This window comes from Ceratotherium simum, chromosome 11, assembly GCF_057802395.1.
Source record: "Ceratotherium simum simum isolate JZ-2026a chromosome 11, ASM5780239v1, whole genome shotgun sequence".
Classification (NCBI taxonomy): Eukaryota; Metazoa; Chordata; class Mammalia; order Perissodactyla; family Rhinocerotidae; genus Ceratotherium; species Ceratotherium simum.
The window spans coordinates 60,183,628-60,255,716 of NC_141910.1; the positions used below are offsets into that span (position 1 = coordinate 60,183,628).

Genomic DNA, 72,089 nt, shown 5'->3' on the forward strand with positions numbered 1-72,089 from the left:
GTCCTGTGGAAAGAATCAGACAGCTTTGGGCTTGAGTCTTCCCTCTGCTAACTTCTAGCTGTAAGGTCGTGGACCTCCATTTTCTCATCTGTGAAATGGAGAGTTACATTTGTTGGGGTGACAAATATAAAGTGCCTGGGCTCACAGAAGACATTTAAAAGTGCAGTTCGCTACACCTGGTCTTAGCTGTTTCCTGGTAACTAGTCTCCCTCTCCCCAGCTGGACTGTCTCCCCCACATGTAGCACTTTTCCATTTCCACACTGGCTCTCCTTTCACTGGCACAGCAGCCTGGTAGGGAAGGTGTTGTTCTCCCAGCCTCCTGCTTTGGCCAGACGGCCTTCCTCTCTGCTCCCATGGCACCTTCATCGCATTCAGCACTCACCAAGCCGGCTTGCATTCATCACAATCCTTGCCTTTCTCCCCAGTTAGAACCTGAGAGAAGAAACTTTGCTTTATTTTTCTCAACTTTGTTCTTGTGATGTTTAACGTCCTGTCTGGCACGTAGAAGATAGTCAATAAATATTAAATAAATGATTGAATAAATATATGCTGAATGAATATATGAATTAATGATGTGCAGCCAGGTCACATCTCAAAGGGTAAGTGCTTCCACAAAAGTGAACTTGATCGTAAGTTTTGGAAATGAGTGACGACTCAGGAGATGCTGGATGAGCCAAAACTCAGTTCACAGTTCCAAGTTGCTGCTTCTAAGGTAGAATAACAACAATAACACATGACTGATATTTATTGTGCTAGGTACTATGCTAATCACCCTGCATACCTCATGTCATTAGTTCTTATAACAACCCTATGACATATGTGCTGTTATTGTTCCCATATTACAGCTTAATATACTGAGGCTTAGAGAGATTAAATAACCTTCCCAAGGCCGCATCGCTAACAATGGCTGAGCTAGGATTTGGACCTGTCTTTCTGATTCCAGAACCCGTGCTCTAAATCCTATGTTGTACTGAGCAAAGGGGGGTGAGCACTGACAGATGCCAACGACTCTGCCATCCACAAAGGAGTTAACATTTGAACATGGGGCTTAGAGTCATAGTGAACTAAACTCCCTGTTACCTAGTTCTCCATATGAGTTTCACTTCCTCCTGTCCATGTTCTTGAAGCCTTCCCACTCTTTCTCACTCTCACCCACAAAGGGACTCCAACAGGGGCAGCTCAAATAAAACCAACCGTCATCAACCAGGAACTGAGCTGTCAAAAGAAATGAAAAATCCAGGGGCAACTGCAGTCTTACCATTCATTAATGGGTTTATCGGGAACTCTCTTGACATTGAGCTCTAACTACGGCATTTAAGAAAATCCCAAATTTGAAAATAAATAAGTTGGCTGACGTACAGACATTTTACATATGAATTTAATAAAATAGATTTTTCTTTTTGAAATCTTTGGTAATCTCTGAAATATATCAACTGCAACCCAGGAACATTGTATCCCAAGTTGTGATTCATGAAATGAAACGGAAATGTATTATGTAATTCAATTTGGAGCGTCCAGCACAGAGCTCATTAGGGCTCTTGCTGGGGATATGGACTGTAGTTTGGAGGCCCCGTGGTTTGGGCAAACTTCTCGAGGTCCTTACCTCCCCTTTCTCTGAGAACATTTTAACCAAATACCGTCACCCTTTAAAAATAGTATTCTTGAGCATTTTGCCCACAAATGAGGATAATTCAGGGGAAATCTTATGAAAAACTGTGGATTGTTTCCCTTCTCCTCCCACTTTACCATTAACCCATCTCGTGATGAGTCAGGCTCAGAACTGACTCATGGCCTTTCTATGTAGTCCTTGGATCCAGACCAGGCCTTGCCCATACATGGGGCAGGTGGACACCAGAATGTCATCTGAGGTGACTAGAGTCTAGACAAATGAAGAGATGTCCTCGGTGCTAATGGCTCTTGCGTATCAGAGCTAGAACTCACTCTGAAATCTCTGCATTTTTTTTCAGTTCATCACACCGCCTGAATTTACAATCAAAGCATGGTTTTCCCTGCGTATGGTGATTTCTATGAAAATAAATGAGAAAATGAGTAAGAAAGCACTTTTAGTCCTGATTTATATTGCCCTTCTTTTTAAAAAAAATGTATTGAGATTACATAAAATTTGCCATTGTAACCATCTTAAAGTGTACAATTCAGTGGCTTTTAGTACATTCACAATGTTGGGCACTGTCACCACTATCTAATCCCAGAACATTTTTATCACCCTGAAGGAAACCCTATACCCATTAAGCATTCACTCCCCGTTCTCCTCTTCCCTAAGCCCCTGGCAACCACTTATCCGTTTTCTGTCTCTATGGATTTGCCTATTCTATACATTTCATATAAACAAATCATACACTAGGTAGTCTTTTGTGACTGGCTGTTTTCACTTAGCATTATGTTATCAAAGCTCATCCATGGTATAGCATGTATCAGTATTTAATTTCTTTTATGGTTGAATAATATTCCGTTGTATGTGTATACTACATTTTATCTATCCATTCATCAGTTGATGGACTTTTGGGTTGTTTCCAATTTTGGGCTATTAATAATGCTGCTATGAACACTAATGTACAAGTTTTTATTTGAATTTTTGTTTATTTGTTTTCAATTCTCTTGAGTTTACCTAGGAGTAGAATTTCTGGGTCATATGGTAATTTTTTGTTTAACTTTTTGAGGAACCACCAAACTGTTTTCTAGAACAGCAGCACCGTTTTCCTTTCTCATTAGCAATGTATATAGGTTCCAATTTCTCCACATTCTCGCCAACACTTGTTACTTTCTGGTTTTCCACGTGGATATCCAGTTGTCCCAGCACCATTTGTTGAAAGGGTTATACTTTCCCCATTGAATGTTTTTTTTCACTCTTGTCGAAAATCAATTAGCCATAGATGTATGAGTTTACTTCTGGACTCTCAATTCTATTCTATTGATCTATATGTCTACCCTTATGCCAATACCACATTAATTACCATAGTTTGATAGTAAGTTTTGAAATTGGGAAGTGTGAGTCATCCAACTTTGTTTTTCTTTTTCAAGATTGTTTTGGCTATTCAGGGTTTCTTGCAATTTCATATGAATTTTGAGATGAGCTTGTTAATTTCTGCATAAAAGGTCATTGGAATTTTGTTAGAGATTGCATTGAATCTGTAGATAGATATGGAGAATATTGCCTTCTTAACAGTATCAGGTCTTTCAATCCATGATCACAAGATGTCTTTCCATTTATTTAGGTCTTTTAAAATTTCTTTCAATTGTTTTCTTCAGTGCACAAGTCTTGCACTTCCTTGGTTAAATTTGTTAGTAAGTATTTTATTCTTTTTGATCTTATCAAAAGGAATTGCTTTCTTAATTTCAATTTTGGATTGTTCATTGCTCATATATAGAAATACAGCTGATTTTTGTATGTTGATCTTATATTCTGCAACTTTACTGAACTTCTTTATTAGCTCTAGTAGTTTATTTTTGTGGATTCTTTAGGATGCTCTCTATATAAGGTCATGCCATCTGTGAATAGACACAATTTTACATTTGTCTTTCCAATTGGGGTGACTTCTTTTACTTACCTAATTGTCCTTGCTAGAACTTCCAGTATAATGTTGAATAGAAGTGGTGAGAGCAGACATCCTTTTCTTGTTGTTGATCTTAGAAGGGAGGCTTTTAGTCTTTCACCATTAAATATGGTGTTAGCTGTAGGATTTTGATGAGTGCTGTTCACTATGTTTACAAAGTTTTCTTGTATTCCCAGCTTATTGAGTGATTTTTATGATGGAAATGTATTGGAGTTTCTAAAATGCTTTTCCTGCATCAGTTAGATGATCATGTGGGGTTCCCTCCACTCTTCTTTCTATTAATGTGATGTATTATCTTGATTGCTTTTTATATGTTGAACCACCTTTGCATTCTTGGAATAAATACTACTTGGTCATAGAGTAAAATCCTTTTAATAGATTTAGTTTGGTAGCATTTGTTAAGGATTTTTGCATCTATATTCATAAAGGATTTTTTCCTATAGTTTTCTTTTCTTGTGATGTCTTTGTCTGGCTTTGGTATCTGGCTTTGGTATGCCTTTGGTAATTTCGGGAATATTGGACTCTAAGAATCAGTTAGGAAGCTTTCATCCTCTTTTAATTTTTAGAAGAATTTGAGAAGGGTTGGTGTTCATTTTTTTTTTTTAACTTTTGGTAGAATTCACCAATGAAACCATCTGGTCTTTGGGTTTTCTTTTTGGAAGTTTTTTTATTACCAATGCAATCTCTTTACTTGTTATAGGTCTGTTCTGATTTTCTATGCCTTCTTGAGTCAGTTTTGGTAATTCGTGTGTTTCCAGGAATTTATCCATTTAATCTAGGTTATCTTATTTGCTGCCATACAACTGTTCATAGTATTTTCTCATAATCCTTCTTATTTCTATATGGTTGGTAGTAATGTCCCCATTTTTATTCTTGATTTTAAAAATTTGAGTTTTCTCTCTTTTTTCTTGATTTGTCAAGCTAAAGGTTTGTCAATTTTTTTTCAAAGACCCCATTTTTGTTTTTATCAAATCTCTATTTTTTTTCTGTTCTCTATCTATATATGTTTTTCTGTTCTCTATTTCATATATCTTCACACTTATCTTTATAATTTCCTTCCATTAGCTTTGGGTTTAGTTTGCTCTTCTTTTTCTAGTTCTTTAAGGTATAAAGTTAGGTTATTGACTTGAGATCTTTCTTCTTTTTAAATGTAGACATTTACAGCTATAAATTTTTCTCTGAGCACTGCATTCCATCAGTTTTGGTATGCTGTGTTTTCATGTACATTTGTATCAAAATATTTTATAATTTCCCCTGTGATTTCTTCTTTGACTCATTGGTTGTTTAAGGATGTAGTGTTTAATTTCCACATATTTGTGCAATTTCCCATTTTTTTTCTGTTATTGATTTCTAGTTTCATTCCAATGTGGTCAGAGAAGACACTTTTCATGATTCCAATGTTTTTAAGTTTACTGAGACTTGTTTTGTGACCTAACATATGGTCTATCCTGGAAAATGTTCCATGTGCACTTAACAAGAATGTGTACTCTGTTGTGGTTGGGTGGAGTGTTCTGTAGATGTCTGTTACGTCTAGTTCATTTACAATGTAGTTCAAGTCCTCTATTTCTTGTTGATCTTCTGTCTAGTTGTTCTATTCATTATTGAAAGCAAGGTATTGAAGTTTCCAACTATTATTGTAGAATTGTCTATTTTTCTTTTTAATTCTGTGAATGTTTGCTTCATATATTTTGCTGCTCTGTAGTTAGGTATGTCTGTGTTTATAATTTTTGTATCTTCTTGATGGATTGACCCTTTTTTCATTATATGATGTCCTTTGTCTCTTATAACAATTTTTGGCTTAAAGTCTATTTTGTCTGGTATTCATATCGCCACTCAAGCTCTCTTTTAGTTATTGTTTGCATGGAATAATTTTTTCTACCCTTTCACTTTCAAATTATTTGTGTTTTGGATTTAAAGTGAGCTTCTGGTAGATACATACAGTTTGATAATGTTTTTAAAATCCACCCTGCCAATCTCTGCCTTTTACTTAGAGGATTTGAGTCATTTACTTTTAATGTAATTATTGTAAAGGTAGGACTTCAGCCATTTGCCTATTTTTTTATATGTCATTGATCTTTTTTGTTCTTTAATTCCTCCTTTACTACATTTTTGTTTTAAATTGGTATTTACTAACATACAATTTTGATTGCCTTTCATTTATTTAACTATGTATTTCTTAGTTATTGTCTTAGTGGTTGCCACGGGGATTACAATTAATATCTTAATTTATAACAATCTAGTTCAAACAAGTACCAACATAGTTTCACTAGTATATAAAAACTTTGCTCCTATGTTGTTTGGTTCCTCCTATTTAATTACATTTTATACATTGAGTATCCACCAACACAGATTTATAATTATTGTTTTATGCAATTGTGTTTTAAATCACATTGGAAAAAAGAGGAGTTACAAGCGAAAAATAGGTTAATAATAACTTTTGTATTTTCCTATGTAGTTATCTTTACTGGTGTTCTTTATTTCTCCATGGGGATTTAAGTTACTCTCTATTGTCCTTGCATTTCAACCTGAAGGACTCCCTTCAGTGTTTCTTGTAGAGCACGTCTACTGGTAATGAACCTCTCAATTTTCATTTATCTGGGAATGTCTTAATTTCTCCTTCATTGTTTAAACAGTTTTATTGAGATATGGTTCACATACCATACAGTTTACCCATTTAAAGGGTGAAATTAAATCATTTTTAATATGTTCATATATATGTGCAACCATCACCACAAACAATTTTAGAACATTTTCATCACCTCAAGAAACAGCCCATACCATTTAATTATCACTCCTCTCTGGTTTCTTTTAAGTAACTAATCAAAACATTTATTTTGGCATATAATTATTGTCCTATAGTGTGGGAAACTTAAGCTATGATTTCATTTCTGAAAGAGCTTATACTTTATCTTAGAAGAGAAAACCTAACAAATATGTAACAGCCTGGTTCTGTCACTTTTAAGCCTTAAGACTATGGCAGATTGTATTTTCCAAAAATGGCCACAATAATCCCTTGAGAAGGAGTTGGATATCAAGAAACTGGTATTTGAGTAGTGTGGTCTGGTCATGTATGTCAGATGGGTGGAAAGACCAAGACTGGAAGCAAGTAGAGTGCTTGCACAGTGACTTCCTGGAAGAATGCAGATATTTAGTGGATATTTATTTAAAGAAGGAATGACTGAATTAATCAATTAATTGTGGATGTCCTATTAAGAACCTATTAAAAACCTAATTAGAATGGTGACTTTAGAAAATGCAGGCAGGAGAGATTACCAGTGATCTAGAGGAAAATGTAGCTGTACCTGACAAAAGAGCAAAGATGAAGATGCTATGGTTTTCATCCTGGGAAACAGAAGAATGGAGGAAAATGCAATGGGAAAACATGGAGTACCTGAAAACGCAAGTCTGTGGCTTTGGGATCAGAGTTTATTCTCATGATCATTACATGTTAGCCATGTTAAATTCAAAAAGTTTTAAAGTTGAAAATAAGAGAAATAAAAGTAAGGTTGTTATCCTGCACCTAAGGGACCATGCAATGCTTAGGTGAGCACTTCTGGTCTTAATCCTTTGCAAAGACAGCATGATCCCACCAGGGATTAAAATGTAGTATAGACATTATAATAGAAGAATAAGAATAGTGCCCTCAGTATTATGCTAAGTGAAATAAGTCATACAGAGAAAAACAAATACCATATGAGTTCACTCATATGTGGAAGATAAAAACAAAACGAGAACAAACAAATACTTAGATACAGAGAACAGATTGGTGGATACCAGAGGGCAAGGGGGGTAGGGAGAGGGCAAAAGAGATATAGGGAGGCATTTGTACAGTGACAGATGGAAACTAGACTTTTGGTGGTGAACGTGATGTCGATGCGTATACAGAAGTTGAAATACAATGATGCACACTTGAAATTTCTATAATGTTATAAACTAATGTTACCTCTCTATAAAAAATAATTATTTGAGAATGGGGAAAAAAATAGTGCCTCTATTCAGGTTCTGTACATGAGACCTATTGATTAATTAATTGACTCAATCATTTCTTCATTCAATAAATATTTATTGAATATCTGCTATGTGCCAGGCAGGCACTGTGCAAGACACTGCAGATATAGTAATAGCAAGTCGTAGTTCCTTTCCTCAGGGAGAGGCAGGTAAGTAAACACACTGTCTTAATATAATGTGATAAGTACTTCTCTGGGGCTCAGTTCAGGAGTTATAGGAGCACAGAGGAGAGGCCAGTGGCTGACCCCAGAGATCAGAGACCCATTCCTTCCAGCTGAGAGCTAAAGGGTGATTGAAAGTGTGTCAGGCAGATGAGGTTGGGGGGGTAGGGGTGGGGAACATTCTGGACAAATAAACAGCATGTGCAGTGATCCAAGTATTAAAGGTTTTAGGAAATTATTGGTTGTTCAATATGGTTGGGACTGACAAATCACAGTTGGGCTGGAGAATGGGCATTTGAGTCTGGGAGGTGAGCAGAAACTGGATCATAAGGGACCTATTAGCTCTGATGAAGATATTTGAACTTTATCGGTGAGGAGGACTGAGCCATCTTACAAATGAGTGCGCACACTTAGACACACACACATAGATGTACAGATTCAGGAAAGTTGTTTTACCAATTACAAAGCCACAGTTTGATAGTCCCATGAGCACATAAAACTCATTATGCATGTTAAGTCTAAATTGTGTGTTTGCTCTGCCTGTCCTCTGGGAGGAAAGAGTAACAGGAGATTATTTACATGTGTACTTCAGGCACTAGTTGAAGAAACACAGAATCAGGATCTCCTTCAAAAGGAGAGTAAGTATTCTAGATTGTGGAGGTGACTTGCTTGACATAGAGGGCAGTTCTTAGAAGAGAAGATGAAATGTGCTAGCCTAGGGCCAACTCACTGACTTAAAATGAGGAAAACCCAATTTTTGAAATTGCCAATTCCCACAGCAAGTCCTTTCAGAGCGGGTTTGTGATGTTCCTTGTGGAGGCAAATGATGTCTGCAACACGAAGGTTTCTGTCTCATCTAGGAAGCGGCAGGCACCAAGAGGGCAAAAAGAAGATAGGGGTGAGCAGCTTTACTTTACTGAGGAGCAAAAAAAGCAAAACTCTTAGAGTGATTTCCCCAAAACGCTTAAGATAGAGAGAAGACTAGGTGTATCTTGTAGGGACCTTCATCAATTCCTTAGTGGGAGGTGGACTGAATTTCAGGAGATAGCAGAGGATTTATGCTGATTGGAGGTAGAGGTCATTGGGTAACCGGCTAAGAGGCCAAGAGCAGATGATTTTCTGTGGTATGTGGGACCATTTGTTGGAAATCAAAACCTCTGGTGGTGGAAAAAGAGAGTCAGATTAGTGGGTTTGATGGAAAGAGAAAGGATCCAGACAGGAAAGAGTGCCCTCCCACTCAGGCTGGCCTTTAACCAGGGATTATTTCTTGGGGTGGAATCCTGATGAACCAAGTGGGAAGTGCTGTTCACACTTGCCTTCTTCCCTAGGCGTGACCTGGGAAGGTGTTTGCTGGAGAAAAGAAGAGAATAGAAGATATTGCAGGGACTTAGGCTTGAGCTAAATTGGGGTCTATACAGCCTATGCAACTGGGTGGCTCTGAGGGAAGCTCTCCACTTCAGATATCAATTGCACTTACCTTACCCCAAAGAGATGCCCCAAATATAGCAATGACAGACACTATTAGGAAGGCCTTGCAGCCTTGAAACAGTCCAGCTGCATTGGAACTGTTCTAGAATTAAGATTTTTGATAAGGTGGTCATGTGGTTATGAATAAAGATGGTTAATTTTGCATGTGAACTTGGAAGAAACTGCTAGGCTTTTGTGCTGAGTCTTAAGATTCTAATGTCAATTTTCTATGAGGTTTGTCCAAGTCCCTGTCTTCTACTTCCACCTTGTGTGTATATAAGAAGAGTGACAGAGCATTATAATGAAGTAAGCCAAAACAAAGCGCGCATGCGCGCGCGCACACACACACACACACACACACACACACACACACACACAGCCCCTACTGGGCAATGGAGCAGAAGCCCGGAGTAGAAAGAAAGCAAAAAGGGGGCTTGTTTCCCCAAAGTGCAACACGCAGATGCATGCCCTCAGAAGGTCAGCTTCCCCATCTAAAGAGAGAGAACACTAACCTGCCTTGCCGTACCCTTCGGGCATGATGGGAAGAGTGAATGAGAAGAGTGATAGCTATGTATTTTGGAAGTAGAGGTGTTGTAAAATAAAATATTTAATAATTATCCAATTAAAAAGAATCATGTCCAAGGACATTTTCTATAGACCTTAGTTGTCCTCCAGGTAGGAAAGGAAAACAACTGCAGCAAAAACACCAAAATACATTGGACGACCCAAGTCCCAATGTTGGGTTTATGCTCTGCTATTTTTACTGTGCGTTTCTGCTGTCTGTCAGCAAGGTGCTGAGATTCTAGCTTCCACAAATAGTCTTAGTTCACCTTCTCCTCTCATGCAGCTTTTTCTGACTCTCCTGGTCCACTCTTCCTCTCCCTTGCCTGTACTCAGCGCTGATGGCCTGAAATGTTGGTGCTTGGGACCTGCTGCCTGTGGCTGGCTCTTGGTGTACCCAGCTCCCCAAGCAATTCTAAACAACTGGCAACTGCGCTGGATCTTATCCATCCATGTCTGCCTCAGATTCCAGCATACAGCTGAGAGTAAGTATTTTTTGATCAATTGCTTGATAAATAAAAATATTTTTAAAAATGAAAATGAGAAAATTCAGATCAAAAAGAAAACAGTGGCGTGACCTTTTTTAGTGTTCCAAAATGGAACCTGACTGACTGAGAACTATTAACTTATCTCCTAAACACACCGAAGGAGAAACATACCAGATTTAGGTTTCATAGTTAACATTTCTTTAGCAGGAGTTGTCATTTTTACTATGAGCTTTGTGTAGACCAAATCAACACTAAGTTACAGAACAGTGAAAAATTGCAGAAAATTGATAACCTCTGTTTATCTTAGCAACACAAAGGTACCTATTTGACAGATAATTTTTTTTATCTCAATAAATTCTATTTTTAAATGGTGCAATTAAAAAAAAAAAGAAAGAAAAGAGTGGTGCGGAGTAATGGAAAGAGGATTGGATTCGGCTTTTAAGTCTCAGGTATGAGAATAATACTCTATCCCTAGTGAACTTCTCTGAGCCTTAGTTTCCTTAATTATAGTATTAATATGGTAATAAAATATGGGACACAACCTCTGAGGGTTTTGAAGGACTCCGGCAATATAATGCATGTATCCATTGCATGTAGCATGATTTATAAATTGTAAAGTGCTTCACCATATTAGTTAATATTATTACAAAAATGAAACAAAGCTCTCCACGCCTTCTGTGGAAAGGGGATTTGGCATTCACCATGATCGCTGTATAATTTCAGATAAGCAGACCCACTTAGATCAGAGTCGACACTCTGGAATTTTGAGAAATGAATGATCTAATTTCATTTTTGTTTTTGTAAAATCGTCAGACAAATTGTTTTGTGGTGTGTGTGTTTTTTTCTTCTTTCTCTTAACATCTGGTTTTCCTGACTCGATCAGAACTAGACATACCAAAAGAGTGTAAAAAATATTTTTGGGATATATTTGCAGACACTAGTCACTTGGATCTTTTCATGCATTTTATGGGTTCTTATCTCAGCCCAGCCCAGACAACTGAGTCTTTAAATATTTCTTATGTACAAGATGATGTAGTTATCAGGTGAACCTATTTTTATATTCAACTTAATTAAGAAATTTGTTGAGACTGTACCAGCCCAAAATCCTTTATAATAGAAAGACAGCGGCCAAAGTTGTTCAGGTAATTTCCTATCACAACGTGGTAGGGAGAGAACCTTACTGAGGAGGTGGCTCATCGTGTGGCGTGCCAAGTGAGAAGCCATGAGCCCTGCCCTTATTGGTGCAATTGGAGCTTGTGCTCACTAAAGGCTAACTTCTGATGCAAATGACTAGGTCTTTCCCTCACCTCTTTGCATGAACACTCCAAGGCTCAGGTGCCATCATCCTGGCTGTTGAGACAAGTGTGGAGCTGAGAGCAGGAAGAGTTGCTCTCAAGTCCCCCTTCCTTCCCTCCAAGCCAAGGCTGCTTGGACCTCCCCAAGCTTAGCTATGAGCCACCAGGTCAGCCAGGGTTTTATCTCCCTCTGGCTCAATCCCATCGATTCAGCTGGACTTTTAAGAAGAGTTTGCAGAAGAAAGTTAGGTTATTAACCACCTAGTGAGTGTACTCCAAGGCCTAAATGGGTAGAGTGTGGAATTAATGTGCACAGATCACACCGTTGCTCAGCCCACCAGGACTAGTCTCAGTTTATAAACAATCAAGTAGTCAGTTGGAGTTCAGTGTTCAAATACTAGATGCTACGTGAATGAATGAGTGGGTAGTGACCCTCTGGGTTTTTCACATACTGAGCCTTTGGATGTCAGTTTTTGTTCATTTAGTAACACAGTATAAAAATGTTGATTGAATGCCCGTGGCTCAGGTTGTATCAGGGTTCTGGGGATGCAATGGTGACAAGACCAAAAACAGTTCCTGTAGCTATGGAACTTACTGTCTAGAAGAGACGAGAGACTTTAATCAGAAGGACATATATTCAAATATAAAACCACCAGTGTGATAAGTGCCAGGAAGGAAAGATACTGAGTGCTATAACAGCATAAAAATGAGGGACTCAATCCAGTCCAAGTGTCAAGAAGGCTTCCCTAAGGAAGTGACATTTGAGGTGAGATTTGAAGAGTGAGGATGGTTCAGCTCAGAAGAGAATTTCAAGAGAAGCAGTTCTTCCAGCAAAGACTCTGTTATGGGAGGAAGTAGGTGTTCTGAAGCGTTGAAAGAAATTGTGCGGTGTGAAGTTTGAACAAGAAGTGGAGTGATACCTGCTGAGGTCGGGATGGTAGGCAGGCACCAGACCACTAAAATCTCTGTGGCCCAGATAAGAATTCTGATTCTTAGTCTAAGAACAATGAGAAAACATGAAAAGCTTGATATGAGGGATAGCTTGGAGTGGTAAGAGCGAATGTGCAATACCTGTTAGGAGGCCTTGACAGTAGTCAAGATGAAACAAGATGGTAGCTAAGAAAGACTAAGGCGGTGGCAGAAAAAAATGAAGATAAGTGGACAGAATGGAGACCTTGGTAAGAACTGACAAAACTTGGCGCTAGGTTAGATATTTATGTGATGGTGGGATGCATCAACATTGACTTCTGGGTTTTTGGCTTGTACAATGGGATAGGCGAGGGTGCCATTTCCTGAGCTAAAGAACCCTTGGAAGAGCACTGGATGTGAGAAAAGATGACAGGTTCTTCTTTGCACGTGTTAATATTGAGCTGCCCTTGTACCATCTCTGTGTAGACATAGAGTAGGCATTGGGATGCATGAGACTAAAGCTCAGAGGAGAGGTCATAGCTGACCACGTAAACTTGAGTCATTGCTGCACAGGCAGCATGCACATTCATGAAGCCACGGATGTGAATGAAAGTCAGGGAAGTGAAGGGGATATTCCTGCTGATAGTCTTGCTCCCCCTGTACCATCAAGGTCTTGGTTTTCAGTCACACACTGAGAGCTACCTCCTCTCAGGCCGTTGAGAATGTTTTTCATTCAGTCTTGGCAGGCTTCTTTTCAAATTAAACAAGAATGTTTGTGTGTGTGTATATAGGTAAAGGTTTATTCTGTGGATCCAAGGTTGGAAAGTTACCATGGGCTGAGTTTGGATTTCATTTTCTAGTGCTCTAGTCTGCCAAAGTTTTCAAAATGGAGGGAGTACAGTGGCTTTTCCTGGAGCGTAACTTGTTTCCTTTACTCTTGGCTTTTTACAAAGCTCACGCCTTTTTCTCCCAAGTTCCCTACTGCTTGAGACTTTTGATTTTGTTTCTAATTTTCTCATAATTTCACCACCCACAATCAACTGGATAGCTACACTTTTTCTTCTTCCAGCAAGGTTTACTAGGAGTCGAACACCTACTCTTTATTTTCCCACCTGCCTTGGCATATGATTCTGATTCCTAAAATAAGTCTACTGCTTACAGCACTATGTGGTGCTGGCACTCCATCCCCACAGGTGCCCAAACATTCTGTTCCTTTGAGAGGGCACTATCAGAGGTCTCAGTCTTTCCAATGGAACTGTATGGCTGGACTTTTGTGCACTTTTACTTCTTTGCTTTGCTTTGTATTGATGGAGACCACACTTTAAAAACACTTTCCTCATCATTCCTCAGGTGGTCTTCCTGACTATTCTACATGTCTTGAGGAAAAGGTAGAGTTTTGAAGGGGCCAAAATGTGGATTTTGGAAAGGTGAAGGTTTCTGCTCATGGCTGATAGTTAGGTTTACGCAAGCCTAAGATTTTAGGGTCTGTTTTCATTACCTATCATCTTTTAGTTGTAGTTCGTAAAAAGATATATTGTGCTTTGAATTTAATTGCCAACCAATATAGAGTGAGTGTCTACTGTAACCTGCTGGGCTCATGCCCTGGGGATACCAAAATAAAGAAAGTCATAATCCATGCCTTCAAGATGCATATTTGTATAGTAGGGAAGACAGAAAGTAAATGTCCAACTCTAAGGTGATGTGAGGACAAAGATAAGGAGCAACTAATGTGAATAAAAGAAAATATTCCACTGGTGATTTTAAGAGCTATGTGTTTAGGGAACTGAGCCTGCTTAGCCTGGACAAAACTGACATGTCGGGCCGGCCCCGTGGCTTAGCGGTTAAATGCCCGCGCTCTGCTACTGGTGGCCCGGGTTCGGATCCCAGGCGCGCCCTGATGCACCACTTCTCCGGCCATGCTGAGGCCACGTCCCACATACAGCAACTAGAAGGATGTGCAACTATGACATACAACTATCTACGGGGGCTTTAGGGAAAAAAAAAAAAGAAGAAGGATTGGCAATAGATGTTAGCTCAGAGCCGGTCTTCCTCAGCAAATAGAGGAGGATTAGCATGGATGTTAGCTCAGGGCTGATCTTCCTCACAAAAACAAAAACAAAAACAAAAAAAACCTGACATGTTAATAGTTTACTTCACAGGAAAAGATGGTGGTGTCCACAGACAAATTATGAAAACCGAATACATAGCCAGAAAGTAGAATGTGGACCTAAATACTCAGAAGCTCCTCTGCCAGTTAGATTTGTAACAAAAATTAATATTAACGGAATAAATAATTCCAATGGAATGGTGGATGCTCAGAACATATCAGTGTTAACAAAATGGCAAAATTTGCATAGCATTAAAGTTGGACTTCAAGAGCTTAGATGTCTAATGACGTCCAAAGAAAATATGAGGCTTCCACAGCCACCCAAAGCACAAACATACAACAATTAATATTAGTGGATCTCAAACTTGTCTTAAATCTACAAACTTCTATTCATATTAATGTCTTGATTAAATATCACAATGAAACATACCCATGCATTAAGTAGAAGAATTCTGGCTGGTAAACATGACCCAGGCATTTGTAAGAATATATTTAATATATGTATACTAATTATGTTTTCAGATAACAGTGGAAAAATACAGTACAATTTTTTTCCCTCTTGCTAAGGCACGGTCATTGTAGCATAAACCTGGAGTACCTGAAATAGAATTCAGATTTACAAGATGAAAGCATGGCAAGAAGTGTCAGATGGCTGTGGAAGCATGTGTTTCTGAAAAGTAAAAATCTCAAGAAGGAAAAACAGAAATGCCATGCTCTATCCATCTTGCTTAGCGAAAGAGCTCAAATTAAATTGTCTAAAGTAGCAGGTACAATGAATATTGTCACAAATTGTGGTAATTTTTGAAGCCGTGTGGGTGCTGACTACTAGTAGTAGCAAAAATATATACAGGATTGTTTTGATACCTATCTTTATAATAAAAAAATGTCTCGGGGGGGTCAATGAATTTCTATTAAAAAGCTATTCCTATGGGTTACATGTAACAGACATGGTAAATATTTGGTTGCAGTTTGTAACACACCATGCATTTAAGTTTAAGTGAAATCAACAAAAAAATGAAATAGATGTATGGATATGTAATTCTGAGATTAAAATTAGTCTAAAAACATAAAGTATGGAACATGAAAAAAAATAGTGTACTTCAAGTTCTGAAGGGACATGGAGGAGGGAGGTAACAAATAGGAATTCTGTATTATCCCAGAGGACATAACTAGGGCTTAGAATTTATAGGGAGGTAAAACTTGGCACTCTAGAAGGGAGGAACTTCCCAAGAACTTGAGATATCCAATATGGAAATGAGCTGCTTTGGGATAGTGAACTCAATGACAGCAGTGTTCAAGCAGATATTGGATTACTGCCTGTCAAGGATGTCATAGAAGGAACTGATTTGTATGAAAGACTGGGCTAGATCAGTGACTTTCAATTTATTTTTAAGGAGTGTACTTTTTTTTTTTCCAAATCATCTGTTACCTAAAAGCACAAAATTAAAGAAAAAATATATATATAACAGATAAAAGGAAAGCTGCTTTAGTGAGCCCCACCCTGTCGATCTCTTCAACTCTCACATGACTGCCCCTTGGCACTTCTTTAGAATTCCAAGGGCTTGAACAACCCCCCTCTTCACTATGTAATATCTAAGGATTTATGATTCCTTTTGCTTCTAGGATTCCATGATTATTTTCCATAGGAATTGTCCTTGTTTGAATGGTTCATTAGCTATGTTTCTTTTCTTTTTGCTCTAATTCCTAAAACATAAGGAATTTCACAAATTACGTTCAGAAATTTTTAGCCCAGAGTTTAGTTTAGACACATCTAAACACACGTTTTGACAAGTCAAGATACAGAAGTGATGAATTTTTTTCCAAAGGAAGACTTTTTGAGATCTAGTGATATATGTTTTAGATTCAAACTACTTGAAATCAGATTGTATGACAATGCGGATGTACAGCATTCAGTAACAGGCTCCAATAACTTTGATCAGCTTGTATTTAGTGTGTTGTGGAATTATGTGTTTCTTTCAACTCTGGCCATAGAGGATCTTTTGAAACTCACGTGTAGGCAGTTAATCTTGACTAGGTTCATTGATTTATAACGGAGAAAAATGCTCTTGTGAATCCAAATAACTTAAACTTGAAAAAGTTTCAGTCAAGTGATTTTGTCCATAAGCCACTAATAAAATTAAAGCGATGTCAAACAGAGAACAGATGTCTTGCAGGAGTCACTGCTGTGCAGGTGCAAAAACTTGAGTTAACCAGTTAATCAGCTTGGGAGACTCAACATGCTAACTAACCTAAAAAAGATGGACGCATGAAGCAGATAATGATTTATTAATCAACATGAGGAAAAAGATGGCAGGTCTGATTTGAAAAGTGAGACTTATTTTTTGATCAGTCTCTCTAGTGTATATGTAACCTTAGCAGTCCAAATTATGGTCAATTTACAGAAGAGCGAGACATCCACGAGTATGTTCATTGCTGCTTTAGTTATGGTAGCGAAGAGCTGAAGGCATTCTGGTTGTGCGTCACTTGGAGAAGATATGGATAAAATGTGGTAAACGTGTTCACCTTGGAGTATTATGAGTAATCTGTTAGAAACAGATATCAGCTGCAACGTGGATGCGTTGTAAAGATATAGGGTTAATTTTAAGAAGGGAAAATGAGATCTATAACACAAAACCATTTACCTAAATTAAAAATACATCAATACAAAACAATAAGACCTATATTTTGTCAGAGCACATACAAACACATGGTTGTCTATGGGGGGAATACAGGAAAAACAGGAGCTGAGGATGGAGTAAAAGGGAATAAAGACCACAATCAAACCATTGGTTTGTTCAACTCTCCACTCTTCTCCACTGCCATCACTATCACCCAAGCCCACACCACCATCAACTCTTTGCTGTGATAGCCTCTTAATGGTGCTCTTGCCACCACACTAATATGAAATTTTAGCCAGAGTACTTTATTTACAACGTAAATTATATCATGTCACTTCTCTGCTTGTAAACTTTCAACCACTTCCCCTTATAAATAGAAAAAAAATCCATAGTTTATCATGGCCTACAAGAGCCTGCAAAATCTGCACCCTAGTGGTCTCTCCAACTCATCTCATGCCACTTCCTCCCTTGGCCTCCTCCATTCTGTTCCCAAGAGGCAACAAATTCCTTTACCACTCTTTTCTTTCCACAAATGTTAGTGTGACTTGTCCTTTCTTATCTTTCATGCTGAACTCAAATACCACGTGTCCAGAGCAATCTTCCCTGACCACTCTATCCCTCGTTACTCTGTCTAAAGGGTCAGAAGTGAAGTATTCGGAGACAAGTCAAGATGGCGGCATAGGTGGACTCTGAACTCACCTCCTCCCATGGACACAGCCAATTTACAACTACTCTTGGAAAAATTACCCCTGAGACAGAACTGAAAACTGGATGAGAGGAACTCCTGCAACAAACAATAATCCTAATTGAGGTGGAAGAGGCAGAAATTCCCTTCTGGAGAGGAAAAATGCCACCTTCACAAGCCTCCAGCTTCATGGCCACCTGGGAACAGCCCACAGATACGCGGCCCTCCATGGAGAAGTGGGGCCCTGAGCCGTGGAGCTCCCCCGCTGTAGACATTTTTTGGACCCAGCACAATCGAGATGAGTGGCATAATATCTGACTTTGCTTGCTACTAAAACATTGGGGAGTACCCCCAGAAAAGCTGATTCACAAAGAAACTAAAACCAGCTCTTAAAGGGCCCACACAGAAACTCACCCATTTCAGAAAGCAACCTAAAATCACCAGAAAGAAAGGTACACAGTCCTTTGGTGAAAAGAGACTCACTTGATAGGCTCTGAATGCATCTCCGTGAGAGATGAGACCTCTCCAGGGACTGGGACATTGGTGGCTGCCATTGTTGTGGCTTGGTGTGGGAGTGCTGACACAGACATTAGCAGATGCCATTGGAGTTCTCCCTGGGGCCTGCTAGCCCAAGGTCTGCCTCACTCACTAGAGCACCGATTTAATCCAGCTCAGCCCACCCTAGGGACTGGCCCCACCCAACAACAAGCCCACAGGCAACTTGTGGCCCTGCATAGATTGGTGACCGGATTCTCTGCAGCCTGCTTTCTGGGTCCACTTCTCTGTGGGGCAGGGCATGTGCAAGGAGTGGGTGGAGAGTATGGGGTGGTGATGGAGTGTGTGGGGCTCCCGCCTTGGAGAGACTGGGTCTACTTCAGGAGGTCGGGACATGCACACAGGGCAGGACTGTGTTGACTGTGTATGTGGACCTGTGGGAGGTGGGGCTTGCCAGCTGCAGAAGACTTGTGCTTCTCAAACAGCCACATAGGGGATCAGCCCTACCTTCCAAAGCCTGAAACAATTGGGTGCTCCCATGCCTGAGGCCAGGTCCCCCCAGCTGTTATCCTCAGAAAGCTGACAAGAGACCTAAAGGCTGGAGGCTTATAGCAATTGTGAGTCCCTGAGCCTAACAACCTGCCACACTGGGGGCCTACTCACTTAACAGAAATACTGCAATAGGAATGTGCTATTAGAACTTGTAGCCAACTGTGTGGGGCTCCCCAAACCTGATAAAGAGACTGAAGGGCCCACAACAACTACAAGCAGCTGAGCATTACAACAGCTGGCCAGGGGCATAGCTCAGCCTCCCTGGGCACCTACGGGAAGAGCAACCACACCACAACAGAAGGACGCACATAACCCACATAGAGGTCACTCCTGGAACATTCGGAACTGAGGGAAGCACACTGAGAGGCCTGATAAGGCATCACTTATATAAGGTCAGCTCTCCAAGAGCAGGAGACATACCTGACCTACCTAGTACATAGACACAAGCACACAGAAAGAGACAAAATGAGGAGGCAAAGGAATATGTTCCAAGTAAGGGAACAGGACAAAACCCCAGAAAAGGAACTAAGTGAAACAGAAATGAGCAACCTACTTGACAGAGAGTTCAAACAAACAATATTAAGGATGCTGACTGATCTGGGGAGAAGAATGGATGAACTCAGTGAGAATGTCAACAAAGAAATGGAATATATAAAAAATAACAAATCAGAAATGAAGAATACAATGCTGGAAATGAAAAATTCACTAGAGGGACTCAAAAGCAGGGTAGAAGATACAGAAGAATGGATGTGCAAGCTGGAAGAAAGACTAGAAGAAATCACCCAAGCTGAAGAGATAAAAGAAAAAAGAATTAAAAAGAGCGAGGACAGTGTAAAGAACCTTTGGGACAACATCAAGCACACTAACATCCATGTTATAGGTGTCCCGGAAGGAGAAGAGCGAGACAAAAGGGCAGAGAATCTATGTGAAGAAATAATAGCTGAAAACTTCCCTAACCTAAGGAAGGAAACAGAGATCCAGGTACAGGAAGCACAGAGAGCACCAAACAAGATAAACCCAAAGAGGGCCACACCAAGACACATCATAATTAAAATGTCCAGAATTAAAGATAAAGAGGGAATCCTAAAAGCTGCAAGAGAAAGACAAGTTACATACAAAGGAAACCCCCTAAGGGTATCAGCTCACTTCTCAGCAGAAACCTTACAGGCTAGAAGAGAGTGGCACAATATATAAAAAGAGCTAAAAGAAAAAAACCTACAGCCAAGAATACTCTACCCAGCAAGGTTATCATTCAAAATGGAAGGAGAGATAAAAAGTTTCCCAGACATTATTAAAATTAAAGGAGTTTGTCACCAAGAAAGCAGTACTACAAGAAATGCTAAGGGGACTTATTTAACGGGAAAAGAGAAGACCACAAATAGGACAAATTATCTATTTCCATGATAAGACAGTAATGGATACAAATGCAAAAAAAAAAACAGGTTATATATGATATCAAAAACATAAAATGTGGGAGGAGGGGAGTTAAAGAGTAGAGCTTTCACACAGAGGTCAAACTAAAGAGACCATCAACTTAGTATAGATTGCTATATACATAGATTACTGTATATGAACCCCATGGTAATCACAAGCCAGAAAACTATAATAAATACACAAAAAAACTAAGAGAAAAGAACCCAAACATCATACTAAAGAAAACCAACAAACCACAAGGGAAGAGAATAAGAGAGGAAAGGAACAGAGAAGAACTACTAAAACATCGAGAAAAAAAAGTAAAAAAATGGCAATAAGTACATACTTATCAATAGCTACTTTAAACGTCAATGGAATAAATGCTCCAGTTAAAAGGTATAGGGTGGCTGATTGGATAAAAAAACAGGACCCATATATATGCTGCATACAAGAGACACACTTCAGACCTAAAGACATTCAGAAACTGAAAGTGAAAGGATGGAAAAAGATACTCCATGCAAATGGCAGTGAAAAGAAAGCTGGGGTAGCAATACTCTTATCAGACAAAATAGACTATAAAACAAAAACAGTAACAAGAGACAAAGAAGGGCACTACATAATGATCAAGGGAACAATCCAAGAAGAGGATATAACACTTGTAAATATCTATGCACCCAATGTAGAAGCATCTAAGTATATAAAGCAATTATTAACAGACATAAAAAGAGAAATAGACAGTAACACAATAATAGTAGGGGACTTTAACACTCCACTTACACCAATAGATAGATCATCCAAACAGAAGATCAATAAGGAAACATTGGCCTTAAATGACACACTAGAACAGATGGACCTAGTAGATATATACAGAACATTCCATCCAAAAACTGAAGAATACACATTCTTTTCAAATACACGTGGAACATTCTCCAGGATTGATCATATATTAGGCCACAAAACAAGTCTCCATAAATTTAAGAAGATTGAAATAATACCAAGCATCTTTTCTGACCACACCGGGTATGAAACTAGAAATCAACTATAGGAAGAAAATCAGAAAAGCTACAAATACATGGAGATTAAACAAAATGCTACTGAACAACGATTGGGTCAATGAAGAAATCAAAGGAGAAATCAAAAAATACCTGGAGACAAATGAAAATGAAAATACGACATGCCAGAATTTATGGGATACAGCAAAAGCGGTTCTAAGAGGGAAGTTGATAGCAATACAGGCCTATCTCAACAAATAAGAAAAAGCTCAAATAAACAATTTAACAATGCACCTAAAGGAACTCGAAAAAGAAGAACAAAGCCCAAAATCAGTAGAAGAAGGGAAATAATAAAAATCAGAGCAGAAATAAATGAAATAGAGACTAAAAAAAAAAATAGAAAAAATTAATAAAACCAACAGCTGGTTCTTTGAAAAGATAAACAAAATTGATAAACCTTTAGCTAGACTCACCAAGAAACAAAGAGAGAAGGCTCAAGGAAGTAAAATCAGAAATGAAAGAGGAGAAATTACAACAGACACCTCAGAAATACAAAAGATTATAAGAGAATACTATGAAAAGCTATATGCCAACAAATTGGAGAATCTGGAAGAAATGTATAAATTCTTAGAATCATACAGCCTTCCAAAACTGGATCAAGAGGAAATAGAGAATTTGAATAGACCAATCACCAGTAGGGAGATCGAAACAGTAATCAAAAACCTCCCCAAAAATGAAAGTCCAGGACCAGACGGTTTCCCTGGTGAATTCTACCAAACATTCAAAGACTTAGTACCTATCCTTCTCAAACTCTTCCAAAAAGTTGAGGAGGGGGTGAAGCTCCCTAACTCATTCTGTGAAGCCCACATTACCCTGATACCAAAAGCAGACAAGGACAACACAAAAAAAGAAAATTACAGGCCAATATCACTGATGAACATCGATGCAAAAATCCTCAACAAAATACTAGCAAATTGCATAAAACAACACATTAAAAAGATTATACGCCATGATCAAGTGGAATTTATTCCAGGGATGCAGAGATGGTTCAACATTCGCAAATCAATCAACGCGATACACCACATTAATAAAATGAAGAATAAAAATCACATGATCATCTCAATAGATGTGGAGAAAGCATTTGACAAGATAAAGCACCCATTTATGATAAAAACTCTCAATAAAATGGGTATAGAAGGAAAGTACCTCAACATAATAAAGGCCATATATGACAAACTGTTATGAGAGGTTCGGGGATTCGATCGGAGACGTAAAAGACACTTTCCACTCCAAACAAATGGACTGAAGGTATATTTTATTATATAGAGGATAGTAAAGGCGATAGTCTGCAAACAGATCTAGATAGGTCAAATATTAAGAGGGAAAAAAATCAGCCCGACTGGAAAGGGAAAACACCCACATCGGCTGAAGAGAAATGACACAAATCAACCGGAAAGAGAAACACCAGGTTGACCGAAAAGAGAACACATCAAATCAATTACTTCATATCAAATCAATTACTTCACATCAAATCAGTTACTCACAACATCCACGCCCCACTGCCGGGAGAGCCCTGTCAATCGACGCGGCTGGGCAAGGATCACACGTCCTGGGCAAGGTGTCCCTTCCACAGGTGGAACTCTCACCAGGTCTCAGCTTCCAGCAGTTTTTATACCATCAGTGATTTTCAGAGTAAGCAATTACAGAGTTTGCAGAGCAAGCATTTAGTGTTTCCATGCACAAAATGGTTATCAGTGGCGTATGTGCACTGAGCCCCCTGGCTAACGTCCCAGCCCAGTAGTTGTGTACGTGCATTGTTCTCTTTGGTTATCGTCCTAGCCCGGCACAGATGGCCAGTCTATCCCGTGCTACGGCGCTCCAAGAGCCTTGAAATGTTACAACTTGCAACTCTCTCTGTGGGGGAAGGGCCAGTTCCCACCACACAGAAAGCAGCTTGGTATTTCTGTTTGTGCTGGTGGCTGTAGGTCAATGGAGCGGCCAAACATGGCTGTACTCATGTCAAGACATATTCGGCCGTGGCCGTCTCCATTAACCATAAGACACCATACGCACAGACAATGAACTTCGTACACAAGTACATAAGGCACATCCAAGAATCCAAAATCCAATGACTACAATAATTATAAAACTATCTCGCAATAAAGGACCCAAACCCCAAGGTAACCAATCAAACAACCCCTTAGAATATGAAATGTTATTAACTTGATCTTGCAAATCATGTACAGCATCAAAGATAACATTAGATAAGATAACACTTAGGCCTAACAAATTAGCTTGCAGAAGTCCAGACCAGCCCCCATCACAGAGGGTAGCAGAAGGCAGGGTAATAGAGAAATTATAACCAGTTCTCCGTGACTGGTCAGATATACTGAGAGATTGCTTGATGTTTCTGAGACCAAATTTCTCGGCCATTCATAGTCCAGGTCATAGGTCCCACTGGTGTAGAGCAGTTGGTCTAACAATAGAGGGTCAAAGGTTGTCCTACAGAGGCATTAGTTGGTCTGTAGGTCAGCAGCAGACATGGAGTTGTAGCACAGCATAGCGAACACAGCAGGAGTATCTATTCACGCAAAGAAACAGAATTTTTAGGAACATGATATAACTGTTCATTTCCTGGATACATAACTATGAGTGTTGCAGTGGGCCCTTGGGCCACTACTTCTGCGGCACGGGGAGCCGCATTGGGTGGATGTGTCACTCACACCTTTGCTCCAGGTTTCCATCCATCTGTAGACCCAAATCCTTGCATTCCTCTTTTAGTTAATTCACTTGGAGGTTGTCTTTGTGACACATTTGGAGTCAGGAGGGGAAGCACCAATAATTGTCCCACTCGTTCCCCAGACTCTACCGTTAGTACTGTGTCACTACCATTATATAATATAAATTTTATTTCTCCTTGGTAATCTGGATCAATGACTCCTCCCAGTACATTAATACCTTTTGCTGCCAGTCCAGAGCGTCCTTTTAACAAACCAAAGGTATTTTTGGGAAACTGTACCCCTATCCCAGTAGGGACTATAGACTGCTTCTTAGGAGGCAATTGAATAGAATGAACAGTAGATAAATCTAATCCAGCCGCTTCGGCCGTGGCACGAAAAGGCGGTTTAGCAGACTGAGTCAGGGGCCAATAGGTTAAGGTCATAAGCTCATGGGTGGCGGCTGCCACTTCTGTAATCTTTGCTGGTAACAACCTTGACAGAGCAGTCTCATTAGGGCCTAGTGGCCTGTTATTTAACACATTTAGAGCAGTACTTAGATGGTTGTGCCACCCCTTTAGTGAGCCATGACTAAGTTTCCTTAATTGTTGTTTAAGCAATCCATTCATTCGTTCTATGAGGCCTGCAGCTTGGGGGTAATAAGGTATATGATAAATCCATTCTATATAATTTTCCTTGGTATAAGTTTGAATCAACTTACCTGTAAAGTGGGAACCATTGTCACCCTGAATTTGCCTTGGTGTCCCATAATATAACTTAATTGTATCTAATAATTTTATGGCACTCTGTTGGGTGGCCACTTTAGCTGGTATAGCCAATAAATAACCAGAATATGTATCAACAGCAGTGCAGGCATAGGTATATCCACAAGAATTTGGCAATGGTCCAATAAAATCTATTTGCCAGGTATGGGCGGGAAATAATCCCTTTTGGATATGACCTTGGTAGGGGTGTGGAACTCCCCGTTTATTTAACTGTTGGCATAACTGACATTGTTGTACTGCAGTGGCAATATCATCATGGGTGACAAGGATTCCCCTTTGTTGTGCCCACCTGTATGAAGCTTGTTCTCCCAAGTGTCCACTCTTTTCGTGGACCCATTGTGCTAAGCCTGGGTTGTGCGTTGCACGAATCTGCACCAGCTGATTAGCATGAGAATTATGCTTTCGTTCTGCAGAAATTAAAGAACTGTGAGCATCAACATGAAATACAGTAACAATCGTGTTTTGACACCATAACCATATGTCTTCCCATAATTTATTTCCCCATATTACTGGATCATTGGACAAAATTACAAATTTAAAAGCATCTCTTGCATCCAGATTAATTCCTGTAGCGCCCATATCATATAGGCGAACAAGCCAGGTTATAATGGCTTCTCCAGGCTTTTGTGTAGCCCGGGCTAAAATATCAGAAATTTCTTGTTGGTTAAAATCCTCAATCACATCTTTCCTTACAGAATGATTACCATCCATTTCCATCCGCCGACGGCGAAGAGGACGTGCCTCTGTGCGTTTGGGCGGTTTTTCCTCTTCCTCATAATCAGTTTCAGAATCATCATCCCAGATATCACCATCCCATGTGTCCGGGTCCCACTTAGGACTGGCCGATGCTATGGCCATATGAACTTTTCGTTCATTTACCTTTCCTCTCCTCTTTCTATATTTATATTTGGCAACTCTTACAGCAGCCTTTTCTGCTATAGCTTGGTAGTTACGAGCCTGATCTCCCAGTGCATGATATTGACATTGAATCATAGCCAAGCGAGACTGCAAATCTGAATTCTCTTTTTCCAAGAGTGCCTTCTCTTTCTGTATCTTATCCCTATCTTCTATAGCCCGACGATAAGCAGTCAACAAACACCAACCTCGCCGTGCCAAAAAAGAAACATCATCTTTCTTTTTCCTTTCCACCGTCTGCAAAGCTTTGGTCACATCCAACGGTTCAAATTGTTGCAGACGAGCATCCCAAGCTTCACATAACCCTGACCTACGAGCCCACTCCCCAGCCAGAGTGCAAAAGGGAGGGTCCTCCCATCCTGGAATTTCTTCCACCTTGGCTTCAGTTACCTTTCGTTTGAATAGGAAAGGCATCTCCTTAATCGAATCCTGCTCACAGCGCCAATTATGTTATGAGAGGTTCGGGGATTCGATCGGAGACGTAAAAGACACTTTCCACTCCAAACAAATGGACTGAAGGTATATTTTATTATATAGAGGATAGTAAAGGCGATAGTCTGCAAACAGATCTAGATAGGTCAAATATTAAGAGGGAAAAAAATCAGCCCGACTGGAAAGGGAAAACACCCACATCGGCTGAAGAGAAATGACACAAATCAACCGGAAAGAGAAACACCAGGTTGACCGAAAAGAGAACACATCAAATCAATTACTTCATATCAAATCAATTACTTCACATCAAATCAGTTACTCACAACATCCACGCCCCACTGCCGGGAGAGCCCTGTCAATCGACGCGGCTGGGCAAGGATCACACGTCCTGGGCAAGGTGTCCCTTCCACAGGTGGAACTCTCACCAGGTCTCAGCTTCCAGCAGTTTTTATACCATCAGTGATTTTCAGAGTAAGCAATTACAGAGTTTGCAGAGCAAGCATTTAGTGTTTCCATGCACAAAATGGTTATCAGTGGCGTATGTGCACTGAGCCCCCTGGCTAACGTCCCAGCCCAGTAGTTGTGTACGTGCATTGTTCTCTTTGGTTATCGTCCTAGCCCGGCACAGATGGCCAGTCTATCCCGTGCTACGGCGCTCCAAGAGCCTTGAAATGTTACAACTTGCAACTCTCTCTGTGGGGGAAGGGCCAGTTCCCACCACACAGAAAGCAGCTTGGTATTTCTGTTTGTGCTGGTGGCTGTAGGTCAATGGAGCGGCCAAACATGGCTGTACTCATGTCAAGACACAAACCCACAGCTAATATCATCCTCAATGGTGAAAAACTGAAAGCTATCCCTTTAAGAACAGGAACCAGACAAGGATGCCCACTCTCACCACTCCTATTTAACATAGTACTGGAAGTCCTAGCCAGAGCAATCAGGCAAGAAAAAGAAATAAAAGGGATCCAAATTGGAAAGGAAGAAGTGAAACTGTCACTATTTGCAGATGACATGATTTTATATATAGAAAACCCTAAAGAATCCACCAAAAAACTTTTAGGAGTAATAAGCGAATAGGGTAAAGTTGCAGGATACAAAATCAACATACAAAAATCAGTTGCATTTCTATCCACTAACAATGAAGTAGCAGAAAAAGAAATTAAGAATACAATCCCATTTACAATTGCAACAAAAAGAATAAAATGCCTAGGAATAAACTTAACCAAAGAAGTGAGAGATCAGTACACTGAAAACTATAAAACATTGCTGAAAGAAATTGAAGAGGACACAAAGAAATGGAAAGAGATTCCATGATCTTGGATTGGAAGAATTAACATAGTTAAGATGTCCATACTTCCTAAAGCAATCTATAGATTCAATGCAATCCCTATCAAAGTTCCAACAACACTTTTCACAGAAATAGAACAAAGAATCTTAAAATTTATATGGAACAACAAAAGACCCTGAATAGCTAAAGGAATACCGAGAAAAAAGAACAAAGCTGGAGGTGTCACACTCCCTGATTTCAAAATGTGCTACAAAGCTATAGTAAGCAAAACAGCATGATACTGGCACAAAAACAGATACACAGATCAATGGAATAGAATCAAAAGCCCAGAAATAAACAAACACACACATCTATGGACAGCTAATCTTCGACAAAGGAGCCAAGAACATACCATGGAGAAAGGAAAGTCTCTTCAACAAATGGTGTTGGGAAAACTGGACAGCCACATGCAAAAAAATGAAAGTAGACAATTACCTTACACCATACACAAAAATTAACTCAAAATGGATTAAAGACTTGAATGTAAGATGTGAAACTATGAAACTTCTAGAAGAAAACATAGGCAGTACGCTCTTCGACAGTGGTCATAGCAACATGTTTTCAAGCACCATGTCTGACTGGGCAAGAGAAACAATAGAAAAAATAAACAAATGGGACTACATCAAACTAAAAAGCTTCTGCCCAGCAAAGGAAACCCTCAACAAAATTAAAAGACAACCTAACAATTGGGAGAAGATATTTGCAAACCATACATCTGATAAGGGGTTAATCTCCAAAATTTATAAAGAACCGATGCATCTCAACAACAAAAAAACTAACAACCCAATTAAAAACTGGGCAAAAGACCTGAACAGACATTTCTCCAAAGAAGATATACGGATGGCCAACAGGCACATGAAAAGATGTTCAACATCATTAACTATCAGGGAAATGCAAATCAAAACTACAATGAGATATCACCTCACACCCGTCAGAATGGCTATAATTAACAAGACAGGAAACAACAAATGTTGGAGAGGATGTGGAGAGAAGGGAACTCTCATACCCTGCTGGTGGGAGTGCAAAATGGTGCAGCCACTATGGAAAACAGTATGGAGATTCCTCAAAAAATTAAGGATAGAACTACCATGAGATCCAGCTATTCCACTGCTGGGTATTTACCCAAAGAACATGAAAACACCAATGTGTAAAGATACATGCACCCCTGTGTTCACTGCAGCATTACTCACAATAGCCAAGACTTGGAAGCAACCTAAGTGCCCATCAAGGGACGAATGGATAAAGAAGCTGTGGTATATATACACAATGGAATACTACTCAGCCATAAGAAATGGTGAAATCCAGCCATTTGTGACAACATGGATGGACATTGAGGGTATTATGCAAAGTGAAATAAGTCAGAGGGAGAAGGTCAAATACCGTATGATCTCACTTATTAAGTGGTAGATAATAACAACAACAAGCAGACACATAAAGGCAGAGATTGGATTGGTGGTTACCGGGGGCATGGTGGGGGGCAAAAGGGATAATTAGTCACATGTGTGTGGTGATGGATTGTAATTAGTATTTGGGTAGTGAACATGAGAACATGATGTAATCCATGCAGGAATAGAAGTATAATGATGTACACCTGAAATTTATACAATGTTATAAACCAATGTTACCGCAACGAACAACAACAAAACAAAAAACAAGTGTTCTGTGTGAGAGTCTTTTGTGTGAGTGGTGAAGGAGACACACAGGTGAAACACTCAAAGGAGGAGGAAAGAACTGGGTTTTTCCCTATACAGGAAGAAAACTGTAAGTTTTACTTACACAGCCACATCTGTGTAATCACCTCTCAAAACAAGTTATAGAAGATATTCTTCACCACCGAAAGTTCCTGCATGCACCTTTCCAACCAATCCCCTCCCTCAATATCTGCCAGCAGAGGCAACCACATTTTGACTTATTTTATGAGCCTTTTATGCTTCCCTAAACCTCATCAGATGACCCATTGGGAAAAATGATGGTAAATTTGGGGCTTGACTAGATTTCAATCCTTCAACACAGTCTGTGTGACTATCAAAACTTTACAGGTTTGTCTTTCCTTTAGTAAATTACCTCTACCTCTCCTAGCACCCATGATTAGCAAATGCCACTAGCATAGAAAATAGCCAGCATTTGTCAGCTAGCCCAAGAAAGGACATTTTCTTCTCTGGAAGTTTAGGTGTATTAGCCATTTTTTGCTCTATAGTTATCTGGTCTTCAAAAACATTATTTTAAAAAATTTACCTATTTTTTCCTAATTGTTGTGGCAAAAATGTTGGGCTACTACATCCTGTTATATACTACTTGAAAGTGGAAGCCTATTTTCATTGTAAAAACTATTTTTAAAAGATTTGACAACAAGTACTTATTGGATACCTGTTTTATTCTTAACATTGTGCTGAAGGAGTTAGAAAAAGAAGCTAAGCAATGACTTTTAACCAAGGTAGCTGACATTCATTTGAAAAGAAAAAACATTCCCAAGTGAAGCTATCAGAGAGCATGGCAGTAATGTCAGCTGTAATGGGAACACATATAACCTTGGTTAAGTCATTTCATCTTCTAGATCTCAGTTTCCTCAGTTTCAAATGAGAGGGTTGATATCCATTAGTGATTATCAAACATTTGTGTTAAATACACTGAGCCAGATAATGGGGCTGGCCAGCTGAGTAGCTGCCTAGGATATCCATCTATATGAGGTGTTAAAACAGCAATGGAAATGAAGATGGAGAAAACTGAATTTATCAGAACTCCCCTCAGGAAGAGTACCATATGTGATCTTAGAGTAAGCCATTTGGGATATTGGGTGAGATTCCCAAGGAGCATGCTTAAGAAACAACAGATGGAGGCTAAATCCTTCTAAAGAGAGGGAATCTGGTTTACTGCAGAGCTTCGTTCTGTTCAACTGCAAGCTTGGGCCCCATCCAAGATGCCTGGGACAGCAGAGGAGAGGCTGAACCTCACCCCTACCAGTCCTATTTTTCTGCCCCCTTCATGCAGCATTCAGTATTTCTACATAAATGAACAAATATTTTAAAAATATAGTCTGAATGGTACTATAAGTATTAGCACTGTATGCCTTAGCCTAGTGCTGTAGCAAATAACTCCTCTACAAATGAAATTTTACATAGAACCCCAGGATAAAAAAACAAATAAAAGAAAAACCACATTGTTTAAATTTGATGTGAGAACATGGGACTTTGTTCACTCAGCTTCCCTTTAAACGTGTGGAGAAAATTTTTTTCAAATCCTAGTGTTCAATGAAATACTGTTTTAAAACTACTGACCTAGATGATTTCTTTTTCTCTTTAGCCTTCATTTCTTGTGATTCTATGATAATGCATAGACATCTAGAGAATCCAATTGTAATACTTTATTTCATAAATTCTAATGTCATTCGTCAATATTAATATAATTAACTGGTTTGATAACAGATATTTTGAGAAAAATGAAACATTAACATGTTAAATGTACAATTTTCCCTTATATTTTTTCTGTCTTTTCTTAAACTTATGTTCTGAAAGTTTTCCTGAACTCCTTTCAACCCTTGTATTAAATGATATGTTTTTATTTTCATGAACTCTTTTTTGTTCTTTGATTACATCTTCTTAAAAAAATAGTAATCATTTTTTGTTTTATGGATGCTCTCTCAAACTTCTCTGAGGCTATTAATTAGAATTCTTTTGACATTTTTTCCTCTTTTCTAGATTACCTTCATTTGTTTCTCAGTTTTTGTTTACATTCTATTCCTTCTTTTTTGAACAGCTGGCTCTCCGCAAGCTTCCCAGAAGCCTTGCTGAAATTTATATTTAAGAAGGAATAACTAGGTTGATTAATAAAAGCAGATCTGTGATTTCCTCCATTGCTTCAGGCCCCCCTCCAGAAGGAAATGGCAACTCAAATTCTGGGGATGCTGACTGTCAGGCTTCCTACCTCCACCTCTGCTGAGCTGAAATGAAGAGAGCCAGCTTTCAGGCACCAGCTCTCACGTGGGGGCACAAACTCCTCCTGGGCAGATTTCTTACTTCCTTTAGGAGCATATCTCAGTTCTTCATCCAGGAAGAAGACGTTGCTGCTGCATGGGAAAGGGGATCGGAGCAGGGGTTGTATCAGGCTGACCCAGCAGAATTGCAGAGGTGGCTCTTCATTCACCACCTCCACTTCCACCTCCTCTCCCATTCTCTCTACCTTTGCTCACTGTAGAAAACTGCAGTGAAACATTAGTCATGTGACAGCCTTCCTCCTATTCATGCTCTGAGCTATGGCCTCTTACTTCCTAGTTTATTGGGCAGTATGATCCTATTGTCTAGGAGTCTTAGTGACTATTACTCCCATTCTCAGTGCTTTTTATGTATTTTCCCTTTTCTATTTTACTGCAGGGTTATACTAAAGATGGGGCAGTTGGAAAGCTCCATTCAGGGTGTGGGCACTGGGGGTAAATTGCTGGTAGAGAATTTGTAAACAATAATAAAACTAGCTGAAAGAAAGTCTGGTTTTTATTATCAGCAAGGTCAGTGATAAAATGCTCTCTCTAACTCCAAAAAAGTATCTTTTTAAAAAATCTATGTTCTAAACAATTGCTTTGGTTACTGTAGAGTTTTAATAATACATATGTATGTTTCAAATAAGCACATTTTTTACTACTTATTCTCTAACAAACATTGGATTCTACAGGGAAGTTAATTTGGAAACCTCCCAATTACACAGTTCACCCCAACACAAGTGGACACAGCTACACATGTTCGTTTCATGAGTAAGTTCATGAAGTTTCAGAATCATTCAAACTTGCATTTGGCACCATTTGTGTCTCTAATCCCTGTGGCACTACATATTCCTACATTTAAACAGTCAATTGGAAATAAGCGTTGACAGTGCAGTGTTGTAAAGATACAGAAACAGAACTTGAGTTACTTCAGTTGTCTTATTCTATGTGACTATTCCAAGTTTTGTGTTTAAATTTAAAACAGTGATGTACAGAACAAACTGAGGTGTAATATTTTTTATGGTGAGTGCAAATTGTAGTTCGTGCATAAAATCTTTTATTAAATTAGAATAATATCTTTTAAGTGGAAATTTCTTGTTTATAGATTAATTATTTTGCTTTAAACTATGGAACAAACCAAGGCAATAATGACTATTACTGAAAATAATTTTGTCATAAAAGAGAGGGGAATATTAAAAGATGATCCATTCCAGGATCAAATACACTCTGCACGCCACTGCTTTATGTCATTTCAGTGGGTTGGGGGAAGAAGGAAGTAAATGCATGTGTTCGGTCTGCCATTTTGAACCAGAAGCATAGGTACAAAGCAAACGGAGAATTCAAGAGGTTAAATAACTTTTCAAAAGCAACGTAAGTCAGTAGTGGAACTTCTATCCCACTCCCATTACTTTTAGCCAAACTGGTCTTTGCACTTTGTGTGAATACTTAGCCTATGAAGGATATGCACACACTTTCAGCTCTACCAGCCACTCTGGGCTGAGCACGTGTCTCATTCCCCATGTTAAAACTTCTCAGACTGCTTTAGCCCAGGCTGCTTTCGACTCTCACATATCTTATTCTTCATATGGCAGTTTTCACATTATACCTGTGTTTTGTTTCTACTTGGACTATAAGCTTTTTAAGAGTAGGGACCATATCTTATGGATCACTACATCCTTTGCATCACAGAGCCTATTTGCTGTAGGTTCCCAGGGGTGGTTGCTGGTGGACATGGTCACGGTAAGATTGCTAAGAAGGGCTAGCCCTCAGTGGTGACCTACTTTGAAGGTGGATTTTTAAAAAAATAGCCAATTCATTTGGAAATCAGACTGAAAATTGAACTCTGAAATCTAAGTGCTTTTTACTTCTTGGTCAAAAGTTAAATATGATTATAAAGCAATGAGATTTTCTGCCAGCTTAATTTACACAGTGGCTCTAAAAGAATTTCTAAAAGTGTGATTACAGATGCCTTCTGTGCTACAGCGAGGTCATTGACATAAGCATATAGCCTCCTTCAGATATAGCCTCCTTCAGAGGGATTACTCTGAAAGATAATACTGATTCGATCTGCTGGTTTTGTTGCTTACACATGCTGAGGTAATATCATTTTCTTAAAGCGCTAAGTTGCACTGAAGGCATTGGTTCAATCTGAAATGTTATCAGAGATTAAAGGAAAATGTAATTTGGTAAGACAGTAACAGTTTTGCTCCCTTTCATTTTGGAGAAAATCTTTGTCGACATCAAGACACCTTCTGTTCAAATATCGCTCAACTTCAATTCCAGAGAAAAATAGAAAAGATTAGGGTAGCTGTGGCTGACCCGATAATATTAGCTAATATCATTAAGATCTGCTTTTTTTTTTTTATCCAGACAGACAGTTGAACATATTGAGGAAGTGGTGGGAGAAGAGATGCACTCTCAAACAAAAAGACCTTTCATTTGGAAAGATAAGGCTGTGTTTGGATAAAATCAAAGTTTATCAAGTCTTGATGGGGTGGAGAGGATAAGCTGAGGCTTGTTTAACAGACACAAATACTAGATATTCAAGAGTGGTTAGTTTAGAATAAATAAAAGGGAGATATAATTTGAACAGAGAGAAGTGAATATACTTCTGGAACCCATTAGCCTAAGAGGTGGTACTGGCTAAAATATGAGTAGACTGCAAAGAAGTTCAATTCATTCATGGATGACAGGTATAGCATGAGTTATTAGGGGATGCCAGGGTGATTGGGCACTTCCCTGACCTCCGAGGCTGATGTCGAATGTGACATCTCACCCCTCTAGGACTCACTCTTGGAGTCGTCATTAGAGACATTCTCCTGGACTGCAAGGACCAAGGGACAAGCCAAGGGGCACAATTCTGATGTTCTCATGTTTCATCTTACTGGGCCAAATATTAACTTTAAGCCTGAAGTGTCTGTCACCAAGTCATCTATCTTGGTAAATGCTATTGGGGTCTCAGCATTGTGAGCAGGCAATGAATCTTCCCTGCTGACAGTGAGAATATCCACACCAAGCTGCCATGGAGATTTCTGCTTCCCACAATGTTTATGACAGTAAATTAGGCTACGGAGTGCACCAAAGATTGTTTACATAACCCCTGATACCTGACATATTTGTCAGCCCCACTCCAAGGACTGTGACTTTTGTACAGCTAGAGAATGTTTAAAATATAAGGCTACAGATAATATATAAAATTATCAGAGTGGTTTACAAGAACTCGCACTGGTTTATTTGGACCCTTCCTTCAGATCCCATATATTTCCTTTCCTCCTTTTTCTCTTTGGTCCTCTCATTATCATTCCATTTTCTTCTGTCTTCTTTGTTAGTTTCAATTTCATAGGCAAACAGAGTAGTTGGGCTTTCTCTTCAAGCTTATCATTGGATCCTCTGCTTGTCTCCCTACACAGCCATTTTCTGAGGAAGCTCAGCTATGCAACTTGGCTATGTGTGCCGCTGATTTCCGAATCTGTAGATTCTACCATAACTTATCATAATTCTTTGCCTTGTATCCAATTACTTTCTCCTTAGCTTTATGGTTATACTTACCATACAAATTTAGTTGTTATCAGAAAATCCTGTGTTATAAGACCTGGTTACAAAATAGAGAGGTTGTTCCATAAAACAATCTTTATAGAGTGTCATTCCAATCAAAATAGAAACTTCGGGGAAATATTCATTTATTGCATGTATGTCTTAAAACACTTTTGAAATGTGTGTGTATAGCCCTCATTGGTGGTAAATTTGTCCTTTGACATTAGAATCTGATTTTTTTAAAAGAGCCAAAGTTATCTGGTTTAGATTCAGTAAATCTGGTGGTAAATTAGCCCTTACAGATTTAGATAATTCTAACCTGTATTCAATTCTTACTTCTATTGGGCTAAAATTTATTTTCTTATGTATTTTATTCCTTTGACATAATTGAATGGCTACTTTGTCTCAGAACTGCAAGAGTTGCTGATACTAAGAAGAATGATACATAGATAACATTATTAAAATAAATGCTTGGTTTGGAGGAAATTTTTGATTCCTTGATTCTAATAACCCATCATATCCATTTTTTATGGCTTTGAGTAGGTTAGGACTAATTAATAGACTGTGAAATTTTAAATTTGGTGGTCACTACCTGTGATTGTTGTTTTTAATGGAGTGCAATGAAATAGAAGAGAATGGATATAATATATTTTTCCAGCTATATTGACATATAATTAAAATAGAAGAGAATAGAATAGGGTTCTAGTTCTGCTTAGGATGTAGAAAGCACAAGACAACTTTGTTCCCACCCTATTAACGAGAAAAGACCGAATAATCAACAAAGTAATAATTTTCTTAAATCCATATAGAGTTAATGTTGTAAAGCAGTCAGATAAACTGAATTCCAGAAGTGACAAGTCTCTCCAAGGAGAGAAGAAACATATGGACTATTTCACCTTGGGAAGAACATGGAAAGAAGAAGTGGCTGCCACAAAAGGCGAGAAAAAGAAGACAGCTAACATTTTAATGAATTCTTATAGACTGAACACAGAATCATATGACAGAATAACTGGCAGCCCCAGACACAAGGGAATCTGCATTCATTTACAAGCTCTTTTCAACTAGTGTCCAGTGGGTGCTCAATAGAAAGACTGGGGACAGGGCAGGAGAGTGGAGGCAGGTGTGCCCCTCAGTGGTGCCAATGTGTGAGGATCAGCTGCTATGGATACACAGAAATAAAACACCACTAACTTCCTGAGATCCTTCTCTCATAGCAAAGGAAAAGCCTTAAGATATGGGCAAAGAGCTTGAAACCTTCTCAGATTCAGGATTCTGCACTGATATGAAGCAGATGTCTTCTATCACTGAGAGGCAGACAGGAAACTCTGCACTCAACCACCTACTACAACTACCACCACCACATGAACACAAGGCAGAGTTTGGCTGTGATGGTGAGGAGAAGGGCAGGAGCACCACCACCAACAACAAAAAAGTCAATCCCCAAGGCCCTGGTGCACAAGAGCCTAAGACTAAGTGTGGATCAGGAGAACCAAGAACCCCCGCTACGAGTCTAGTACCAAATAATAAGCAATAGCTGTCTTCCGCTAGAGTTGGTCAAGAGCATGGAGACGGACCCCTCTGGGGTACAGAGTTGCAGAGACTGCTGAAAGCTGATAGTGGAGCAAGAACACCGAGGAAAACTCCTCAGCACTTCATACCCCACACTAAGCACAAAGTAACAGAAGCCCACGGCTAGAGGAGTTTGAGTCTGTGGTGCACCAAAGGTAACTATAGCAATAAGGAAACCCAAGCCCAGATCAAGTAGATTGAATCAACTTCCCATTCTAATAGGTTGATAGAAGAAGAGACATGCCCATTTCTGCATGCAAATATATTTAACTCTATGTTGTTCTTCTAAGCAATAAAAATTAAGAGAACCCAAAAAAGCAGAAAAAACCAACCCGTAGTGAGGAGATAAAACAGTCGATCGAGATGATTTAGATGTTGGAACCATCAAACTTGTATTTTAAAATACCTGTGATTAATATTTATTAATTATATTGTCCACTGGAGAATGTAGACAACATGCAAGAATAGATTGAGATTTTGAGTACAGTGCTGAAAGCTATATATAAAAAAGAGTTTATAAGCAGACTGGATACAGCTGAAGAAAAAAATGAGTGAACTTGAAGTTAGGATGATAGAAATCATCCAAACTGAAACACAAAGAGGCAAAACAAGCAGGTGCAGGAAAGGGAGGAGGATAGAGCATTCGCTAATCATGGGGCAATATCAAAAGTCTGACATATGTGTAACTGAAGTACCAGTTGCAGAAGAAATGAATGAAGCAGATGAAATGTTTGAAAAGATCATGGCCAAGACTTTTCCAAAATTAGTAAAATGCAATAAGCCAAATATCCGAAAAGCTCAGCAAATCCCTAAGCAGGATTACTTATCCTCCCCAACACATCTAAACATGTAATATTCAAATGGCTGAAAATTAAAGATGAAGAGAATATCTTGAAGGCAGCTAGAGAAAGAATACACTTTTATAAGTAAAAGATGTTATAAACCATAGAACAACCACTAAAATGTAAAATTAAAACAGAGGTATAACTAATGAGTCAATAGTGGAGATAAAATGAACACAAAAATAATTAATCAAAAAGGAGGCAAGAAAAAAGGGGGAAAAATAATAGATGAGACAAACAGCAAACAACTAGCAAGGTGATAGATTTATGTCCAACTGTATCAATAATTGAATCAAATGTAAATGGTCTACACACTCCAATTGAAAAGCAGTGGTTCAATATGTGTATACATGTATCAAATCATCACATTGTAGACCTTAAACTTACACAATGTTATATGTCAATTATATCTCAATAAAGCTGGGTGGGGGGAAGCAGTGATTGCCAGAGTAGATAAAAAGCAAGATAAATCTATATACTGTTTATAAGAAATCGACTTCACATTGAGACGTAGCTAGGTTAAGAGTATAAGGATGGAAAAAGATATACTATACAAACTCTAAACAAAAGAAAGCCAGGGTAGTTATATTAATATCAAACAAAATAGACTTCAAAGGGATATTACATTGTTATAAAGTAGTCACATTTTCAAAATGACATTATTGTTCATAATGTGTATGCACTTAGCAGAATTTTGAAGTACAGCAAGTGAAAACTTACAGAACTGGATGGAGAAATAGATAAGTCAAAGATTATATGTGGACAACTTAATACTCTCACTCAGTAACTGATAGAACAAGTAGACAAAAAATTAGTGAGGCTATAGAAGACCTGAAATATATCATCAACTTCAGCAAATTTAAATTTATAGAACCCTTCACCCACCAGTAATAGAATACACATGCTTTTCAAGTGCACATGGAACATTCACTAAGATTCACTACCTTCTAGGCCATAAAACAAAACTTAACAAATTTCCAAGGATTGAAATCATGCAAAGTATGTACTTTTGATAAGAATCTATTTAAACTAGAAGAAATAACAGAAAGTTACTGGAAAGCATATTGTAAAATACTCAAATATTTCAAAATTAAATAACATACTTCTAATAACCAGTGTGTCAAGAAATCATAAGGCACATTAGAAAATATTTTGAATTAAATGAAAATGAAAACATAACATATAAAAATTTGTGTGATGCAGCTATAGCAGTACTTAGAGGGAAATGTATAGCAGAATAGAAGCAGATAGAAAATATGAGTGCATTACAAGAATTCTAAGTAGAAATTGCACATATTGCAACTGATATAAGGTCAAATGCTATGAGCAGTGTGGGAGATATATTTACTTGAAGAAGACATGATAAGTATACATATTGGGTAGGAATGAGTTTTTGACTTATTGCTTACTGTTTTCTTATTTGATTTTGTGATATGACACCCAATTTGATTATCAATATCACAAGAAGGTCAGAGTGTCGAGTTTAAATTTTTTATTACTATAATCCATAGTTTTGAAACAAAGTGAGAAATTTGTTTTCTCTGCTCTTAGCAAGAGTGTGGGGACTTTTGACCAAATTTCAGTTATGAACTTTCAGTGCATTTCTCAGAAAGGAAGTTTAGAATATGACATTTTCTGAGTTTGCAACAATTGTGGTATTTAATTCCAACTAGCATAGATTGCACAATAAAATATATTGGTTTTTTTATTAGAAGGAAAAAGAATATGCATTTCAATTTCAATTCCTGGATGTAAATTATGAGGATATTGAGAAAATCATTGACTCTATTCTAAAAAATACTTTATAGTGAAGTTTATAGAAAATATAGTTTTATCAAATGCTGAAAATGAGAATGACAGATTCCAGTGTATTTTTGTTATGAAACTTCAAACATTCAAAATTAAGAGATAAAAATCTACTTGGCAACAGAGTGTGCCAAATTTGTTGATAAGAATTCTGAAATATTTTTACTGGAAAAAAAGAGGCAGAGTTATTTCAACATTTTCTACAATATTCTACAACCACTGAGGAAGCCTTATTATTATCATGTTTAATAGTATATAATAATATTATATAGTGTGGCAAAGAGAAAATTGCTCATATAATTGCTGGAAAAATTATCTTTTCTACTACGTATTGATGCTGTGTGTACTTTCATTTTATCTTATATAATCTCTATTATTAAAGGATATCCCAAAGCAATGTTTATTACATCATTAAACTCAAGAATGTATTCTACAATCCAATCTGATGAGTGTCTTGACATTTGTAACACTTTTAATTTGTGCAAGATAATTGTGGCAAGACAATTTTATGGAAGATTTGTTTGGCTGCATAAATTTAACCTAGATTAGAGTTAATTTAATTTAAATTTAAATTTCTTCCTAGACTTAGGAAGAAATATTATTCAACATAAATTAGCCTGGAAAAGTGAGAAAAATGATTGCAGGTGATAAGGCTGAAAATATATTAGAAAGTATATAGGAGTTGCTAAAATTGTTAGGGTATATTAATAATGGTTTCGTATCAAAACACTTAAAAATACATCACAGGGCCGGCCCTGTGGCTTGGTGGTTAAGTGCGCGCGCTGCGATGCTGGCGGCCCAGGTTCGGATCCCGGGTGCGCATCGAGGCACCACTTCTCCGTTCATCCTGAGGCCGAGTCCCACATGCAGCAACTAGAAGGATGTGCAGCTACGACACACGGCTATCCACTGGGGCTTTGGGGGGAAAAAATAAAATAAATAAAATCTTAAAAAAAAAAAAATACATCACAAATCTTTGGAATCTCAAAAAATTCTGCTGATTGTCATGGATATATTTAAAAATATATTCAATGATTTTTAATTTATTAAAAGAATTTTACTAAGTAACTGCTCTTGGAGACATTTTGTTCAGAGATTGTAATTGGTCACTGCTATTTACTATATCATTCTGAAATTCCTTGGTTTTTGGAAGAGAAAGTACTAAGCAGGGCATAGGAACTCACAAATGAGATTCACATTTTTAGTTATAAAAGAGTCTCTTGGAAATATTTCTACAGATGTCATATGGGTAACAAGTTTGGCTATTTAACTGATATTATTAGCATTCTTTAACAAATTTAATTTAAAACTGCAGGGAAACCCAATACTATATTTCAACATGTCAAATGTATCCAAGAACTTCCAAAAGATGTTGTTACGGCAAACAAGACTCAAAAATATTCACCCTAGTTACTATGTTTTCCCAACATTGCTGTAACATATTGAAAAGAATGCTATTAATGAAGCCAATTTGAATAAAATAAATTTAGAGATATTGTTATAGTTCATTTCTATGTCTCAAACTTTTAACCATTACTTTCCAGAAGAGAAATTTGAATCATTAAAGGAAAACATTTTCTTTGCAATCCTTGAATTAATAATTGATTTAAACTTGTCCCACCAAAAAGAAAAGAAATTGTTGTATCTGGGCTCTTCACTTATACCAAAGACTATTTGTGATATAGAATTTACTATTATTTTGGGTTAATATTACAGGAGAATTTCTATTGCTAAATAGAAAAAATGTAGATTTATAATTACTGGTCACAGTCACAGTGACATATTTCTATAAACTAGGATTTTCAATACTTAATTGATCAAAAATGAAGGAAAGAAATAGGCTTAAAAGTATACCAGAAGTCATCTGTTTCTGGGTAACATGGAAAAACAGTGGCTGGATTTACCATTCTACTTGAAACAACCAAAAAATTTTTTTAAAACTAGACAAAATAAAGGAAACAATGATCTTCAAGAAGTTGGGTATCAGATAATGAAAGGCACTGATCTCTAAGATGTGGGAAACAAATTAGGTAAGCCTTATAATTAGCCACAGTGAAGGGAGGGGGTACCCAGGCAGAGACTATTGGTCTTCCTGAATTGAAGAGGCAGAGTTGAAACACCAAAGCAGCTAGAGTTCACAGAGCAGAGTACCAAAGAAAGGAGAACTGCATGGAGAGAGAATTGACAGATTTGCAGAGGGTCCTCCTTGAGTATGAAGCAGAGTACTGAGCTTGTTCTCATGAGCAAGACTGGAAAAAAACCTCCTAATTCACAGGCAATTGACTAGAATTCTCAGAAGCAGATTGCCTCAGTTGTAGGGATTAATTAGCCTAGGGATTAATGAGCCTTAAATTAGATGGAGCTCTGGTCCCACCTCACAAACCTCAAAAGCAGACCTAAAAGGATCAGGCTGTTTATAAATAATCAACTTTATCTCAGAAAAATGATCAAGAATATTTATAGGAATACAAAATATCCAGTACCTAACAAAGTAAAATCCATAATGTGTGGCATCTAATAAAAATTTACCAAGCGTGCAAAAACCAAAATGAAACAAACAAAAAAAATCATATAAATAGCACTCATAATGAGGAGAAAAATAAATCAGTTGAAATTGACTCAGACTGACACAGATGTTAGAATAACCAATCACATTAAAAGTTATTATAATTGTATTTCATGTGTTCATAAAGCTAGAGGACAGATTAAACATGTTACATAGACATGAAAATTATAAGAAAGATCCAAATCAGACTTTTAGAGGTTAAAACTATAATGTCTGTGGTAAAAATACAATGAATTTAGTTAATTTGAGATTAGATGTTGCAGAAGGATAGATTAATGAGCTCAAAGATATAGCAATAGAAATGATCCCAAATCAGATACACAGGAAACAAAAAAAGAATGGAGTATCAGTGAACTGTGAGACAACTTTAAGCAACTTAATATACGTGTAATAGGAGCTCTGAAGTAGAAGGGAGTACACACATATTTGAAAAAAGAATAGCTAAATAATTCTCAAATTTGATGGAAACTTTAAAGCCATAGATCTAAGAAGCTCAATAAACTTCAAGTATGAGAAACATAAAGAAAACTACAGGAAGGTATATCATAATAGCATTTTTACAAAAGCAATGATAAAGAGAAAATCTTAAAATCAGCCAGAGAAAAGAAGGGACAGAGACAAAGAGAAAGATGACAGCAGATTTATCATCAGGAACGATGCAAGCAAGAAAACAGTGGAGTAACATATTGAAAGCACTAAAGAAAAAACTGTCAACCTAGAATTTTATATCCAGTAAAAATATCTTAAAAAATAAAGGGGAAAAAAGCCTTTTCACATATACAAAAGCTGAAACAATCAACAACAGACCTAAAATACAAGAAATGTTGAAAAAAATAATTCAACCCTAAGGAAAATGGTATCAGATGGAAATAAGAGTCTGTACAAAGCAATGAAGAGCTTATAAAAGCGTAACACTATAAAATTTTTCCTATTATTTAAATAAATTTAAATGATAATTAATTGTTTAAAAATAGTAACAGTGTAGTATGGTGTTTATAATATGTGTAAAAGCAAAATGTATGACAGCAATAGCACAAAGATGAGGAAGGGAGAAATGGAAGAATACTATTTTAAGGTTCTTACACTATATGTGAGGTGGTATGATATCTCTTGAAGGTAAACTGTGATAAGATAATATGTATGCTTTAAACTCTAAAGCAACCAATGAAATTAAAAAAAAAAGAGTTATAGCTGATGAGCTAATAAAGAAAATAGAACTGAATAATAAAAATATCTGAAAAAGGGAAACAAACCAAGTGCCATTAATATGCAAAATGGGTAAAGAAATTTTAGTGTATCTATATAATGGAATACTATTCAGCAATAATAATGAACCATTGAAACACACAACAACATAAATGAACCGGAAAATAATTACACTGAATATGTAGAATTTTTTGAAGTACAACATTTACTAGGAGGTTTTTGTCCTGTTATTCTTCCTTCAACATCCTCCACATTATGTATGGGGAAATATGGTCCAGGACCCCAATATCGCAGAGTAGTAGCACCATGTTGGGCCATGGTCTTTTGAAGAGTGGTGAGGTTAGTAGTTCCATGCTCTAGTTCTAATTTTCCCGTTAACTAGTTATGGGGCAATGGGGAAAGTCATTTTCTTTATTTTCTCTGCTTCTGCATTTTTAAAATAATGGGATTGGATTATAAGATCTCTAAGGCTCTTGCATCTGTGGGTCACTGGACCACATCAGGTCTTGAATATCCAGGCATGGAACTGAACTACGAAAGGGCTGAGACCCCAAACCAGAAAAACTATTAGGAATTTGTGAGGAATGCTGGACTGATTTAAAATATACAACACCTACCTCTGATAGCTCCTTCTCCAGTGGATGGAAGGTTGGAAACTCATCAACAGCTCACTATATATATAGTTAGTAAGTGAATATAATAAAAACCATCCTTGATGCCTCCCTCACCTCACCCCCTAGATACAATACATTACAAAGCTCTGTTGAGTATACGTCCTAAAGACCTCACCCATTCATCCATCTATTTTCTTCTCTCCCTCCATCACTCTAGCCTAATTTCCTATTAACTCTTGACTAGATTGTGCAATAACCTCCAAACTGGACTCCCCACATCCACAGCTCCCTCTTTCCAATCTGTTCTCCATGTTTTAGCCACTGTGGGTTCTAATCTTAGGGCAAGACCAGCTCTAATCTTGTTATTCTGCCTACCCTCTTAAAACCCTTCACATCGACCTCCACAAGTTTGGTAGCCTCTTGTCTCATGCTGCCTTATGTTCCCTCACCCATCTTCTTCTAGTTCCTTTAATGCTCTGTGCCCTTGTTCATCGTAGGGCCTTTTTGTGTGCTCTTTGCTCTGTCTTTAATATCTTCCCATATCCTTCCTCTCCTTTCTCTTGATCTAATTTAATCCAACTCAACATGCAGATTACAATTTTATGTCATCCTGAATCCGTGACTAGTTCAAATACCCTTGTTTTACTGTTCTATAACACCGTGCACCCCTCCTTGACAGATTTTATAATTGTGATTTGGTGTTTATTTGGAAAAAGTTATTTTTCTCTTTCACTAGAAACTAGAAACTATCTCTTTCACTAGACTTCAAGCTTCATGAAGGCACCTGACTGTGTCTTTTTTCTGTTCATCACTGGATCCCAGCACTTAATCCCATGACTGATACCTATTGGGCAATCAATAAATGCTTGCAAAATGAATGAATGAACGAGTGACTATAAAATATATGTCAAAGGGAATTCAGGAATACTAAGATATTATTATCTAGCTGCAGTTGAGTCTGATCTTGAATCTCTCTATCTAATGAAGTCAGCCACATCAATAAAGGCCCAGTATAATTCCTCCTCCTTGCTGCAGTCATCTCTTGATACCCAGAGTGTAAGGCCCTTACTCTCCTCCAAGCTCCTAGGACTTCCACTGACTGCTCAGCTCTTTGGGTCTTGCCTGGGTAATCACTGCTCCAGCCTACTGCAAATGCCATGAGTGCATGAACTCTGTCTTAGACTGACTAACGCCATGATGGCAAGCCAAATGGACCAATGAACTGCCAGCCTTAGAGCCCTCATCTTCCTGAAGCCTCTCATACTCTGCTGGGGGGACATAATCTCCCATTGCTCTGTGCTCCCCAAACCCTTGGCTTCTACCTTTACTTGGCCTATATCCATTTATTTATACTCAGCTTTATTTAAACAAACACATATACAAATGTTCAGGTGTTTTTATGGCACTTGCTTGATTTTGCCCTTTCGTGTAGTTAATTGTACGCCTGTCTTATACCTCTTACTCGACAGGTATTTTTGAGAACTTGGGTGGTCTTGCTCTTCTTTCCCTCTCCAGCACACAGCATGGTGCCTTGATGGTAGCCCAGTCTAAGCTAATGTTTGCTGACTTTAACTAACTCATGAAAAGTAGAGGCAATATACTCTTAATAAAAGAGGAGCTTTCCTCTTCTCTTAGTCTGCACTTGTCCTGCAGTATAGTATATTTGCCAGAGCACTGGATTATGAGTCAGCAAACTTGGGTTTTAGTCTGTGTCACCCAGTCTCAGTTTTCTCATCTATAAAATAGAATAATCCCTGTTCTATCCATTGCAGTGAGTAGTTGTTAAGATTAAATGGGATGATGGATGTGGAGGTATTTTGTACAAGGTAAAATATTCTACAGATGTAAGGGATTATTATCATTTCTAAATGTGAATATGCAAAGAAACACAGCCTAAAGTAGCTAAGACTTTAACTTGTGGCTCTCCTGAGCTGGGCCTATATAATTCACAGTGGGTACCAGAGGCATCATTGGCTTTGTTCTTTATGTAGCCAAAGGGAGTAATTCGTTAGTTGCCATTATGAGGCCTATATATGTTGCACCACCTGGTGTGTAGTCAACAATGGTGCCAAACTTATTCGATCACTGGCATTTGAGGGAAATGCCTGGAGCACATCACTAGTGCTTGGTGGGTGGTGATAGTAAACTTCCTTCTGAGGGATTAGGAGATTAGATTTGATGCTAATATCTGTTAGATACCCTGTTGAAAGTGAATGAGTGAAAGTTACAGCATGCCTTCAGCAGGCTGGGAGAAGAATGGCTTACAGCCTGCAGCAAAGGGTCTACTCCACTCCTAATGCACCCCGTGCCTGGTCTGACTTGCCATACTTTATTGTGATGGTTAGTTTCCTCTTCTGCTCCTCTCAATTGGCTGTAAATTCCTTGAGGGCAGGGATGAGTTTTAGTCATCTTTTCCTTTCCAGCTCTTGAGATCTATGAGTGCAGAGTATGTGCTTGAAAAACCTTTGGTGACTATTTGGAAGACTAAAAAAAAGAAGATGATGGCTAAGACTAGGTTCATTGTCTTTCATAGTGTCAGACCTGTGACCAGATAGTTACTAAGTGATGTACTATGTGTGAAGATAGAGACTTCAGAGAAGGCTTTTTTTGGGAAGACCACACTTGAATTGCATCTGGAAGGAGGAGAAGGCTGAAGCCTGGTGAAGAACAATGGAAATGATGGTCTGTATGGTTCTGTAATGTTACACACTTAAGATGCTTAAATATTTCAAGGTACTTTTGCATCCATTGTCTCAATTCTCACAGAAATTCGGATGGAGAGAAAAATGCTTAGGGCCAGTTCGTAGATCAGGAAACCAATCCCAGATGGCTTAAAGGACTTGACTGAAGTCACATAGCAGGTTGGAAGGAAAGACAGAATTAAAACTCTCTCAACTTTTCTTTCTTTGCTCTTCACCCTAGAACACACTGCTTTATGTAGTGCAGAAGCTTCAACTCTGCATCCAAAACTGATCTTTTTAATGCGTGTAGTAGTATGTTTGAAGAAATTTCCAGAAATAATTATAAACTGGACAGAAAAATGAACTGTTTATCAGAGTTTGGAATGGAGAGATTTATTTGGTAGCTGGTACTTTATTTACAAAAGAAAAAGAATTTACTGCTTATAATGTAGATCCCAAATGTAGCAAAGACAAAAGAGTCTAATTAATAGTGACGTTAACAAGCCGAGTGTGTATGGAGAGCAGAGCTGAAACTACCAATTGTTGCCCAATGTTTGAAACTTAAAAAAAAAAATCCTTTTGGATTTGAAAAAAACTCAAACTTCCTTCTGCAGGACTCTTCTCCTCTATTCTCTTCATTTCCAAACTTATGAACATTTAAAGAAAAATCAAATCCATATGCTTTGAGATTAACAACAGTTAAATCATAAAACAGCATTGCATAAGAGCTACTTGATGTCCAAAAGTCAGCATGCCTTTGGTCTTCTAAATGAAAGTTCATTTGTAAGATACAACTTCAAAATTTTCAAGCACTATATAAATTCTTAATGATCATTACCTTTCTCAGATTAAATTTGTGATCTGGTAGCAAGTCATCCTAATTCTCTGAGCCTCAACGTTCTCCTCTATAAATTGGGGTTTACTGGATCATCTCTGTGTTTCCTCCCAGCTGTAACGTTATGTGGTTCTGGCCTGATGGATATTTCTGGCTCATAAGCACAATGCGACTGCCTGGGATTGTGTTCTGGTTCTGCCACGTATGAGCTCTAAGAGATTTAGTCTCATTGGCCTCAGTTCCTTTATTTATAAAAATACAATAATGTACCTGCCTCATAGAGTTGTGAGGTTAAATGAGTTAACACAGACAAAATGCTAAGATCTAGGTCTGGGACGTAGAAAACATTATGTAAATGAAAGATCCTATTGCACGTTGGCCTTCTCTCCTCTTTGATAAACACAATAGCTACCATTTACTGAGTTCTCCCCATCTAGGCAAGTGCTACATGCTTTACCCTCATTCAACGCTCACAACCCCTACATGGTAGGTAATATTTTTATCTTCTCTTCTGTAGACAAGGAGACTGAGGCTTAAGAAGCTTGCTCCAAGTCATACAGCTAGTAAGTGGCAGAGCCAAGAATTAAAGCAACTCTCTGGACTTCAGAGTAGGAGTTTTTAACCACCAGGCAATACTACCAGGACTAGGTAGAACGCTGGGCTCTATCCAGGGCCGGAGACGGAGAACTGCTCTAACTTGAAAACCCCCCTGATCTAGGTCTGGAACATTTGATTCAGAAAGTAACAAATAAACACCAATCTGTAGCACAGATTCACACTGTACACAAATCCTCAATAGTTCTAATTCATTCATCTCATAAGAGTCCCTTTCCCCCTTAACATCAACTTATTGATTATTTCTGTGTTTCTGATGATTTTTTTCTCCAATGATTTGCCATCCTCCAGTTAAATTCAGCCAACTACTCAAGGATGTACCACAGGGCATAAGGAATAATAGTGGAGGATTTTTTATAATAGCAAAAGCAAAACACACAAATAAAACCCAGCACACAATCTTAAGTAAAGAAAAGCATATCCACAGTTTGTCTACTATGCTCCTGTTGAAAATGAAGAGGTAGCTTTATGTATCTATACGTTTCTTGACTATACATAAGAAAAACCATTCTGTGGGTATCTTAAGACAACGGGAATGGAAGCGTGAGCAGACGCTCCCTCAGTCTTTGTCCCCAAGTCTCATCTCATGCCATTGCCTTCCCCTCCCTTTGGACTTCAGTTGCACTGACCTTCTTTCAGTCCTTCAAACATGCCACACTCCTTCCTGCCTCAGGGCCTTTGTACATGCTACTTCCCCTCACCTCTCCCCAAATCTCCCTCACCTTTGTTCTTTGCCTTGCTGATTTCTATGAATTTCCCAAATTTCAGCTTAAACTGCCCTTATTCAGGAAGGCCGGGCAGAGTCACCTGCTGCACACTCTCATAGCACCTGTGTCATTAATGGTTTAATGATTTTTAACCTGCTGGAACCTAAGCTCCTTGAAGGCTTGAACCTTTTTTTCTGTCATTTTCACCACTGTATCCCCTGTGACAAGCACAATAACTTGTATGCTCAATAATGAATGAAAAGTTCATAGGTTCCTTAAAGGTAAACATTACTATATTTCACTCCTGGAACCTGGTACAACTCAAACATTAGTGCTTAAAGAGATGACTGGGAGAGAGTTTGAGTCTGGAGTCCAGGAATCTGCTTTTTTAACGTTAATCCTATTTGGACCACGCTGGCAGACAGTACCTTGAGCATCACAGTAAAGTGGAGAGAACATGTGTTTTAGAGTCAAAACCTGATTTTAAATTCCATTCATTTATTAATCTGAAGAGTTTTTTGAGTGCTAGGCACTGTACCAGATGCTGAAGAGGCAGCAGCAAACAGTGCGTGTGCCTGTCTTCAAGAAGCTTGTGTTCTGGTGGGGGAGAGAGAGGTGGACAGGCAGTTGTGGTACACTGGACACGCGCTCTGAGAAGGCTGAGCAAGTGGTGCTTTGAGGACCCAGTGCTGGGACGATGCCTAATATCACCTGGGTGGTCCAGAAGGCTTCCTGAAGACGTGAACGCTAAACAGAGAGCCTGCGGAGGAGGCAACTGAAGAGCAGTTCAGTGGGGCTGGGGAACCAGAAGGCATGGCTGATGGTGCAAGTTGGGAGACAGAATGGGCAGGGAAGGAGCACTCACTGCGGCTCCAAGATTAGGAAGAGGACATTTGGAAGGGGGCATCTCTGAAGGCAGGAACCTCCCTAATGGCGGGCATTCTAGATGGTCCACAAAATTCCAAAGCATTTCCACACTCTCTTTCTTCGATCATGGAGGGCGGGTGCTGGTGCCCTCTTTCCTACCTCCTTAAGACTCATCCTGAAGTTTGAAGCACACATTTTTTTCCCTGAGTTATTTTAATGAAATTGCAAAGATCAGACATTAGTCTCTCCTGATATGGAGGGGGCTCAGCAAACACCGAAGCAATAAAGTTAAGAAAGTGGGTGACAGCACAGAATTTCATAAGTATTAAAAGTTAATTTAGGGCTTTTATATGAAACCCCCCAAAGATCCTGATCATAAATTCTCATTCTCTTTTCCACAGCCACTCCTCCTTCCCCATCCCAAACTCTTGTGGACTTCAAAGCCTCTCTGAGCCCCCAGAGGAGTTCTCTGACCGTGATCAGGGTAGTGAGCAGAGGAACTGGCAGATTTAGGGCCTGTCCTCTCCCCTTTCAGAATGAGACCGCCTGTCAACGTGGGTCACTGTCCTCTGGATGAGGCACATTTTACAAACACTGTGAGTCAATGACTCCAGACATTTTGGTCTCTTGTTAATATAGGATAATAAATTTCTAAATTCAGCAATGACAAATAACTCTTTGCAAGTTATTAATACTTCATAAAACAAATATTCCAACTGTTGTTTAGTTCCTGGCTTTCTCTTGCTCTCTTCCCTTCTATTTTTCTGTCTTTCTAATTTTTCTTTTCTCTTCCTCTTACATCTGTCTTTTCTCAGACTCCCGTCATAGCTCTAAGTTTGGTTTTGATTGTTAAAATGTTGTTCCAAGTCTATAGTTTGCTAATTTATATTTTGATTACCTCTTTGAATTTCCAAATGGGATTTTTAAAAATTACTTCTCTTTGTTGCAACTGTGTGGCTTTGCTTTGGGGTTTCTTATACCACCGAGTTAAAGGTGATTTTATAATTTGTAATTATTTTCTTTAATTAAGACTATTTTTTATTTACTTGCTCCTTCTTTTTCATCTTTTATTCTTCTCCTAAGCTTTCTTTCCACTTCTCACTTCCCTTTCCCTGTACTGGATCTCATTTATCTAGCAGCTTTTGTTCTCTCTCTCGCCTTTGTCTTCTGTTTGTCTCCAACTTCCCAGCCTCCCTCTCTGGTGTTCATTTTCTCGCTGGTAAGCTTTAAGATTATGGGAGGAAAAAACAGTTCCGATATTTCGTTGGAACCCCCACCACACCAGCTGTGACTAGAAGCAATAAGGGTTTCCATGAAGGTTCTTTAAAAATTCATTTAATAGGACTTAAAAAATAATTTACAATAAAAGAGAACAATCTGAAATTCTTAACAGAAGCATATAAAAATGGCTTATGCAAATGAAAAGTTCCATTACATAACTAGTTTCAGTTTAATCCATGTTACTTTTTCCCTCTGTTGTCTTGATTCAGGTTCCGTGTAAATATGAGTTCGAGGACACGTGCTCAATTTGAAAGCCAATCTTCCTTTTTCGAACATTTGCATCCTCGAGTCCTATCACTGGCTCTTCTTAGCGAGCATCACCAGCACTTCTCAGCTCTCCGTGTTTTATAGCCTTCCAGGGAGAAAGGAGCCTGACTGCTTAAGTACCGTGAGGCAGGATGGACAGCGTCTCCAAATATCTAACAGATGTCGTGCTGTATCTCAGGATGAATCCATTGTTGATTCAGAACTCTCACTATGGTAACTTTTGCCAGTTTTCCTTTCACACTTGTGATGAGGAAATGGATTGCGCATCAGTAAGGGGACAAGACAATAACAATAAACAGACACTGGTTTAAAGCAAGGCAGTACTAACAAAAACAATCCCTGGCCCCCTTGACAGTTGCTCTCCCTCCAGCGCCAGGTTGCAAATCACTTTCTGTTTCCTTCTCCCTGAGCTCACACACATTCGGAGACACAGATCTGAAAACGTGCCCATTCGAGTTCTTGTTCAAGGAAATATTTGGATAAGAGAGACAGGACTAAAGCAATTCAGAGTCATCTTGAAGGAAGTTATCAAAAGAGATGGTAGTGTTAGGCCTGGGAAGTGAAAAGGACAACTTAATTCTCTGTTCCTGTCTAATCAGAATCACTTGCAGCCTCAAAAACAGGTCTTGATTGCAGTGGATGCCAAAGGCCTGTTTTCCATGTTCAAAGCAGAATCCATCATCTCCACCTCCTTCCAAACCTGCAGTCTCTCATCCAATTTACCTAATACATCACTGTCATATTCATTTTTCTAAAGCTCTTTGCTCTCGACTGCCTTGGATCTTTTCAGGAAGTTGTTTTGAGAAAAATATATGAATTAGCTTTTCCAAATATTATGTATCAAATGCTTGCCTTGTGACTACAGAGATTACTAAGAAATGGTGGTGCCCAGTGTAGCAGGAAGATGATCATGTAAACGAATACAAAGAAATGTGACAAGTGTAGTCCCAGAGCTCTTATGTGGTGCTATGATGGACAAGAGAAAGTATTAACTCAATAGGAGGGGTGAGGCGGGGGATTATCAGGGAAGGCTTCATGAAGGAGGTGAGATCTGAGCTGAGTTTCCAGAGTTCAGTAGTGATTTCCCAGACAGATAAGTGGACTACTCACACAGAGGTATGAAGGTGTGAGAAATCATGGTGTTTAATGGAACAGTGATGAATTCCAAGTCAAAGCATAGGGGGCACAGTGGGTGTGTGTTTGAGGGGCTTACCAGGTAGACAGGTAGGTAAAGTGCAGAAGATGGTGACCCTTGTATACCATGCTGAGAGTTTGGACGTTATCCTATAGGAGAGAGGAGACTGCTGATGGATTTTAAGCTGGGGGATGATGCAATCATATTTCTACTTAGGATTGAAGACTTGGGGATAGGGGAAGAGATGGGGAACCTGATGGGGGCTTTCCTGGAATGGAAAGGCACTTACTTGGGGCACTAGAAAGAAAGTGCTGCAGTAAGACTACAAAGTAGGATTGATAGAGGTTGGGGAGCAATGAGATGTAAGGCTGGATAATGAGCAAGAGTAAATTAATGTAGGCCCCTCACCTGATTTTTTTAAAAAAAATCTTCAATGATCTCTCATGACTTACCAAATTAAACTGAAAATATTTAGCTTGATATTCAACACCCTCAAGAATTTGGGTCCCATCTGTCTTTCCGACTTTATTTCCCAATATTCCTCTGCGGGGAGAAAAAGTAGAGGAATGCTAATTGCTTTCCCTGTGTTTTCCTGATTCGCTGTCTTTGCTCAAGATTTTTGCTCTGCATGGACAACCCTTTTACCTCTTCTAGTCAAAGCCTTCCACGGGCCAACTGACCCATGCTCCTTTGTCATCTCCCTACCTGAACAGAATCTCTCTCCTCTTGGAGATGTCACAGGAAACTGAGTCTATTCTCTCATTTCACTTATTTCTATAGTGCTTTGTAATTGTTTCTCAGTATTCTCTCCCTTTATCAACTAAGATATAATTTTATTGAGGACTAGGATACTCCTATTCATATTTTTCCCCCTTCATATCTCACATATAGAACATTGTACATTGCAGTTGTAAAGTACTTTTTTTCAAATTAAAGGTTTTTACTTCAGCTGAATTTCCCTAAGTACATGAAGTAAAGTGGAGAAATAGAACATTTAGGCAGATAATCCAAATGAAAGTATCTACTTTGGCCGTGATATCTGGCTGTTGCCAAGTGAAATCTCATGACAAGATTAACTTAGATGAGATTTACCAATTGAGCAAAGTAAAATGCCTATAAAGTTTATGCCCCAAAATATAGTGTCCATCAGTAAACCTTGGTTATATCTGGCACATCTCAAAGAGACCAACAGATTATAAAGATATTATTGATAAGATTCTATAAACTTATTTCCTGCTATTAATTTTTATACCAAATTTCTATTGGCTTAAACGAGAATTCCAATTTTTTTGAAACACTACGACTCCATAAAAGTTTTAAGTGAATTTGTTTTTAGTTCTATAGTGAGGTATGTGTTGGTACAAGTAGAAAAAAGTGCTTTTGAACATATTTATGAACCATATGTATTTACTCATTTAGAGATATTTGAGTAAAAACTCCCCTCAAAGACCACAACATAAAACATTACATGAATATTTTCATCTTTACTATTTTACTACTCAATATGATCATCATTATTATATTTATGTGGTGTTTGAGCAGCAATGAATACATCTATTAAAAAGTAAAAAAGAATTGTTTCACCTCTATGTGGTTCTTAAGGATTGATGTTATTGCCATTTAACTGATGTGGAACTGAAGCATGGAGAGGTGAAGCTAATTGCTTGAGAGCAAGCGAGATAATCTGAGACTTTCTTTGTCTGTAAAGATTTTAGAACAGACTTTAAAGCCCAGTTCAATCCCACTTCCTTCCAATAGGTTTGCCTGGCCGTTCTGAGCCACATTGATCTCCTGACTCTGTAGTGCATCTATGGCTCTGTGTCACTCTCTGTTTTGTGGGGGTTGTCTTGTCGGCCATTTACACTGCAAGTTCCTTTAGGGATCTGAAAACTCACATCTGTTGAGTGCTTAGTAGGTACCAGGTACTGGGATAGGAATAACCCAGTCGGGTACCATCTCAAAGTCTGTGGGCAAGAAAGGAAAGTAAATCCACAACCATCTGGTAGGAAGAGTGCTTTTATGGAGAAAAACATGAGGTATCATTGGCTCACAGAGAAGGGCCTGCTAACACAAGCTAACCATTTATGGTTGCTGGAATAGAGGCTCGCAGGGCACAAGTAACTTGCCCCACGTAATGGCCCAGTAAATGGCAATTGTAGGAATTGAACCCCGGTTATAAAACCCCAGATCCCAGGTTTTTAAATCTACATCAGGTTACCCCCTTGCACACCTAACTGTGTCTTACAAGTTTGTGTACTCTGCACCAATAAAACAGTCACCAGTACATAGGAAATAGTTTTGTTGAGTTATTGAATAGAAGGTGATGTTGTTTCTTACTGTATTTTATGCCATATATTAAATTAATGCTAAATGACTCACTAAAGCATTAGCATGTTTTCAAAAGGTGAAAATCACCCTGGAGGCATGTTTTTCTAGAGTGAGGGAGCTGGGGGAAGGTCAGGACAGACTATTGCACTGTTTTGCTTGTGCCAATGAAATTGAAAGAAAGAAACAAGGCCACTGTTTAACCCACATGAATGGAAATGGGGCAGAACTGGGGTCTTGAATGAGTGATGGGGAGAAAGCTGTTGCAAAATTAGTGAGTGGACTTTGAAAGCTTGGTGTTGGCTGCTTATATCTTCTACCCATTTCAGCTCTGTTTTTGTGGGTATCAGACAGGGAATATTCAAGTTCAGGGTGAATTTTGGACATAAGTGGGCCATTTTTTATGCCCATTGCTCTATCATTAACCTTCCCACTCAGTCCTGGAAATGCAAAGCCCAGCATCTTCCATCTGCTCCACGTTATTTATGATGATGCCTCTAATTATGTCCAATTGAGTTGCTGTCGATGATTAAAGGTAATAGGTAATAATAACTTGGCCTCATCATTACCACCATTATTATTAGCTCATTGATTGCAATAATTTCTAAAATTACCCCTTGGAATAAAATATGTTAAGCACCTGGTTTATCCTTTTTAGGAACATCTGCTCTAAATGTGTGATAGCGTATGACTGAACGTGTCTTGCTCTGAAAGGAAAACAAACAATGTTGACATTGGGAGTCTTGTCTGTGCTGGTATGGATATATGGTGAGATGATGAGAGGAGGAAATAATGATCAGTCTCAAGTTCAATGCTGGAATTAGAGTTGTTAAAAAAAAAGAGGAAGAAACACACACAGACACCAGAATATTCTGCAGCTACTGCAATCTCTGCCCCTTTGGAAAAATTCACATCTTCAGATGGCTCTGATCTCTGCCATGGCAGTGCCTCTCCTGGACTGAATAAGCAAGACCTTGGGTATGTGGTGAGTGGGTGGGATGGGAGGTGGGAGAGGTGACAGAGCTGTATATGGAAACGGAGAGGGCAGTGCTCTATAGGGAATTCTTTGAGGAGGATCATCTTCCTAACATCGTGTTCCTGCCTCGGTTCTGAAAATCCGGCTGCTGGCCTTTCATTCCTTTTGATAAGTGTTGCCTTCTCAAGGTTCCTCTTTGAGAGTGAGAGCCTGCTATGAGGGGCTGCACTGTATGTTTCTCATGCCTTGGTATGCTTTAAGTCATTACGTCCTTCCCTGTTTTATAGGGTTGGATGTCACTGCGGAGACAGACACTTTGTGTTCTTGGTGGTATAAGGTACTAGGGAAACATAAACTCTGGAACAGTACTTAAAATAGAGCTGTTTCAAACTTTTAGTGCAGTGCAGTGTGGTAGTCACTAGTCACATGTGGCTACTTGTATTTAACTTAATTAAAATTAAATAAAACTAAAAATTCATTTTGTCAGTTGCACCAATCTAATTTCAAAAGCTCAATAGCCAGTTGTGTCTAGTGGCTACCATTTTGATCAGCGAAAGTATAGAACATTTCCGTCGTCGCAGAAAGTGCTATGGATGGTGCTGGTGGGACATTAGAAACATTTATTAAGAATCGAATGTGGTGAACTTCTGCTGGGTGCTAATTGCTGATTTGCCATAGGAGCCCCAAAAAGGTTTGAGTAACTGAGTCACATATAATCCATCCCAGCTCTGAAGGACTCAGACTCTTAAAGAAAGAAAAAAACAAAAAGAGACAAACAAACTGGATATATGCCTCTGTTACCGATATATAAAATAAATGGTCTTCAGGAATGAGCTGCTCCCATATTTGTTGTCTTATTTACTACTCATAATAATACTGAGAGAGTGGATTATGTCTATTTTATAAATGAATAAACTGAGGCGCAGAGAGGCTAGATAATTTCTCCAAGGCCACACAGACTACCAGTGGCAGCTAGAATGCCATCATAAGTTATAGAGACAGCCAGGCCTTTAGAATCCTATTTCAATGCCTTCTCCAAATATCCTACAAAATATATACATATTTACTAGTTCTGTATAGAGTATTATGGCCCAAATGAACTCAGTTGTATCATGATCAGACCAAATGCAAATTAAATCTAGGAAATGAAGAGAAAATATTTATAATTTTTAAAATTCTGAATTAAGTTACTTTTCTAAATCTCTTACACTGGGTCAAGAAAATGCAATTCATTTTTTAAAAAAGCACTATTGATTAATGGTGATTTAAAAACACTCATTGAGGGACTGGCCCGGTGGTGTAGTGGTTAAGTGTGCGCGTTCCGCTGCACGGCGGGGTTCACAGGTTTGGATCCCGGGCACGCACGGACGCACCGCTTGTCAAGCCGTACTGTGGCAGCATCCCATAGGAAGTAGAGGAAGAAGGGCACAGATGTTAGCCCAGGGCCAATCTTCCTCAGCAAAAAGAGGAGGATTGGCATCAGATGTTAGCTCAGGGCTGGTATTCCTCACAAACAAAATAAAAATACTCATTGAATTCAACATAAAAAAGATCTTTTAATTTCATAAATTTTGCCACATTTTGGAATCACAGTGGTGGAAGTTTAACTTTCTTTCTAGTTTTAATCTTTACTTTTTCTCTCTGCTTTGAGCAGGTCATCAGTTCCCTGCAGTTGTGTGTGGCTCTGGACTGCTCTGCCCAGATCTGAGCAGCTCCCAAATCCTGTGCCATGGTACCTCTGGTTTTCCAGGGGCTTTGCATATAAACCTTCTGATTGAATTCACAGAAACCAAGGAATATATATGTCACTAGTATATAAGTACTTGTGGAACTTCTATGTGACTCCAGGGGTATGATTTGGCCCTGGCATCCAGTCCCTTTAATACTTTCGAGGTCCCTGAAGAATGTCATATTTCAGGAAAGAGCTCTAGTCACATTGTATCATTAACTTTATGGAGTGTTGTGGAATAACATTTAGTTTGATTTTGATAGAATAAAAGTGCAAATCCACATGCATAATTTAAAAATAAAAATCCCTTCTCTGGTACCATATAAATACATGCCAGGTGTGAAAGGAGAACTGAAATGGTCTCCAAGGATGTTCTCGGGAAGGAGGCCGAGCTTCTCCATCAGCTGCTCCCAGCCCTTGGGGCCCTCATGTGAGTTGCTGCCCTTTCCTACCATTGCAACTGATGTTGTTCCTAGAGATTTTTCAGGTAACCCCTTCGCTCTCCTCACCTTCTCTTTCTCCACCACAAGTAAAAATCAAAAGTGGGTTTCTGGAGGCTCAAACTGGGATACCTTGCCTCCTTTATTGGGTTGTGATGCAGAAAGGATCAGATAAGATAGTTATGAAAGGTCTTTGTTATTTTCTGTGTTACACTGGTATAAAAGAGTCATTTCCTTATTTACTGAAAAGTTTAAGCTTCAGCTAAAGAGTTGAATGCTGAGAAACTCAAGGGTAAGACGGAGAATTCTGGACTACCCTTCCAAAACAATGGATGAATAGCTTGTCTGACTTGGAACCATGGAATGCAAATGTATCAGAAAGCATTTATGTCAAAACTCCCTTCCTTCTGTCCTCTGTCAGGCATCCTTGTCTTTGACATGGACTTCCGTTTCTTTCCACAGCATACAAGGGTAGTTCACGGCACACACTGGTCTATCCTCAAGAAACATAATGGGCAAAGTTCTCTCCAGCTCCTCCAAACTCCACCTTCTGGACTCTCTTTCCCCCTTTTAGGGTCCTCATCTTTCTTACTTCCCTGTTTTTCAGCTTCTCAAGGTCACCCATGCCATAAAGGGAAAGAATACAATAATTTCTTCACAGTGAAGTGTTAGGGGCTTACCAGGGCCCATACCTGGGAAAATCAACACTTAAAGAAACAAACCAGTGAGGCAAATGTTTTGTTCCAAGGAATGCTAAAGTCAGAGTTTCTGGCACTGTAGATCATGCATCTGAGAAAAGCTGGGGTGAAGATCTTCACCAATATTGGAAATCTCCCCTAAGTCTGATCATTGTCTTCTAAGCCATTGCTTGGCCAAGGGAGGAAGGAGGAAGCTTCTGTGGGGCCTGAGCGTCAGTCAGGAGGCCCTAGATGAAAAGTCTGGAGGGGGGGAGGCCCACAGCCACAGAGAACTTGGAAGAGGAATAGGAACATGTGGTCCACTTGTGACCTGTGTTTACTCGTCTGTCTGATGTGTCTCAGAAGAGGGCGCAGGCCAGCCAGAGGTCGGCGAGTCAAAGCCCTTTGAAGACAGACCCAGCTTCTGAAATGGATCTGGCGCTCCCTTGCTGGCTCAGCGTCCCACAGTAGTCTGCATACGTCTCAGCCCATCACCTTTTGCATGTTTATTGTCTACAAATTTCACCGGTAGAAATGCAGGTATGCAAAATTGCGATGTTCTCTAGTTTTCTGGAACTAAACACTTATTCTCTTGAGCCCCTTTCTGCCTGATAGCAGAACTTTCCAGTCACGTCTAGGCAGGCTTATATTGAAACCCAGTCAGTCAGAGTTCTTCCGCTCACCCTTCCTCAGCCCCGAGCCGCATCTAGATGTTTTCTGGGGCATTGGTATGCACACGATGGCATTAGGGCAAGGGACTGGCATGGCCGTCCTCGCTTTTTGTGGTCATTCAGTGGGGTTTACCTCATTCCCAATGACACTGACCTGTGTCTGTCCTGCTGGTGTCCAGCATCCATCTGTGGCCTCAGATTTTTCTCATCTGTGCTGTTGCTGCTGGTGGTGGCCCCTTGTCAGGCCTCTTCTGATCCAAAACCTCCCTCGAGGATGTAGGGTATGTTTGGCTGCTCTCCCGCATCCGTAGGGCTGTAGGACATTCAGAAGATTGTCTCAGTCTCTTTTTTCCTAACCAGCCTGGCTTCCTCTCCTAGCTCACTGCACTGAGGTGCAGGGCACATCTGACAGGCTCTCCATTCAGCCTGTGGACAGGAAGTGACATGCCAGTCTTTGCTCTTCCAAGAACTGGCTACCCCACCCCCCAAATCTAACTACAGTTTATAACACCTTCCTCTAGGGCTGGGCCTGGCTGTAAATGAAGGGAAGATGGGGGCGTGAGGTCCCTTGTCTGAGACCTACGCAATCTTGCCCCTTTTCCATCTCAGCTCTCTTCTCCTTCCAGCAGATTGAATTTCTGTAATTTTTGGAGGGAAATCTGCCTTCTTCCTAACACTACTGTTTATAGTATAAGATTTGTGTTCTGATTGCATCCAAGTGTTGAAGATTAAAATAAGTTTTCTCTATCATAAAAACCTGGCTCTCACAATAAAAACCTTGGCTTTTGAGGTTATACTTCGCATTTCTAGAGTATATTTTAGAAATAAAAAGTCAAGATTTGATTCTTTTATTCTCTGCATTCTCTCCTTCCCTAGAGCAATAAACTCAGTCCAAAAACAAAAATCTAGGTTTTTAGGTAACGGTGCCATAAAAAAACAGAATTTGTACTAATGCATTGATTACTATTTCAGAGAATTACCCTGCTACACTCAGAATTGCTACCATTTTCTTTGTCCATTTTAGCAATGACCAGATTCTCAGGAGAATCAGGGGAAAGAGAGTAGAGATCATTAGGAGTGCCAAGGAGACAAAAATGGAATGCTCCCAAAATTGGAGAGTGAGTAGACATTGAAATTATCTTTACTACTATGCATCCTCGTAAAAGGCATCATGAAAAAAATGGGAGGCAAACTAGAAAAGAAATTTGTGTTAGTCTCAGCTCTACCATTTAGTAGCCATGTAACACTTGACAAGACAACCTTACTGGTTTCTTTATCCGTGAAATGGGTATAATAATTCTTACCTGCCTTGTCTACTTCAGAGGTATGTGTCCACATAGAAATCTGAGGAGATATTATTTTTAATAAGCTTTATTCTCTATAGAGCAGACATAACTCTTCCTAATAATGGTTGTATGAAACATGATGATTAAAGAATATCTACGTCCCTTAAATAATAGATGATGTCATTTTCAATTTTAAACGACAGTTATTTTTGTTCCAAACTTAAGAATAGATCTTTTTCTCTTTCTTTCTCTTTTTTCCTTTCTTTCTTTTCCCAGGAAGAATTTACACAGTGCCTACTACAACATAGTCATTGCTTTGTATTCGTCTCCAAATCTGACACCGAACGATCGTGTATAGTTGGACTTTTGGGTGACTTATCAGTCACTGGGCATTGGAGAAGTGTGAGTACTTTGTAAATAGGATGTACCCCACAGTGGATTGTGGGGAGTAAAAATAAAAGGATAATGATATGTTCTCTGCCCTTGAGAGAGTCCAAGTTCTAATAGAGAGACATTGTTCAATAATTTATTCATTCAACAAATATTTATCAATTCCTCTCATGTGCTAGGCATTATTCTAGGTGGTAAGATTACAGCAATGAAGAAAATAGTCAAAAATGGAGCTTACATTCAAGTGAGACTTGACCAAAATGCACAAAATGAGAGTATTTTGAATATAATTAATTGCTACGTCATGTGATCCAGAGGACTAGTGCTATAGGAATGAATGTGGGGGTGTTGTTTGCAGAATGCAAGAGAGAAATAAAAGGAAAAGACTCAAGAGTAAACACGGTTATTTTGGAGACATGGAGGGGGTCTTGCTTGACCTGAATGGCAAGTGTATTTTGTAGAGGATTGGAGAATTTGACTAGCAAAGAAATGTGGAAGATTGTGACAACTAGACAGAGAAGTTTTGTTTTAATAGGGTTGGGAGTAAAGGGCCATGGAAAATTTTGGGTGGGGTGGCAGTAGGGTGTTGGAGATACAAGGGTGTGCGTTGCGAAGAATGTTGTCTTTAAAGAATATGGATTTGGTGCATTCAAAATTCAGGCCAAAGGAAGGATTGTTTTCATTTCCAAAGGTCCACACACCATGAAGAAGGTTGGAAATTACCAGAACAATTGCTTATTTGTATAATGGTGATAAGTCTGGATTAAAAAAAAAATTCCCTTAAAGTCCAGATTATTTAATTAATTAAACAAATTATATTGTGTTAGTCCCTGTCTAGTTTATACAGATACATGTAGCTTTGTACATCTACCTTCATGACATTTATATATGGGGCAATCGATGTGGATTTAATGAAATGATTTATGATTTGTTTAATTGGAGTTACCAAGTCATGTTTCTTTTGAACATCGTGGACTAACAATAGGAATTTCAACTTCTCAGGAACAGTCCTACCACAAACAGAGAAAAAGGGCTTATGGTATCAATTTAGCAACACTTTTCTTTTTCTTGATCCAGTGGCCGAGGGCAAATTGGTGACCAGGCATTATTTTCCAGAGATGCTTAAGAAACTTATCACTGAAAAACTAATGAGCCCTCTATCAAGAATTTAGACCACAGCAGTCATGTGTTTTTATAAGCTTTTGCTTTATTCAGGGGGGAGGGTTCCTTATGCCACTAAGACTAGGTCTTGGTTAGGGATGATGTGGTTCAGGTTTTCTCGTAACTGTATGGAAATTCTCTGGGTGAAATGTACGGATCTGGGAAAGATCAGAACTGACAATGCTCAATGGCTTCTGATTTTCCAATCGATCAGAGGGCTCAGTGGTCTCTCCTTGGATATCTCGCTATCAAGCTTTAAGTTGGTAAAGTCCTTAGCAGATAAAACTGCTTCTCATTATGAGCTGTCATTGAAATCTAAAAGGGATAGAATGTGTGTGTTTGGTCGATGGAACTGGCAAACAGACCAAGCTTCTGGGGCATCTGGACATTGTTCATACTGAAATCTTTTATTTGTCCATTTAGAAATGAACAATCAGGAAAGCTTCTGCATTTGGGGCATATTTGCAAAACGAGTTCTTTTAGGTTGGGTTTGGCTGCAGTCCCATGTGAAGCAGTCACAATTCTTACTCAACGGATTTTGGATAAACCAGGAAAGCCTGGCTCCTCAAATTGTTTGATCTTTGTTGCATTGCCCATTTTTGCAGATTCTGACATCTGGAATGTAAATTAGAACTACACATTTAATATTTCTGTTTAATGTTCATTATTGGTCTCCCCTGAAGATTGTTATTCAGAATTGGCTGCCAAGGCCCTGCTATTCTAATTGACAGAGTTCTCATCCAGCTTTCTGGTTATTTCTCTCTCTCCCTGAGAAAACCAAGAAAGGGATAGTGCACCTCTTCAATTTTCATTGAAAATGGTAAATCATTAGAGCTGTGAAAGTTGATATTCGTGCTGAACTGTTCATAAGTATTTGTTGAATGAGCCATTTTAGAATCTTCCAGAACCTTTCTGTGTAGAAAATTCTTATTTACACTCTAGGAATTTTGGAAAATCAACATTCTAAATCCCAGGCACATCATGTTATACATCTTGTTTCACTCAATTCTGTCAAGTTTAAGCAATGATGGCTCCAGACGCTATTGAGAATGCGAGGAAAAATAAGAAATAATTCCTACTCTTGAGTAATTGTATTAGTTTGCTAGGGCTGCCATAACAAAATACCACAGATTGGGTGGTTTAAGCCATGGAAATTTATTTTCTCGCAGTTCTGGAGGCTGGAAGTCTGAGATCAAGGTGTTGGCATGTTTGATTTCTTCTAAGCCTCTCTTCTTGGCCTGCAGATTGCCTCCTTCTCACTGTGGCTTCACATGGTCTTTCCTCCATACACTCTTCCCTGGTGTCTCTCTGTGTGTCTGAATCTGCTCTTCTTATAAGGACACTAGTCATATTGGATTAGGACCCACCCTATGAACTTCTTTAACTTAATTATTTCTTTAAAGGCCCTATCTCCAAATACAGTCACATTCTGAGGTATTGGGGGTTAGGATTCAACATACGAGTTTTGGGGGGACACAATTTAGCCTCTAACAGTACTTTTTAGTAAGGGAGGAGAAGCTATTCACCTGACTGTTATACAAACATAGGACCAGCCAAATGTAGGAGCGAAGATCCACGGGGGTTGAGAGAAGAGAGTGGTCCCATCTGTTTGGAAGAACTGGGGAAGTCTTTATGGATGAAATGGTTTCGAGATGGATATGGAAGAACGGATTTCAAAGAATGAACTATTAAATTGAATTACATGAAATTGAAATTTTGAAAATCAAAAGAATTGAATATCAGCTATTTCATATGGTACAACAAAATATTTCTTTTCATACTTCTGGTATAGAGCAAGAGTTGGCAGACGTTTTCTATCAACAGCCAGATAGTAGATGTTTTAGGCTCTGTAGGCTCTGTGGTCTCCTTCACAACTACTCAACTCTGCTATTGTAGTAGGAAAACATCCATAGACAATATGTAAAAAAATGAGTGTTGCTGTGTTCCAATAAAACTTTATTTACAAAAACAGGCAGCAGACATAACTAGTGAGTAGAAGAGTCAGGGCAGTAACTCAGGTCCCCTGACTTCCAAACTAATGTCCTTTCCTGATGCCATGCTAATTTTATCTCTTAGGAACTAGCAAGTTTCTAAGTAAATATTTGAAGTTTTTTTTAATTCAAAAAATTCCATTTGGGAAAAGTAAAACTTCTAAAACTACACCCCACCCCCACTCCCAAAAAAAGACCGCAGGCTGGATTTTGCCCTGGGCCATAATTTGCTTACCCTTATGTAAGGGAAACTATAAATTCCCTAACTCTTCTATTTGCTGAAATGTGTCTTCCCTAATAGTTTCATACCCCTGTGCCAGGCACAGAGTTCCTCTTCTGTGACATGCTGATCCCTCCTGTTCCAAAGCAGAGCCTTCCAACATCCAGAGACTGGAGAGAACAGAAACTGTCTTGGCTCCAACTCAATGTTGTCATGTGGTAACAGACCGCAAACCTAAGCCACTTCCGGCTTGTTGTTTAACTCTTGGCCCATGTGTGTTTTGTTTCTGTTTTATTGGCTCTGTAGTGGAACTGCAAAGACTCGTGGCCTCCTTTCATCCAGTGAGGGAAAACCAGCAACCATCTCTCTTTCCACAACCTTCTTGCTATCCCTACTGCAGAAGGGGCTCTTGCACAATATCAGGTCTTTCCAGGTCACTGAGAATTTCCAGCAAAGACAAACAAACAATCCATTGTGGGTGGGAGAGATACTAAATGGACACAATCCCTCCTTTCACTGGGAAGATACCGACAATAACACAGCCTCCTAGTGAAGACTCAGTGGTATCACTGGGGTCCCCTCTCCTGTTAGTTCTTTATAACTATTTATAGAGTGGCAGCTCCCCGACTTTCTAGGACTGGAGATAGAACCAGCCAAAGGCAAGACTGTTTTTCTCAGGGAGCTTTCATTTAAAGGGGAGAAGACAGAAAATAAACAAGCAGAAAGGTATATAAATCATATAGTTTCAAATAGTAATTATCATTTATAAAGAAAATAAAACAGAGTAATGGGATGCAGATTGAGGGCGGCTGTTAAAGAACCATGAAGGGATTTGAACAGAGAAGGGGTTGGCCATGTGATGAGCTGCCCTGGAGGTTTACAGGCAGAGGTAAGGGCAGTGCAGAGGTTCTGAGGTGAGAACAGGCTTGGTGTGGCCATGGTCCAGCAAGGCCAATGTGGCCGGAGTGGAATGAACCGGAAGGGGAGCAATAGAGAGTGAGGTTGGAAATCTGCTGTGAGACAGTGAGGCCCCAGGAGACACTAAGTAGTATAAGACTCTTTGTCCCAGATCCAAATAGCCTCAGACTGCTGTGCATTTTAAAGTTCTTATGTCTTTTTAACACAATTTTTTCCTTTCCTGTTCTATTAAGTTGTCTTAGCTTATGCCTACTCTTTTAATGCTCTGCTTCTAATCTCTGGGATGAGAAACTAGGTAATTAATCTTATAAAACTTAACTCATAAGATCAAATTGAACTCCAAAGGAGGATGTGAAAGACTCTGCTATGATAAGTTCATGGGTTGTTTCATAGCCTTTTAACAGCTCAGATGCCTTTTTCATACTGAACTCTCAGCTATGTTCTTGCTAGTTAAGGCTGCTGAATGTCTGACTTCTGGTGAGACTGGAGATGCTGTAGAACACAGTCTCCCTCCTTTACAATCCTAGCTCCCACACTCCTGTATCTTTAGAAAGAAATCTAGTAGATTTCTAAAAGAAAATACTTGTCACTTTCCAATAATTGTGCCTTTCCAGGATTCCAAATAAGCAGGAAAGACCATGGTGGCTGAATACAGAATTTAATGTCCACTTAGCTCTCCTCCCTCCTTCTTCTCTTTTTCTCTTTGAGTTCATGTGAGAATCAGTTATAGAAAACATCTTTTCTCCATACTTCTTCTGCTGTTGTTAGTAATAGGAAGATGAACCATAAATCATCTCTGTTTCTACCTTGGTGGAAGAAGTAGCATTTGAACATGGCAGGATTTCAATCAGGATGGTGAGGTAGGTGTTGAAGGCTAAAGGCACAGACCCCTTAGTACGACCCTGAATGTTTCCGGGCCTCACCTCCTCCTCTGTTGCTCTTTTCTCCCTTATATTCTTGCACTACAATGTCAGACCATGGGATCTTTTGGCCACGGGAGCCTGTCAATACTATTTTTTCCCCTGCAAACCCAGTTTTTTTTGTGAGATCAGCCCTGTGCGAACATCTGCCAATCCTCCTCTTTTTTTTTTGCTGAGGAAGACTGGCCCTGGGCTAACTTCCGTGCCCATCTTCCTCCACTTACACGGATGCCGCCACAGCATGGCCTGCCAAGCAGTGTGTCGGTGTGTGCCCGGGATCCGAACCAGCGAACCCTGGGCCGCCGCAGTGGAACACACACACTTAACTGCCTGCACCACCGGGCTGGCCCCCAAACCCAGTTTTTAAAGCTTATTTTCACTGATTCTGTTTTTTCAGAAGCATTGAAGACCAGAGTACTATTTGGCAGGACCAACACTGATTTTACCATCAGGTGCAGGAGTCAGCCACCACGAGTGACCTCTGGGACATGTAATAATTCTGCTGCATCCTCCCCAAACCCATCCCTGAAACTCCATCACAACAGCTATAATACTTTGATTTAATTTTTCTGTTTCCCCTTAAAATGTAAATACCCAGAGGAAGAGTAATGCCTTAAACTCTCTCTAAGCATTTACCCTTAGGGGAAGTCAGATACTTTACTGACATTAGGTTTTTATAGGAGGAAAAGAAGAGAGTGTGAGAAGACTGGAATGCCAGGAACTTAGGAAGTTGGGGTGGATGTTGGGGTAGTTTTTGGTGGAGGTGAAGGGAAGATTTGAGAGAGAGGACTCAAAAAGAAAGGCTAGAACCTCAAGGACAAACGGCTGACTTCACAATCACCTACAGCTCTGGCCTCAGGAAATATCACTGGGGTAACTGCTCCCTTCCTTGTTTCACTAATCCTGGTCTTGTTGGTTTGTATTGGTTTCCATCCCTCTGCCCAAGCCACCATCTCATAGCCAAGCACCTCTACCCCTTTGCAGCATGATTTGCTAGGATGCTGGGTCCAAGTTTCTGAGTCATCTCAAGAGTTGGTGCATTTGTTCTATTGTTTGGCTCCCCTTCAAGGCATATTATAATAAAAGCCATCCCAAAGCTGGCTGACCATTTTCTCTTACTACTATCCCCTCCCCCGGTCAGGTGATCCCTTTTCAAATCTCAAAGCCCTTCCCTGCTTTTCATTCATTTCCCTTTCTTGAGCCAGTTTTTTATCATGCATCCTACATTACCCACATTCAATGGCTCTTCTCCTTAACCATTAATCCCGGATGTGGAATCTTGTCAAATCTTATTTAAAATCAAAGTCCTCTTTATACAGCCACTAAATCTCCTTCATCTTTCATGACAGGGATATCTTCAAGGAACTCTACCCGATTTGTTAAACATGACCTCCTCTGCCTGGGTCCTTGCAGCCTTCCTTCAATAAAGTGGGCTTTTCCAGGTGTTCTCCGACCACATCTTTTAAGAATGTTTCCAAGGACTCCTCTACTGTACCCCTTCTATCCCTAAACAAACCAGATGTTACCCATGCTGATCTCCTATCTCCCTGCTTGTCTTAAGAGGGATCTTAAAAGAAATATGAAGGATGGATCTGGCTATTTTCAAATCCTTGGGAATTACTTCCAAATAAGTGAATTTCAGTTACTGCCTCTTTACCTTGTCTGCTCTTCCCACGATTGCAAATTTAAAAAAAAGATAAAATGAATAGCCATGTGTTTTCTACTGCTTTATATGAAGTACTTACATTATGTCATTTTTTTTGAAACATGCCTCTATGTCAGTTATCCTCAGATGTAAATTTGGGATTTGAGGCAGCTTAATATATAACATGCCTCCCAATATATAACATGCCTCAGTTCAGAACCAACTGAGAGATGGGCATAGGTACACGAACAATAAACTATCACCTTTAATACTTTGAGTAAGTGGATTTTCTGTTGTTTTAATCCTGTATTAGATATACTTTCCACCCAGCCTAGGGAACAGTTGGATATTCACAAGCTTCCTCTCTCAGAGTAGAGCCCACTCCACAGAGTAAAATGCACTCTCTTCACAGGTAGGCAAATCCCAAAAGAGAGGAGAGAGATGCAGGGTCTGAGGCAAGCATGCCCATTTTACTTTTCCAAGTTCACCACTCAGGAAAGTCATTCCTCCTTAAAGAGTAGAATGTCTAAGGCATGGGGCAAAAGGCCAGGAGAAGAGTTCTTCTATAGAAGTTCAAAGAGTGGGAAACAGGCTCTCCAATGAGATTATGTTGCATAAGAATTAGTTGTTTGTTTTAAAATGCAGAGTCCCAAGGCTCAATCTGATTCAAAATCTGGGATAGGGCCAAAGTTATCCAAACATATAAAATAAGCCCAAATGATTCTGATGCAGGCAGTTAGTGAACACCATTTTGAGTAACATTGCACTGGAGTGTGATGAGATCTTCTCCAAAAAAGGGATTATGTAGTCCAATGATTTAGAAACACTGGATTAAAAAATTAAGCACATTTCTTTCTTGATTTACAGTATTATAAATGTTTGAGATGAGGATATGTAGTATTTATCAAAATTTTTTTCAGAATATCTATTAATCACTTGAGGGACACTACTACACTGTCTAACACAGTTTGAAAAGGGCTGAGTTAGTGTCTACTACAAGGGAAGTAACAGTTATAATCTGTACTGGTTAGAACACACCTGAAGTTCAGTATGAGGTGCTATTACACTTTAAGAGAGTTGCTGAAAAACCTGAAGCTTATTGAAACCAGAGCAAATAGGATCTTTAGGAATTTGCTAATCCTATCACCTGAACGATGGTTGAAGGAGACTAAAGAGACTCCTAGGCTAAGACGGCAGCTCAAATATGCACATCTAAACCCACTCCATGTCAAAACTCATCCAAGGCCAGGGGAAAGAGACTCAAAGAACTGGGAAATAAAGGGAGAAGACGATAGTCATATTTGGAAGTTGGAAAGCATATGAACCAACAGTAAATGACTTAGCAAAACCAGATAGCTGAATCCAAAACCAGAGTGGAGAAAGCTGGGAATCAACCTGTTCCCCATCACAGATTCCTCAGAATGCTCCTGATGGACAGCTTTCCCTTGTAACTGGCTGTAGTGGTAGAAATAAAAATAAATAGGATTGGGTAAGAACAGTTGGCAAAGCAGTCAGATCTCTAGATTTTCCAAAATCTATGCCACTGGTAACTGACCCTCCTCAACCCCACAGAACACTAGAGGTTTATTCTCTGAAGAGGGTAAAACAGAAGAACTTTGGATCGGGGGTTGGCTGGCATGGATGTTGGTGTAATTGAAGATGGAGTATCCTACTGAAAACATGGGGATAATCAAACTCTATACATGTTAAATGCTGAATGCTGAGTTCTCCAGTCCTTTTTCCTCCAGCCTCAACAAGTCTCCTCAAAGACAAATGCCACAGGAAATTCAAAGAATATACTTTAAGGAATCTGATTTTCCCAAAAGGAAAGACCAAAACCAAGGGTTCCCCACAAAACAGCCAAGCAGATCATCCTACTGGGAAGCTCAAAGTCAACAAGCCCCATTCACAAATGGCTACAACAAGATTCTCAGTCCCACATGGAATTCCAGAACCTTTCTACTCCCCATTAAAAGGCAATATCTATTTCTCCTCCTCTCGAGACTGGGTGGGATTTTGTGACTGCCTCAATAAATGGAATGTGTTGCATGATTTTTTAGGCTAGGTCATAAAAAGTGATATGGCTTCTGCCTGGCCCTTTCTCTCTCTGGATTCTTGCCCTTAGAACCTTGCCATCATGCTGTGAGGAAGCCCAAACTAGCCCACATGGTGAGGCCCACTGAAGGGGAATTGAGGCCCTCAGCCAAAAGCTAGCATCCACCACAAGCCCTGCGAGTAATGGATTTCAGCTCCCAGCCTTGGAACATTTCAGCTGAGGTCTCTGACAGTGTGAAGCAGAAAGGCCATCCTCGCTCTGCTCTGTCCAAATTGCTGACCCACAGAATCCACGAACATAATAAATGATTGTTTTAGACCACTACCCTTTGGAATAATTTGTAATAAAGTCGTTACAAACTGCAATAAGCATTAATTAAATATTTAAAGAGTTAAACTTACAGTAATTATTTTGCAGGTCATCTTTCCTAAACATTTCCAGATCCCTGGGGGAAGCAATTTACCATCTTGTGATTTAGAAGAATTGCGATTGTATGTATATGAGGAGCAGGGAGATCAGACTATGATGGAAGGTAAATGGGTGCAGTACTCTGTATGATCCATAATTCTCTTAAAAGTTTGCTGGAATTTTAAACTACTTTCTTTGATTAAAAATGCATAGAGGATGAGACATGAACTCATTACAAGAATAATAAGTTTCAGGATTTTGTAAAATGAAGAAAAGTTTTGAATAGGCTGAATCGGAATTCAAAGACTACTTATAATACATTCCAGAGCTCAGTGACTTTTTTCATATTGCCTGCTGTTTAGGATTATATTCATCACTGCTGCATTCAGTTACAGGTGGGGCATTATTTTGGAAACCTTTCTTTGTATTGTCTTTGTGACCTAGATCTATTGCCCATGACATTTTAGCTATTTAATAACTCTACTGTTCCAACAAAACCTCCCCAAGGAGTATTTCAAGCTCCCAGTGTCCACCAACCTAAGCTCTCCATAAGAGCAATGAAAAACCACAGGTGCAAGAAATCTGAGGCTTCCTTCTCTGAGGAGTCTCTCTTCAGTCAGTTCTGTTTTTGTCTTAAAATAGATCTTAAGCTCTATGGAGTAGTTAATCTTAGAAATTCAGAAATGGAAGATTAACCTCCAAAGATTAAGTGATTATCTAAATATGCTAATTCCATGTGATTGTTAATTCATTACTTTCTATCCTTATGATGAATAACTCTGAAAACTTCATACTGATTATTTTCATCAGATGAGAACAAAAATTTCCTTGTGAGTAAGGAAAATACATATCTTTCCCCCAAATGAACAACAGAAAGACAAAACCATGCTTATGTAGCTTATAAAAGGTGTGAAAGATTCTGAAGTTCCATGACTCACTCATCTGGTGTGACATTTTTCATTTGAAAGAATATTGTTTCCAGCTTGCACTTATTGTAAAAGTAGGATTCCAATATTTATAGGAATGAAAAATCTTTTATCAGCCTTTCTCCTCTCAAAGCGATTTAGGGTTACCGAATCACTGGCAAACCCTACTGATTCCAGAGAAATGTCTTGTATGTCACTTTTTGCTAGGATTTTTGATTGGTTCTGAAGAGACAATGACAAGTTAATTAGACATGGAATCTGCCTTCCAAAAGCTACAGTCAGATAGGGAGGTAAGCTATATATAAAAACAATTAAAATATAAGGTAGACAGTGAGATGGACCATTGGAAAGGTAGAGACATACTGAGTGGGAGTTAAGAAGAGGGAGACAAGCTGTACAAATGGTGGTGAGAAAGTCAGGATGGTGGGCTAAAGGGGAAGAGGAGTCAGAGAAAGGTGGCTTCACGGTGGAGCTGGGCTTGAAGAACTCACAAAGAATTTGTTCAAGTGAGCCGTAAAGGTTCAATTTTATTGAAACATCCAAACGAGATGTATATCAGGATCAGCAGGGTCATGCTAAAACGGGAGATTCCTAAACCCTACACTAGACTTAAAGACCCAGCCTCCATAGCAGCGGACCTGGATGTCCATGTTTTTAATAGGCTTCTCTTGGAACTTTGATTATGGCTGGATTTGGGGATTTCTGGGCTGAAGCACAGGGTTTAAAATGCAGAATGTTGGAGATGAAGTTGGGCAAGTTGGTCAGTACCAAATCCCAAAGGATATTGAGATATGGGCTTTATTCATCAGCCAGTGGGGTACCAGGAGAGATCCTTGAGGATCCTTGACAGGTCAGAGTGGTGCTTTAAGAACAGCGATCTGCTGGTGTGTGTAGGATGGACTGGAAAAGAAGAAGACCAGAGACAGGGAAAATAATTAGTTGCTACCTGTAATTTCTCAGAACAAAGTAATTAAAGCATGAACTTTAAGAGTAGCAACAGCAGGGCTGGAGAGGAAAGCATGGGTGGGCTTCTAACCTCATTCACTCTTGTCAGTTACTTTAGTTCTTGTGACATCTCCCATTGAAGACACTCTCAGTAATTCCTTAAATATCCTGACCCAGGTTCTTACTTTTTGGCTAAAATACATTGTGCTTAAATGTGTGAGATGGTATTTACTGCCGCTATTTTAAGAAAAAAGCATGTTCAGGCTATTGAGTCTTCTGGACTGCAAGATGCTAAAGAATGTCTCAACTCTAGATGTAACTGATTCTTTGCCAAAATGAAGCAAGTCAAGGAATGGTGAAAGCTGTTGAATTTTTGTATTTACCCAACACATTGCATAAGAGTGAGCATA

The 72,089-nt window shown here is 39.1% G+C and overlaps 2 protein-coding genes across 2 annotated transcripts; one reads left to right on the plus strand and one right to left on the minus strand.

Annotated features, from left to right (window-relative positions):
* The first annotated feature begins 12,719 nt into the window (after positions 1–12,719).
* LOC106800721 (ubiquitin-conjugating enzyme E2 variant 2-like) lies at positions 12,720–14,916 on the plus strand. The gene is made up of 2 exons (XM_014781928.2): positions 12,720–12,731; positions 14,644–14,916. The coding sequence occupies exons 1-2, from the start codon at positions 12,720–12,722 to the stop codon at positions 14,914–14,916; spliced, it is 285 nt and encodes a 94-aa protein (XP_014637414.1).
* Positions 14,917–22,622: 7,706 nt separating this feature from the next.
* Positions 22,623–26,403, minus strand: LOC147916019 (uncharacterized). Its single transcript, XM_087437114.1, has 2 exons — positions 25,116–26,403; positions 22,623–23,905 (listed from the first exon to the last, which is right to left on the minus strand). Exons 1-2 carry the CDS (start codon positions 26,153–26,155, stop codon positions 23,854–23,856), a joined length of 1,092 nt encoding a protein of 363 aa, XP_087293240.1. The 5' UTR covers positions 26,156–26,403; the 3' UTR covers positions 22,623–23,853.
* Between the last annotated feature and the right edge of the window lie 45,686 nt (positions 26,404–72,089).

Coding starts and splice junctions, on each gene's coding strand:
- LOC147916019 (XM_087437114.1), bottom strand. CDS start 26,155: ATGCCTTTCCTATTCAAACGAAAGGTAACTGAAGCCAAGGTGGAAGAA. Junction 23,906..25,115: donor GGAGAACAAGCTTCATACAG/GTGGGCACAACA, acceptor TTGCGTGAATAG/ATACTCCTGCTGTGTTCGCT.